General features: G+C 37.6%; 1 protein-coding gene and 1 long non-coding RNA gene across 4 annotated transcripts; one reads left to right on the top strand and one right to left on the bottom strand.

The window, feature by feature from the left end:
- Positions 1-6,642: 6,642 nt before the first annotated feature.
- On the top strand, positions 6,643-11,347 carry LOC136826192 (uncharacterized). The gene is made up of 3 exons (XR_010849536.1): positions 6,643-6,769; positions 8,787-8,920; positions 9,708-11,347. It is a non-coding gene; the product is annotated as an uncharacterized lncRNA (long non-coding RNA).
- Positions 11,348-42,723: 31,376 nt separating this feature from the next.
- LOC136826190 (uncharacterized) lies at positions 42,724-61,092 on the bottom strand. 3 transcript variants are annotated; one of them, XM_067083247.1, is made up of 5 exons: positions 60,074-61,092; positions 48,390-48,943; positions 47,076-47,952; positions 45,168-45,359; positions 42,724-44,251 (listed from the first exon to the last, which is right to left on the bottom strand). In XM_067083247.1, the coding sequence occupies exons 2-5, from the start codon at positions 48,884-48,886 to the stop codon at positions 43,661-43,663; spliced, it is 2,157 nt and encodes a 718-aa protein (XP_066939348.1). In that variant the 5' UTR covers positions 48,887-48,943; positions 60,074-61,092; the 3' UTR covers positions 42,724-43,660. The 3 variants fall into 3 exon arrangements, with proteins under 3 accessions (XP_066939348.1, XP_066939349.1, XP_066939351.1); XM_067083248.1 differs by having other exon boundaries at positions 59,627-60,506; XM_067083250.1 differs by lacking the exon at positions 48,390-48,943 and having other exon boundaries at positions 60,074-60,230.
- Between the last annotated feature and the right edge of the window lie 10,997 nt (positions 61,093-72,089).

Here is a 72,089-nt window from a genome sequence, read left to right as displayed (position 1 = left end):
CTTTGTTTTATTGCTTACGTAGGCTAACAGTTAAATTTTGTGACATTGTTGTGTTAAACATTTCAAAATGCGCCTTAATTTCTTTATCCGCAGTGCTTTCCCTATTTTTCTTAATATATTAGCTTAATATGAAAAATCATTTGTATGTATACACCCAAACATCGCAGAGATGCAGAGTCGCAACTTTCACACCTTCGTTATCGATGACAAAACCTTTTCCTCAGACGTTCTTCCTCTTCTCCCCCCCCCCTTCCCAAATCTTCCTTCCTACTCCCCCTCCCATCCACCCCACCTCCTCCCACTCCTCACCCTCTCTCTCTCTCCTCACTCCTCTCGCTCTCCCAATCTTAAGGAGGTTGAATAAGTAGGACTCAGGGTGGCGGAGGAAAAAGCCACGGCGAGCATTCATAACAATGAAAGTGCCAATGGGAACCATAATATCGACAGCCGGGAAAATAAACACACCGGGTTTCGGGCGGTTTGGCCCGGGCGCGGCGGTAAGTCATCCCAGCCCAGAGAGAGAGAGAGGAATCTCGCTGATATTGTTACGTGGAGGATATGAATCATCACACGAGCAGAGATTGGGGTTTAATGTGGTTAAGGTTTCGGTTTGAGGATGCGGTCGGTGGGTTGGATATCTGTTCTTCAATGGGACTTCTGTCTTTTTTTGTTTTTTATTTGCTCCGTTTTGTTTTTTGTTTTGTTTTGTATTTTATTTTGTCAGTTACGAGTGTATTTCGTATGCATGTACGTATTTTACAGAGCTTTTTATTCCGTTCAGTGAATGTTATACAGTTCTCCTTAAATCTTTTCTGTTTCAGAAATCCTGATTGAATCTTTTTTTATTGCTTTTTAGTTTTCTGTAAAAGAAAACTGTTGGGCCTGCTTTGTCTGTCCGTCCGCACTTTTTTCTGTCCGCCCTCAGATCTTAAAAACTACTGAGGCTAGAGGGCTACAAATTGGTATGTTGATCATCCACCCTCCAATCATCAAACATAATAAATTGTAGCCCTCTAGCCTCAGTATTTTATATAAGGTTAAATCTCTAGCCTCAGTATTTTATATAAGGCTAAATCTCTAGCCTCAGTATTTTATATAAGGTTAAAGTTAGCCATAATCGTACTTCTGACAACGATATAGGATAGGCCACCACGAGGCCGTGGTTAAAGTTTCATGGGCCGCAGCTCATACGGCATTATACCGAGACCACCGAAAAATAGATCTATTTTCGGTGGCCTTGATTATACGCTGTAGCAGCTATACAGAAAACTCGATTGCGCCGAAGAAACTTCGGCGTAATTTTTTGTTTGTTGTTTATTGTGGATAATTCGTATTTGCAGTTTTAATTTTTTCCTAAATATTAAATAATGTACAGTTGTCCTTAAACCTTTCCCATTTCCAAAATGCTTATTGAATCGTTAGTTATCTTGGTATTTTTTTAAAAATCATTTCGTATACATATATATATATATATATATATATATTATCTTTAAACCTTTTTATTCTGTTTAGTATATATTGTACAGTTGTCCTTAAACCTTTTCTGTTTCACAATTCCTAATTGAATTTTTTTTATGTTTTTTTCAAATATGTTGTTTCAAAAATCTTAATTGAATTTTTTTTTTTTTTTAAATCTCCCATTTCAAGAGTCCCCCCAGCCCACCCTCTCTCTCTCTCTCTCTCTCTCTCTCTCTCTCTCTCTCTCTCTCTCTCTCTCTCTCTCTCTCTCTCTCTCAAATTACAATTCAGACCTCCTGCATTTACAGACAGTGGAATAATAAGAACATACCTATCCATATATTTTGGTGTCCCAAGGTTCCACTTCCTCACTGGGACAGCTGATTTAGAAAGACAGACGAGGACAGGAATAACGGAAAACTTGATAACGATTCAATCGGCCTGGTTGCCTTGTATAGTGGAAATAAAGATGAAGGGGGTTTGAGATTCCAGCGCTTCGAAGCTGATAAAAAGATAACTATTTACCCAAAGTTTGGATATTAGACAGCACATTCTCCAGCAAAGAGAGTAAAAAAATTGGTTAAAAGTCTCACAAATTTATTCCCAGCAGCATTTGAAAGCTACAGAAGCGGTAACGTTATTGCCTGAGAATTACTGAAAATTCTAATGCTCCCCGGTGTTTATGCTACAAATATATTCCCGAATCCATCGCTAAAAATCTACCAGAATTCATCCCAAATCGTTAGATAAAGAAGAAGAGGCGAAATGAACAAAAGAATTGTTGGGAATATGAAAAATGCAAACCGGGGGAAACCAAGCGCTTCAGATAACGCCAGAACGAAACACCTTCATCAGCGATTCGGAGCCGAAAGGCGAAAGTAATACAAAAGTTCCGCGGCCCTGATTAGATTTCAAAATTTAAAGTCCAACTTCGAAAGATTCCCTCTACTAAACGACTTGTCCCCGTCTTCCCGCGAGTGAGGTTTCTCATGGAGGGCACGATTCATTTCTTCTTCTTCTCCAAAGTTTGCCGTCTCTTCTCTTCCGTCTTTTCGGCTTATCTTGTCTCGGGTCTCCTTTCTGCTCAGGTTGCTCGGCGGCTTGAGTTTGGGGGGTGGTGTAGATTTGGGAGGGGGGCGAGGTAGACGACTCTGAACAGCGTGTAAATTCGTGGGTTCTTTCGTTTGTTCTGTCCTAATAAGCTCAGTCTCTGGTAAATTGTGTGGTTCAAATTTCTGGTCCTATTTCACAACAAAAATCACCTGAATTCAAATTGTATAAGTAATTTTCTATCCTATTTCTTTGAATTTTTTTGTCGAAGACATTTTATATATTATTAAATAGATGACACTTGATTTCTACAACACACAAAAATACATCCATCTTAAGATTTATATTTCATTAATTTCTGGATATATTTCATTGGTCTTAAAGAATATTTATATCTAATTGATAACTGATTAAATTCCATTGGTCTTAGAGAACCTCAGACAACCCATCCATGAGTCTACCCAGCTGTGAATGCATACCAATAACAGCTGCGATTCAGGATAACGTCTTGGGGTCTGCAACCTCATCTCAAAAACACTTGCAGATATCCGGAAGGTGCTGCTCTCCTGGCATCACCATCTCCAAAGAGCAAAAGGGGTATAGTGATATATATATGTATGTTTTGCTCTCACAAAACTCTCACTATCACACTGTATTCCCTACCAAAGGTGTCCTTTCTCTCGAATGGGGATAGTGCCGTCAATGCACCTCACGTGGTGCACTGTGGGCATTACTAAAGAGTGTTTGTAGTATCCTTTCACCCCTTAGCTGCATCCATTTTTGAGCCTTGTACTTTACCACTGTTCCCGCATCGTGTCTTCAGTCTCGCTGTCCAACACCTCTAACTGTCCTTCAAGCAACTGTGGAGTTATCTCCCAGTTCCACCTTTAGAGCCTTGTACTTCATCTCCTTTATTGTCTGGATCTCTTCACCTAGCTGTCCAACAGCTCCAACTCCCTCTCTTCACTATCCCAGTGCTTGGCTTGACAGCTTGAATCTCATGAAATCAATCGGTGCAAACTGCCTTTAAAATATGAAAACTAATGTTAAAAATCGATGTAACTTTCTTCCAGTCCCACAATAAGCGGAAGGACTGAGGGAAAAGGGGGAAACCAGGCCCAGGTACTCGGCAGAAGACAAGGGAAGCTATATATACTGATAAGAGGATAAGACTGAAGGAAATTGGGCGGGATCGTAGTGCATAAATAGGATGGTGATAGGCGGTATCTAGAGTGGCTGACAACGGTAATTTGGTGAGCCCGGAATTCAGATAGTGGGGTAATGGAAGAAACAAAAAAGGGAAATGTTTATGATGAAAATATGTGGGTTACAGTTTACAATATGATTTTTGTTGAATTGAGAAATATGTGAAATGGTATAGGAATACAAAAGTTTAATTCAGAAGTATATGTGTGAAACGATTCAGAGGCATAGAAGTTTAATTGATGAGAAGTATTTATGTAACGATATAGAAATATGAAAGCTTAATTGAGAAATATGTATGGAACGATATAAAAATATACGAATTTATTTGAGAAAATTATGAAACAATATAATGTGCAGAAAAAAAGAATGCTTAGTGTGGTAAGTGCAAATGCAGAAGTTCTAAAATAAAAGTAATTACAGAATTTTTTTAAAAAGTTAAAAACTTATTAACGCAAAATTTGGGAATGTGAATAATGCAATTTTCTACGAATAAGAAAAAATCCAAGTATGTAAAACAGAGAAAACTTCTTGAAAATATGACAAGAAATCATTCAAAATATGGAATAAGCTGTTCTTCATAAACAGTAATATTAAAAAGGAAATCTTTCACTATTTTAGGAAATCGGCCTCATTTCATGAATGGATAATCCGAAGGAAGGTGAACAAAATTAACAAAATGAAGAACAGGATTGACGGTTCGATTGAATCATGAAAATTGGGCCATAAAGCCCAGCATTGTTGCAATTTCATCCATTCGTCGCTTCCTGAGACAGTGAAAACATGGAGTTGGAGTGGCTGAACAACAAGATAAAGAGATTCAGAAAATAAAGGAGATGAAGTACAAGAATATCAAGAGGTTTAGTTAGAGAGGCTGGACAGCAAGAAGGAAGAAATGAAGTGGTTAAGTAAAAGGCTAAAAAGTGGGTGCAGCTTGGGGCCGAAGGCACGCTGCAAAAACCTTTCAGTAATGCCTACAGTGCACCAACCACATGTACAGGAGTGATGATATAAATATAGAGTAGTAGTACGGGACTAATTAGTTATGTCTGGTTCCAGATGCTTTTAAAAGAAGAGAATATCAAAGAATCTTCACTGCATACAATGTAACAAACTATTTACCAGACTAAGTATTTCTTGACCAGAAAAAAAAAATTAGGTTCATTTCAAAAATCCCCTTTCAATAGAAGAGCTGAAATGAAAACAAGAAACCCCAATTAAACATGAACAGAACAGAAATCCCTTTGGGCTGTTCATTAGCGTACAATAAGCAGAAACAGAACAAAGCATACCTGGCATATATCTCTTGAAAACGACAACCAAACTTATAATTAAGAATACGAATGAGACACAGAGAGAGATATTTTGCGGCTTCTGGAAACCAAGTATTCGAAATTGAAAGAATTCTTGTGTTCAGCCTAAAAAATAATAATGATAACCATTGTTTTGATGTTTTTAACGGAAATACTAAAGTCAAAGGAATGTCTAATTGATCGCAAGAAAAAAGAGCGCAGGCTTCTTGGCGAACATTTTATTTTAGTCACCATTTAGATACAGTTTTCTTTTAAGCAATTTATATCCTGTTTTCTTTATATATTGGAGCAGTAACCGATGTAAAGTTAACATGTGGAGCTTTGATGTTATTTTCATTGCTCTGAATATTGCGAAGGAACAAGTAATAGCGTGAGCGGTATAATGAACAAAAACATATAAGAAAAGAAAAATATATATATACTAAAATAAGCAGTAGATGAGAAAGTATCCACCAGTTAAAAATCGTGGTGAAAAAAGAGAGTTTTGGTGTGAAATCTGGTGAGTCTCTTGTGACCTACAGGTGTGTCACGTAGATATCGTATCATTATGAATGAAAATTTTGTCATAATGAAGGTTTTTGGTGTAAAATCTGGTGAGTCTCGTGTTCCCTACAGGTGTGTCACGTAAATATCGTATCACTATGAATGAAAAATTTGGCATAATGAAGGTTTGTTAAGATCAGAGATTCACCGTTTTACGTGCACTGTTAAATTTATCATTCATTCTAGTCATGCATTCCAACCTTCGCTTGCTCATGCACTCTATGCACTCTAAAGTTTCATCGTAATCTTATGCACATATCCTACTACCTCTTTACGTCACATTTTCTAAGACTCGCTTCCTCTCTCATCATACAGTTCTCCGAGATATTTACTCCCCAAAACTTAAGAGAATATACTGCTTCCATTTTTTCACTGTCCACGACAACATTCATTTTTCCATCTTCTAGAATATATGTGTGTATGTATGTATGTATGTATGTATGTATGTATGTATGTATGTATGTATATATGCAGGGACATTTGTAAGCAAGTACAAGCGACGTCTTCATCCTGCCATTGTTTTAAGGACAAATAGAGTGAAAGTATACTTTCCTATAATTGTATACTTTATAGTGTCTGTCAAATCAGGTTAAATCGTCGCCTAGAACAGCGTAGTTAAAGTATTGTTAACTTTAAGTAGTTTCAGAGGGCTTTTTGATAAGGTATTAAATGTCATATAAATCTGTTACTACTGTGTGCAATTCCAGTGAAGCAATACCAACCAATTAATCCTTTGTCTAAGGAAAATGCTGATTTTAAATAAATATGATTGACACGAAAACACACTATTTATCTTTATATATAAATTCCTATATGGACTCCTGGCCCATGTGTATTGGTCAAAACACAGTTATAAGTATCGGGAACTCACAGGCGAAGAAGAATATCAGGAAACTAGTCCCTTGGAATCTTGAAATTTTCCATCGTCGTTTCCCTGTTTTCATAATTTAGCGAAAATACTTGCGATATTACTCTTTACTGTATGCTGTATTTGAATGGATATATTCACGACAATGATTATTCATGATGAATTTGATTAAAACAGCGAGCTATTTCCATTCCCCCCGTCACTTGTCATTTGTATTCCTACGCTTTGGTGCCTGGAGTTTTGTTGTTCTTCCGGTCAAGGTGTCTCAAAAGGCAAGAGTACCTATCGTCTTTTCTCATTTTCTTGGTTTTGGGAGGTTTCACAGTCGTCCAAGGTTGGTGATTTTGATTTTGCTAGTGTTGGTCATGAATTATGAGTTATTTTTTGTTGAAAAAAATAGTTTGTGTCATTACTTCGAACTCGGGCATAGCCTATTGCCCACAGGCGAAGGAATGCCATCAGGATGTTTGTTTATTAGACAAAAAAGCCTAATAAGGTACCGAGGACTAAAGTTACGGTATTTATAATTATCTAATTTCAAGTTAAGTTAACTGTTCAGGCTCCATAACTGAGATCTTGCATAAATATTTACTTTATGAGACCAGTAAATAGAGTTGTTTTAAAGTCTCTCTTAAGTAATTACATTGATACCTCCTAACTATGGATCCTACACTATGTTTATCTTGGTGCAATTCCCTACTGGCCCCTGGGTAGGGGTTGGGGTGGGGGCTTGGCCCTTGTGGCAGGCGAACTCTGGACACTGGCCAGTCATCTGTCAGTAACCCGTCACTTGTTCCTTCAGCATGTGGGGAATATAATGGGTACGTGAAGGTTTATGGTTTGTATGTTTAAGAAAAATGTAAATTATCTTTAACATTTGGTAAGTGTTGCTGTGATAAATACGTATCATCATCTCTTACAAAGGAGATTTAGGCTACTGGATGTCTGTAGTCTTCAAGATTTGCTCCCCAGAAAACAGCAGCATCCTACGTTAGGTTAAGTATAATATGGTAGCACCCGTATTATCTATTTTAATTTACAGTGCCCTAGGTTAGGATAAGTTGGGGAGGTCCAAAGGGGCAAAGCCCCCAAGCCAGGGAAGGACCTGGCACCCCTAGTAGGTCAGGTTAGCTTAAAACTATATAATTTTTAATTTGTAGTGCCCACAGTTCCCAGTACTCTAGTTTGGTTAGGTTTGTGTGCACTTCTGTACTTCACTTGTATTATGCTTTACCCCACACAAAACCACAGTTTCCCATTGTGGTACCCCAAAATTGTGGGATATATCCCATTGGGGGTATAGTGTCTTTAAAACTTGTAGCTTATAAAAGTCATGAATGTCAGGAACATTTGAAACACTTAACAGGAAAACCACTAGATATATTCAACTTTGGAATATAATATAATTACAGTTTAAAGTAAAAATTTAACACCTACTGTAAGTAGCCTATGTCAACTTGAACATATAGGCTATGTCCCTATCCTAGAGTCAAGGATTTTACCTTACCATCGCCATTGTTGGTGAAAAATTAACACCATACCCTAACCTATTATTATTAATGGCTGCCTTCCATAACTTATAGAGAAAATTACTCGGTTTGCTATAGTTTAAGGCACCTTATGGTATTTCTAAGTAATAGCTCCGCACTGTCTGTATGGAACGGTTCCAAGAACATGAATGTCATTAGGGAGCCATATGTTCAAGAAGGGATTGGCTAGGGAAATCAATTATAAAAGGAACGACACTAACCTAATGTACCCTAACCCAACCTGACCTAGGCCTAGTAGGCCGTGTTACTTAGCAGGGGGGGGGGGCCGTCCCCCCTGGTAAAGGAAACTACATTTTACCAAAAGTTCCCCTATAACACTGCACATGCACAATGGCATTCCAGGATGCCTAGCATACAAAAACATAATCAGTTCTGATGTTAATTACAGTCAGCCGATAAAAAATAACGGTAAATTCTTGAAAAGCAACCAAAACACCAGATAAAAAGTCAATTTTATAGGAAATACCCGGCGTGGAGCTAATGCTTGGTTCTACCGATAATTATTGACTTAGTGGGAATACTTGGCTCATGAATCAAACTCCTGTAGATACTGCAGGTTGGTGTTGTTTATAAGTTAGTAAGTTTTAGTTAAATTTGGTATTTAGGGAACTAGACTTTCAATAGTCTATCCATTATGACAAATGAACGGAACCAATGTTTTTGTAGAGTCCATACTAGATGTTAAAGCAAGTGGTCATGTCTAATTTTTTCTTCCTGGAACAATGTTTAAAATTGTTCTAGTATATTCAGTAACACAGCTGTTTTTAAATCTTTAAACTGGATTGTGATAATCTCTTTCAGGAGCTGCTTGATCATGAATCTATGGTGAATGTTGATCTTGGAGCTTTTGCAGAATTTCAAAGTCTGCTACCATTATTGAGAACAAGAAGTATCTCACTAATCCAGCTTGATGCAGTAACTGGAATATTTTAAAGGTAAGAATAAGAGTATGGTCACTTTGAAAGTTTTATGGCCTTCTGAAAAATAATTTCCTTATTTCAAGAATGAAAATGCTTTTTTTCATTCAGTTTTTCTTCCAAGATTAAACATTCTAAGTTAGTGTGCTTGAGTGAAAGGTTAGGCATTTATTAAACAGGAATAATTAGGTCAGTTAGTAGGTTCAGATGAGTTAGGAAACAAGTTAAGACAGTATATAAAAGCTGGTGGATTATGATAGGTTAATAGATTAGTGTTGCATTAATTGCGTAGTAGTTTAGTCAGTGGATTAAAGTGCCAGAAAATGTTACAAGGTAGGATGCAGTTCTTTAGTCATAAGTTACTGGAGTGGGATGGACAGATATTAGTGGTAAAAAATAACTGGTTATTTAGTGAATTAAGGTAGTAAATTAGACCTTTAAGAATGGACAGATAGTTAAATCAAAGGATTAAAGGTGGTCATGTTAGCCAGAGAATTATCAGAAATAGTTTAGTAACAGGATCCATGTAGGGTTGGTTAGGTGATTAATAACATATGGGCAACACACAAGGGTACAATAAACATGTAAGTTTAGTTGAAGATGTTCAGTGAATGTCAAAGTTGCTCTGAAATGCAAGAAAAGGACTAGTTTGTAATTTATTTGAGCACTTGTCATATCACGTAGGCTGTATGCTAATCTTGTCTAATTTAGAATGTAAGAAAATTTCATTAGTATAACAGTTCATGTAAAATGTACGGATGAGGATATAATGTGACTGTTGACTTAATGACTTTCTTTTTTGCAGGGTTGGAAAGAGGCATAGCTTCAAAGAAAATTATAGTCTTTTGCTCTGATCGTGAAGATATATGGCAAATATTCGCCATAGCATGCTGACTTCAGTGCCATGGAGAGGTCCTAATGAGGTCTAATTGAATTTCTTGAAAATATCCTATATTCTAGAAAACTGGAAAAAATTACATTTTAAATTGTATTGCTGAAATAGCTCCCAATCTGTTATTAGACTTCACATGAGTATTATTCATTGAGAATTATTTGTACTTGATTGGAACAGTTATATTTTCATTCAAGGAATATTTTATTTTCATTTAAGGAATATTACTAGTTTGATGTGGTTGTTTTGAACATTGTTATTATGCAGTAGTTCAGTAAAAGACATTTTACATAAATTTTGCAATATTTTACATAGTCTTTTGATATAATGTAAAGAATGAAGTTCATTCTCGGAATATATATTGTTAAACATAACACAACATATCCAAAACAGTAAAACTAATCCTTTTAAGCATTACTGACATGTCTATTTAGTGCTTCATTGTGGTATAAACAGTCAAGCCTTAATGCCAATGCACTCTTAACCCAAATTATTTTTTTTTTTTTTTTTTTACTTAACTATTGTCCCATTCTACTCTTCATATCTGCTTGGTATTATGATGCTAAATGAAGATGAAAAAGCACTGACTAAATTTACAGTAAATAACCGTAGTTAGAAGTACATTTAAGGTGTGATATTTAGTCTTGAAGTGATGGCAAGTTGTTAAGGTTTACTTTGAAACTTCAAGCATTTTAGTTTGCGTAGAATCAGTAGACAGATTATACTAAATTGTTAGAAGCTAAGTCAGTTTAGTGTATTTTCTAGTCCCTAAAATGTCTTGTAAACAACATATAACAAACAGGGAGGAAATTGAATGGTAAGGAACAGTCACACCTCACAAATGCAGAAGTAGGCAAATATTTTACTTGGATCTTTAAGAGTCAAATTTGTATAACTTTTGTTTTCATCAGTTGAGCCAAATTTCAGTTTCCTCAAGAACTCTGTTAATATATTTCCAAGTGGCTTTTTTTTTTTTTTTTGTCAGATGTATTAAACTCTACTTTAAACAAGTTATAAAAGCATGTGACTGGCTGTGGAGTGATTCATTTAATCCAGTTTACAGTGTCTGTTACTTAATTGTAAAACTTGTGTATTGCAACTTCTCCATTACCTTTGAACCTTTATTCCACTAAAATCTGTCATCGGAATCTTAGCATCTGTTCATAAGTTTCCTACAGTATAGGTGTAGCTTGAAATTGTTCATTAATTTTCAGTAGATTTTTGCACAATTTCTTTCAAGTTAGAAAAGTTCTCTTACTTGAATTGCCATTGACTCTGTGTATGCTATTTCATTTATCTTGGTAAATCTTTGTTAAATTGCTTTTAGCAAATTTTTATCATAGTACCAGTTAAGACTGAGAAATGTTTGCTGTCCCTTCTCTCAGCTACCACTTTTCTATCCTGTTCAGTCATACTTTGGGGAAATACATTATCGATTCATTGAACAGAAAAATTGATCAAATACAAGAACAGTGGTTATAACAAATTTAGTAAGAGAATCCCCGTAAATAGTGAAGTCGGTTAATCTTGCCCATGTGTTTACAAAAGAAAAATTCAGATAATTCCATGCACATCTGCTGTAACTATTAAAGAATATGACAGAAGAACATGACCAAGTAGTTTAGATTTTTTTGTAGTAGAAGGATTCTGATGAGAGAGGGGTAAAGTACAAAGAAATTTTTAAAACTATAATTATTGCTGCCATTAAATGAAATGCTCGGATATAGTTTGTAAATTGTTCGTGTTACAGGATTTTCAAGTAAATTGTTCTTGTTACAGGATTTTCAAGGGTCTCTCTCTCTCTCTCTCTCTCTCTCTCTCTCTCTCTCTCTCTCTCTCTCTCTCTCTCTCTCTCTCTCTCTCTCTCTCTCTGACCAAGGTAGTCCCCTATAATAAATGTTAATCATTCCAAAGGTCTTCACTGGATATTAAATGTGTAATAATTCACTGTAAGTTTCTTGAAATGGGATTTCAGGTCTTGAGTTGCTTAGTATTCCAGTCCCACGAACATGCCAAAGACTTTTTTAAAGTAACTAATTTTTCTCATTGACTCCCTTGAAAGTCACTTGCAATGATGAGTCTTAGCCACAGAATGACAAAACTGCTTAAAACACGGTACATATTTTTTATGCTAATTGTCTGCTGGTTTTAAATGTTGTACAGTATAATATAATATATATATATATATATATATATATATATATATATATATATATATATATATATATATATATATATATATATATATAATGACTGTGCTACATAAACAAATTAGTTTTATCTGTAAGGTTTTCAAATTATAACCCATACAGTTTAAAATAGTTTGCAAATGAAGGCAGGGGTGGTTAAAGAAAAAATAGTTCTTGAATGAGAGACAGAAAGAAAAATTATTAAGTGATAGTCCTAAAGAGGTTTAGTTTTTAAAGGGAATGCCAAAGGAATGAGTCGTCTTGGTTAAAGAAATAAAGTAAAGGAAGGAGTAATCCTTAGAGAAAGGCTTGGTGGACGACTTGATGAAAGGCTTAAAGATATTTTGTAAAGGACAGACTAATGAAAGGAGGAATTTAAGGAGTCTCGAGGAAAGGTTAATTCTAGTGAAGGAGGAATTGTTTGTAAAAGGTAAAATATTGATAGGGGATTCATTTCAGACAGATTCCAGCAGGAGGTATAATTTTTCAAGACAAAAGAAGGCATATTAGTTAAATGAAAAAATTAGGATACATTGTAGCAATAATTATGGAATACAGTAACACCTGGGGTACCTTTCTAGGTAGGAAATGTTAGACTAGATTTCTGTATACTGTACTGTCAGTCCATGAGTAATAACTTTTCAAAGAAATTTTAAAGTAATTCTTAAAGAATAGTACCAGTTTTCAAGAAGGGGAGGTTTTAATGGCGTTACTGAGGGGAGGAGTGTTAGGAAAGTTTTGTCACCGGTGAGCCATTCATGTAATTTTGGTCACAATAGAGATCAGGTGACTTTGACTTGTAAATTTGATGCGAGGTTTTTCATTTGGCAAAATGTAAATATTTCGAGGCTACAAAAGTCAAAATCGGGTTACTTACAGTAGGTTTACAGTGTTTAAAACCAGCAGCAGAATGATTAATATTTCAATGCCTAAGTTTTTTGCTTTAATTTTATTTTTGTACAGACACAAATACATCAAAATGCCTTAAAATAACCAAAATTATGTATGAATGCTGTGACGTTAATAGGGATCTGTACAACTTAATTATATTGGTTTGGTGATTACAGATAGAACAAGAAGCTTTTAGACAACCATTAGGAAACGTACAGAACGTTAGATTTGTCACCAAAAATTGACCTATACATTTTTTATTTTTTATGTATTATTTTTTTGTGTATTGTAACCAGTATATCTAATTTATAAGGATTTTTTTCTTATGGCAATTTGGTAAAGGAAGTTTAAGCTGGTAATGAGCTAATTACACCCTTACCATAGAAAATATTTGAAGCATCTTGTTGTTTGTGGTATATAAATACACAGCGCTTACCAAGAATGATGAAAGTTTGTAATAAATAAGGGTCTTATTGGAAATGGCCTAAGTACATGCAAGAAACAAAGACATTGAAATGTAACTGGTATAGCATTTGACATTGGTAGGTTGATCTCAACATTTCTGATAGCAGGAGTGTCATATGCTGGACCTATTATCATATCTTGTTCACTGCAAGCATTTGGGCCATTTTATAAGATACTTCACTTAGTAATGACTCTTGACTTATGTTAGTAGACTTTGTAGTATTTGTATCCATACAGAAAGTGGGGGCAAGGATCATGCAATGTTTCTTTGTAGAGGGTGCATTTAGCTCTTCAAATATGAAAAGTCACAAACTCAAGGAAGATTATATATTTATGCACAGTTTCGAGACATCATGTCTCTTCAGTGTGGGAGGGGAAATGTGGTCTCAAAACTGTACGTGAAAATGTACTTCCTCGAATTTGTAGTTTTTCATACTCATTTCAGTTTGATATTGAGCTTCTAATATCATAGCTCTAAACTGCTGAGTTTTCTTGACCAATTTGCCTCAAGCAATAAACGTAAGTAAATTAAACATAGATTGCAACAGAAAATGCAAAATATATTTTACTCTTTATTCATGATGTAAAAGTTTTTGCTGCATGTCTCATTAAACAAGATTGTATACAATATTATGGAGATGAGAAATAAAATGCAAATAAAGGTAATGCAATCTTTTATTTATCATACAACTTTTGGTATACAAATTAATCTGAAACAAGAACAAAAATAATCACTTAACATCAATGAGTATTCTCCTCACAGAAACGTTCATATGACAAGAGTGTTCTTTCTAACCGCCCCCCCTCCCTAACCCTTCATCCACCCCCTCCCCTACTAGCACAGCAAATACCGTCGTCCTCAACACAAAAAAAGGGCCAAAGAGCTCACGAAATAGACGGCTTTTAACTAGCCACAAATCCATTTAGACTTGTCATTCATTTCCCTCATACAAGAGCTCGTTCACTCTTACCCCTGATGGAATGAGAGCAGTACTAGTGGTCTTGAATGCATAAACAGTCAAATGGCTGAACTGCATCCCGGTAATTCATTTGAGACCTTTGTCCACTTATCAAAGCCATCTATCGGTCTGCCAGGCAGGTTTTTATTTTCTGAATACTTAAGCCATATCGGTAATCTTTGATACACTTAAAAGCCTCGCATTCAAATAAAGACAAACTCAATTTCAAGTATAAGATTTACGCTTAGTTTGGACGTGATCAAGTATACTTATACTCTTAATCCTGGTATTATGCAGGTACTTGTGACTTTAGATCAATAAAACAGGTTTTAGAAAAACTAGGCAAATTTATCACAACCTTTTATTGTAGGAGGTTGAATGTCATACCTGACAGGTTTCAGTACCAACAGATTTGTTAAACAGTTGAAATATGAAGATAGCATAGTCAGTGACAATCAAGTGATACAAGTTATTAAAACATTTTCTGAAGGCTCCAAGCGCCAGTGAGTCATAGAAAACGTGGCTTTTCACCCTCGGACCTCCGAGAAGCACAAGATTTGAGCCAGGAGGAGATCTCGAAAGACAAAATGCCACTTTTCTCTGTTTTTCTCGACATCTTGAAGCTCAGCATGAGGTCACATACGTCACGAATGTGTGAGTAAGTAGTGTTTTCACCAAAATAAAATGAAAAAGGAGGAAAAGGAAAGCCCACCAAGGCCCTCCCCGGTCCCACCTAGTAACGGAAGACTAACGGAATTTTTGCTTTACTGATAAGGCAAAGTTACTAGGCCCTTGAATGCTTTCCTTTTCCTTCTTTTTATGATGTTTTATTATTATTTTTTTTACAATGTATTGCAAAGATTGTGAATTGAAGACGCCGAGAACAGTACGAAGATTTTTGAAGCTAAATGATAGAGCGGTCGATTTATGCTATTGACAGGACTAAGAAAAACGGGTTAAACATTTTGGTGGGATGAAATGATTCATTTTCGACTTGTTTAACTGGTAAAGTTCAAAAGGGGGAAGGTCACCATCAGCCCCGAGAGCAATTTAAGCACGATCTATTACTCTCAACACCTGAAGCCCTCTCAAAAGCAGACAAGATTCACAACTGGCCAAGGGGTCTCTCGACTTCGTACCATATTCTGTGCATGATTGAGTCGGGTAAAAGAGAAGAGACGCGCAAGGCTACTGCCCTGACCACCCGATTCTTCTTCTCCCAGCAGATAGCCAGATTGGACCGAAGTACGCATTCACATTACGCGTGGACCACCAAATCACTTTAGCTTCATCTGTGCAATAAGTTCTCGAATAATAACCCATTCAACGTGGCGAGGTGAACTGAATATAAAGGCATACGAAAACAAGTTTAAACCTCAAGGAAATGGCTCCCTTACTACGTGCACATCAACTGAACTTAGAAAACGCACGGCACTTGTAAACCAACAAATAGTAATCTACATTTTGGAGAAAACCTACGCAAAATTAGTCTTGTAATTTCTAACAATATGCACACAAGCACACCAGAGTAACACAACACTCTACGAAAAGAAATATTTTCTTCGAAAGTACTATGCTAATCGCTGTTTGTCACCTTTCGAGATCATCGAGATGTTTCATTGTATACCACTGTATCGATTAAAAAAAAACAAATAATTAAACATTTTATATAGTTTCTTTAATCATTATACTCGGAATTATCTGTAACAAAGAATGTTTCAAAAATTATCAATTAATTTCTCGAAAGTTCAGGTAAAAAGCAATCAAAAATTTTGGTAAAATAAAATGCGATTTGCAACAGAACATTCATTTACGTCTACAGTCTCAATCCAATTAATATTCGATTATCTTATATTCTTTGTGGTTTGCAAGGACGGCTATATTCAGTACAAAGCAATTAATTAGAACGTAGAACTTCAGTTCAGTAGTAAAAAAAATCCGAGATAACTCCGTAGAAAAATATAGGAACATAATTCCAGCAGTTATCACTTCTCTCAGCAAGTTTAATCCGTCTTCGTTAACTGTATTTTAGGCTTAGGAATGGGAAGATATATTTCACAGATGTAAAAATTCAACCCTTTACCATTAATTTCTCCTTGATTTTAAAACTAGTGGACGGTTCTCAGAAACGTTGTTAAGCAATCCACAGAATTTTTAAACCCGACGCTTTCACATGAAAGGACCAAGGAATTTATGCTTTGATGACAATACAAGGAACGTTTAAATTGCATTTTCAGAACTGAAACCCCCTTGTGGATATTTAGATGCTTCTGAAAAAAAATTTTCATCGAAGTTCCTATACCTGTCGATCACAGAACTTTAATTTTTCAGTTTTGAAATAACTTCATCATAATGCATTTAAATATTGTTAATCACTGGATAGTTCTGAAACTGCGCATGTGTTTGAAGAATGTAATAGGAATTTAACCACTCGTTAAAATTTTTTGCTTGCGGAAAAACTATTATGGATACGTTAATTCTGAGGCTTGCAAGGAGGTTACCTACTCAGTATATGTAAATTATTTTTCTCAGTTTCTTAACTCATGAAAAATTACTTTCAGAATTACGCAATTTATCAAAACCTTATTAATGCGCATCTACTCACACAAGAAAAATACCTCGACTAAATTCAATTAATTCCGAGAAAAAAAATTTAATGAATTTTAATTTATTGGGGTTTATAACTTACTGGCCAAGAATGTCCAACTCAAAAGGGCACAGGAAAAGAACAAAACTCCATATGAAGCCAAAGAACAACTTTCAACGAAGCAATACACCATCATCAAAATCTATCGCACAATTCACCAGCGTCTTTTGGTGGAATTCACAACTCCGTTAGACTACAAAATCCACACATTCCACACGATTAACCTGCAAAATCTCAAAACTTCACAAGTACGTGGCCTTTAGGAACACACAATACTGATGTGCAAGAAATAACCATTTGAAGCAAATAATCAAATAGCACTAATAATATCAGGAAACCATTCACTGCAAGGAATTTCGCCTACTATAGTTACTGAATTCTGCTACGACTTCCTACCCGTGGAATTTTGATAACAGTCCTAACATTTTGACGTGGGAGAGAGAGTAAGATTTGTTACCCGATGAATTCTGATAATAGTCGCAGCACTAACATGGTTATTAAAAAGATAGAGAGAGTGAGTTAAGATTTACCTGTGGAATTCTGATAATAGTAGCAGCACTGACATAGTTATTAAAGAGAGAGAGAGAAATTTGTTACCTGTGGAATTCTGACAGTAGTCGCAGCACTGACATGGTTATTAAAGAGAGCGAGAGAGAGAATGTTACCTGTGGAATTCTGATAATAGTCGCAGCACTGACATGGTTATTAGAGAGAGAGAGAATTTGCTACCTGTGGAATTCTGATATTAGTCACAGCACTGACATGGTTATTAGAGCGAGAGAGAGAGAGTTAAGAATTGTTACCTGAGGAATTATAATAGTTGCAGCACTGACATGGTTATTAAAATGAGAGAGAGAGAGAGAGAGAGAGAGAGAGAGAGAGAGAGAGAGAGAGAGAGAGAGAGAGAGAGAGAGAGAGAGAGAGAGAGAGACCTTGCTCAGGGGGAATTCGCCTCAAGAGATGTTGCCCTGGTTCACAAAGTTATAAAACAGAAACCCCATATTCAGAGTATAGTAAAAAAAATGCTAAATTAACTACTTTTTAACCTTTGTTCGTAAGCAACTATGTCAACTCTTTTACAGTTCGTTCACTTCCTCCATCTAATAGTCAAACCACTAAGAAAACCGTAGTTTAGCTCCTGGAACCTGCTTGTCTCGTGTTCTTAAACGCTACATCAACTCCCAAGTTCTTAAGCAGATGAGAAATATGTCTGAAATGATTGCTATGTGGTAACACATGCAGGTTTTTATGGTGCAAGTTTCTTTGGTATCATAAAAGGTCTTTTTTTGCCGCTCTTAATGCACTGCATAACACAAAATAGATAACTAAGTCAACGGAACTGAGAAATGAATCAAGATTTGGTTTTAGTAAGTTGTGCTTTAATTTGCAAAATCAAACTTCCAAAGTAAAACTCGAGCCAAAACATTTAATAACTAATTATTTTCACTGTTACCCTTACCTTGCAATTTTCATTCAGTTTTAATCCAAAAACTGTCTATTTCACATGGCTGCCATATTTCCTTGGTTGCATTCCAGTCAACCACAAAAATTTCCATAGTTTTCATGACAATATTCATCACAAAGTAATATTGAGGTTTATCAACAATCGTATCTATAAATTATCCGGTAATTGCTGCTTTTCAAGAAAGACCAAGTTATACTGGCCACGCTAGATGTAAATGTAGTAAATTATCACTACTCAAGTCAATTACTTTCATGATTTAATCGAAGTTTCATACAAAGGACTATAAAAATGTATAACAGTGCGTAGAGTGTTCAGGAATACAGTCTTAATTATCACAGTGCTCAAAGTTTGTTATACGACTTTTCTTGAAGCAAACCGGTTGTAGAATTTTTACATGTAACTTTTTAAGGAATTCTCGTCATACTTTATCCAAAATACAAGTGAATGTATTACGTACGCACTTGAAGAAATTGATGAGCAATGTATAATACATTTCTGAGTCCAGTCCCGTGTCAGCCGGTGAAATTCCATTACAGCACGAATTTCTAGGTATAACCTTGCTAGATATACCAGAGAAAAAGAGCTTTCAGGAAAGCTGGGGTTACTACCCCAGTCGAGCGCCTTCTAGGAAGGCGTCGGTATAAGAAGGGGTGAGTGAATTACCACTACCACGGAAACCTACTCGAAAGATCTCTCCTATCAAAATCCCCGGAACAGAGCGGTGAGCCGTTACAGCCCCCACACCAAACACCCGCCAGGACGGCGACACCAGCGCCACCTACCTCATTCCATTTTCTAGCACGTGAATCTTCGATTTGTTTTGTGTGCTCTTCCATCATTTTGGATTTTTTCTGCTTTTTACGATGGCGTCCGAGCAGCTTTACCATTTCAAGTTAAGTACCATCTTCTTGTGGGGTTTTGTTCTATTTTTGGCTGTTATAGTCTCGTATTTTTTCATAAATATCGAGATCTTATTATGTCGCCACGGCGTCCCCAGCCAGCCATTTCGACCGCGAGGCGTCTCCTTCTGTTCTTTTCAGTTGGTGTCGTCTCCTCGTCGTTATAGATATTTTGCCCCCATTGGTTCCCTTCCTGGGGGTTCCTTGCGGTGGCTCCCCCCTCTTATCAATTACGATCCCTGGCCCACTGGCCTTTGGGGGAGTGATGCCCCGTCTAGGTCCCCCCCCCCAGTTGGGTTCCTATTGTTTTGGTCTTACTAGGCTAATTATTTTGATTGAAGATGGTGCTCTCTTGTAGTTTTATTTTTAATTTTATTGTTTTTATTATTTTATTGTGTGGTTTACCTCGGGTGCTGGCGGCAGCCTCAGATCTAACCGCCTCCCCGTGGTAGGCTACGCTCTCTGTTGAGCACATTTTAGTTTTTGTGAGTGTTGGTTATTTGGTAGAGTAGGCTTGTTAGCTTCCTTCCCTTTGCCCTGGGTGTGGAGCTCAGGTTGAGGGAGTTTTGTTGCTGTTTTCCTCCGGGATCGTTTTTCGGTGGGCAGAGTGAGCCCCTTGGTTCTCTTCCTCCAATTGGGGGGAATCGAGTTCTTAGGATGTGTTTCCTCTAGGCTAGCGCCCCTTGCCTGCCATTCTCGATCCCGGCTGGTTCTCGGCTCAAAGTTTCTCTCCCAGTTGCTTCCCCCTTCCCTTTACACTCCTCGTCCTAGCCTATACCAAGGTTAGGTCTATATTAGGCTTCGCCTAGGTAGGAGTCGGGCTTCTCGGGTTGGTTGCTTCCAGTCATATTGCCCTCTCAAGATTCATGGTCTGGGAGGTACGGTGCAGTTGAGCGGGTGAGCTTCTCCCCGTCTCCTGTTCCTTCCTGGTAGCCTACTCCTCCTACCTACCCCTCCCTCCTCTCCAGCCTTGCTCTACTCGTGCGGGTGACGCTAGATGGCGTTTTCTCCGAGTTCAGGGACCTCTCTTGTTGGTTGAGGGATTCGCTCCTCCCAGATTGTTCCCAGCATCGCTGTATTGGGGTTGGTGGTTTGTTTACTCAACGTGTTCGAGTCACTGTTCGCCTCCTCGTCGGGTTACGTTGGCGCGTATATTTTGCTTCACCCTATGTTATTATCATATAAGCATTTTACCCGTCTCTTCTCCGGCGGGAAGTAAGGGCGGAAGGTTTTTTCATATAGGGAACGGATCCTCCGTCCTCTTCAGTTCTTACCATCACTCGTTATTGTTTTTATTTTTAGATAAGTCTGTTATCTACAGGAGTACTCTCCTTTATTTATTATATATATAAATTCGTGAGTCCGGTCCTATACCAGGGTCTTCGCCGTTATTTTACTGGCAGCCCTTATGGTTAGTTCCTGGTCTCTCCTTCATTCCCGGAGTACTCCGGGTCTGGAATCCTACCTTCCACTCTGTGTAATTTAGAGCTTTTTGGCCCAGTTTATGATAGGGAGTTCTTCTCCGCCGGAGTATTCGGTTGTGGTTGAATTTCCGGCCTCGCCAGCTTTAGTTTGCTTAGGTGGGAGGTTCATGTACGTTTCTTCTTACAGACTGTTCGCTGTGAGGAGCCGGGTGCACCGCCTCCTCCAACAACCGTCACGGTCACGTAGTTTGTCGGACCCACGCTGGTTGTGCGGTCCGCCTGGATGACCTGATTGTTTGGCACCCTGATGGTTGTGAGGTTTGCTTTGCTCTCTGCACAACTGTCCAGGATGAGTTGGTAAGTGACAGTCTTTACATTACTCTTGCTTTTGCTCCTCATATTGTATATTATACATTGTCTATGAGGTTCCCGGAATGGTTTTCGTCCTTAGCTAATTGTTGGTTTTCTTACAGGCGGACGAAAACTTCCAAGAAGTCTGCCTTGGAATCCCTCCGGCCTGGGTGGCTGGGTTTGGAAGAACGTTCCGTCGGGAAGCCCTACGTCCTCGACGCTAGGTTGAGGGACTTACTCTACCCGGCGCACGGGTGGCGGCAGCAGTGCCTGAAGATGTGGCCACCCTATCATCCAGCAGATCCGGGATGAGACCCAGCCACCCCCAAGCGGATATCCTCTCTACGCCGAGGTCTCGGAGGATGTTGCCGCCATTAATCTGGACCTAGAACCAATGGCTGTAGAGCAGGACCAGGTGGTAAGTGGTGAGGTAGGTGAGGTTGTTGGGGCGGGCCCCCTTTATTTGACTCCCTGCTTCATCTGTTTCTTCCTTTGCAGGCTTTGTGAAGTCTTCCTCCTTGGGTGATAGAGCTCCATCTGCTATCCCCAAGTTGAAGTTGAAGACTTCATGGAAGGCGAAGGGCTTCAAGTCCTCGTCTTCCAAGAAGGCATTGCCCTTCCCCGTCGAAGGCTAAGGTCTCAGGACCTGTAGCCTCCGGGAGCAAGTCTGGTTCCTCCAGCAAAGGCGCGAGTAAGAGGGCTGCAAAACCAAGCCCTCCTCGCCAACCTGCTGATGCAGAGGCCTTTGCTAACCAGCTTTATAAACGGTTTACGGAGGACCTGGATTCAAGATTTAGTGAGATTTCGGAGAAGCTGGCCAGTCATGATAACATACTGGCGGGAATGGCTCATCCACCCCCAGCCGAACCACAGTATGTTATCCCCGACACTGCGGACCTCCCGCCGTTCGATGTCGGAAACCCTTGGCGGTTCGCTCTCCGGGCCATCCAGCATGATGGCAAGCTGACTCTTGATGGTCTTGGCACGAGACGGTTGGAGGAATTGGAGTTCTTCCCCCCCGATCTCCTGCCCCCTTACCCAGGCTTCGTGAGACTCACGGAGGAAGCCTGGATTAGGTCAGACAAGGTTCCTAGGGAGACTGTCATCGTCCCTAGGGACCAAGCTCAGTCGGCTCTCCTGCGCACTCTGACGGAGTGGCAGGCAGATAACACGAAGTTGACTCCTTTCAAGGGGAACTTCACCATGTTCACCCTGGGAGTCGACCTTCCCACTCCTTGTTTGGACAAAGTCGCTCTGGCTACGGCCCGAGCGTGCTTTGACGGCATTCCGGTTCCTCAGCTAAGGGAGACAGACCCTACTTCCCTGGTATTCCCAGGAAGTAACGAGTTCTGGACAGACGCCCCGGCCACTTTCACGGTCGGGAAGCTGGACCCTCTCTGCGCCTCCACGCAATTTAGCGAGCAGCTCCCCAAGCTGCCGGAAGCTCTTTTGAAAGCGGAGTTTGATGCTCGGGTTAAGTTAGCCCGGTCGTTGAACTCCGTATGCCTTACTGAAGCTACGGCCGTCTCCTGCTCGGACGAGCCCTTCTTTCAGGTTTTGGCAAAGTCCTTGCTGGCAGGTTTCCAGTCTGACTTATCTGAATTCATCATGGCCAGACTGGAATGTAGGAAGTTCATCTTCGCCGATGCAACTATCCGTCACGAGCCCAACAAGCTCGTGAAAAGCTCGATCTGGGGACCTAACCTCTTCCCGGAAGAGGAGGTCACAAGTGTTATGGCCGAGGCTACACGGGCCAACCAAAGTCTTCGTTCTCGCTGGGGCATTTCAGCCTACAAGCGTAAGACCCCAGAATCGGCCGGCCCCCAATCGAGAGGAGGCAAACGCTTCAGGAGGCATAAGAGGCCTCACCACCAGGCGGTAGTCCAAGCCGTCCCGGTTTCGGCAGTGGCACAGCCTTCCACTTCAAAGGCTCACCCCCAACAATACGTGCTGGTCCAACCAGCTGCACCTCATATGTGGCTCACACGGCATACAACCCCACATATGAAGGCCGTGGTTACTTTCACGGCCTTAACAGGGTTGCAAGGGGAGGAAGGGGCAAAGCCCCTCATAGAGGAAAGCCCAATACCACCCCAAGGGGAAGACCTGGACGTGGTAGAGGGAATAAACCCGCTCCCTCCCACTGAGAGAACACAGGTAGGCGGTCGCCTGTTTTGGTTCAGGGACCAATGGACCTTCAGCCCTTGGGCACACAGCATTGTGTCCAAAGGCCTGGGATGGAGCTGGATCAAAACCTCCTCCTCTAACCAGGTTTTACCAGCCACCGACACCAATCCTAAAGGATTATGTGACAGAATTGCTCAACAAACGAGCAATAAAGAAAGTAAGGCACCTAAAGTTTCAAGGCAGGTTATTCACTGTTCCCAAAAAAGACTCCGATCAGCAAAGAGTGATCCTGGATCTGTCGCGTCTAAATCTCTACATAAAATGCGACAAGTTTCGCATGCTTACGGTAGCTCAGGTACGGACTCTACTTCCGCGTGGAGCCGTCACCACCTCTATCGATCTTTCAGACGCTTATTATCACGTCCCAGTTGCGCGGAACTTCTCTCAGTTCCTCGGTTTCAGACTCGGGAATCAAGCCTACTCCTTCAGGGTCATGCCATTCGGTCTGAACATTGCGCCCAGGATATTCACAAAGCTGGCGGACACGGTAATACAGCAACTCCGGTCTCAAGGGATATCCCTAGCAGCATATTTGGACGATTGGATAATTTGGGCACCAACAGTTCCGGAGTGTCAGAAAGCCACGTCCATAGTCATCAGTTTCCTGGAGTCGCTAGGTTTCCAACTGAACAGAGAGAAGTCCCGCCTGACTCCGGAGTCCCGGTTTCAGTGGTTGGGTCTCCAATGGGATCTGTCATCTCACACGCTGTCCCTTCCGCCTCCCAAGAGGAAAGAGATAGCATCTCTCACCAGGAGATTCCTCAAAATCCATCAGCATCCCGCCGGTCCCAAGAAAGGGTCCTGGGTCTCTTCAGTTTGCCTCAGTGACAAACCTGCTATTAAAAGCGAAGTTAAAAGACATAAACAGAGTGTGGCGGAGTCGAGCCAATGTCAAGCTCAGAGACAAGGTCTCCTCTATCCCTCAAATCTTAAAGACAAGGTTGCGACCGTGGGCCTCGGTCAAAGGCTTGTCCAATACAGTTCCGCTTCAATTTCCCCCTCCGCACTAGTAGTTCACACAGACGCTTCCTTAAGCGGCTGGGGGATATTCACCAAAACAAAAGTACAAGGAACGTGGTCCACAATGTTTCAGCAGTTCCATATAAACACCCTGGAAGCTATGGCGGTATTTCTAACTCTGAAGAAAATCCGCCCCCAACCGGATTCATATCAGGTTGGTATTGACAGCGAGTGGTAGTTCATTGCATCAACAGGGGCGGCTCCAAATCAGGCCGAGTAAACCAAGTAATGGTTGCTATCTTCTCCCTGGCGAACAAGCACGGCTGGCACCTGTCAGCCACCCACCTAGCGGGGGTACGGAACGTGGTGGCGGATTCCCTGTCCAGGAACGCTCCGTTGGAGACGGAGTGGTCCCTGGACGTGGAATCTTTCAAGTGGATTTGCCGCCGGGTTCCGGGCCTCCAAGTGGATCTGTTCGCAACGGAGAGCAACTTCAAACTCCCCTGTTATGTGGCTCCCAACCTGGACCCTCAGGCGTTCGCTATAGACGCAATGACAGTAGATTGGAACAATTGGGAGAAGATTTATCTTTTCCCCCCAATAAACTTACTGCTGAAAGTTTTACACAAACTCAGGACATTCAAAGGTCAATTAGCCCTAGTAGCTCCCTATTGGCCGAAGAGCAATTGGTTCCTCTTCTTCAGGAACTGGGATTACGGAGTCTGCGGATCCCCAAGCCCATTCTGACTCAGACAGTACAAACCAAGACTGTGTCAGCTTCCTCAAGAATTCAGAATGCCCTAGTTTTATGGACTTTATAAAATTCGCAGCTCAAAAAGGAGCGAACATTGACCCTGTCAACACTCTGTTTTTAGAATCAGATAAGAGAGATTCTACTATTAGACAATATGATTCAGCAGTCAAAAAATTAGCCTCCTTCCTAAAAGCATCTGAAGCCAAAATCATGACAGCTAATTTAGGAGTTTCCTTCTTTAGATCATTGTTTGAGAAAGGCCTAGCTCCGGCCACTATTACCACAATCAAGTCAGCATTAAAGAAAGTTTTTCTTTACGGCTTTAAAATCGACCTCACAGATTCCTACTTTTCATCTATCCCCAGAGCATGCGCTCGTCTGAGACCAGTATCACGCCCACAGTCTGTTACGTGGTTTCTCAATGACGTCCTTAAGTTAGCATCAGAGATGGATAACTTTCATTGCTCTTATCAGGATCTGTTAAGGAAGACTTTGTTCTTGATTAGCTTGGCTTCAGGTGCTAGAATCTCAGAGCTATCGGCTCTCACTAGAGGTGATAATTATGTGAACTTCCTCCCATCTGGAGAGGTCCTCCTTTCCCCTGACCCTAGATTTTTAGCTAAGAACGAAGACCCACAGGACAGGTGGTCTCCTTGGAAGGTGGTGCCCTTCCTCAAGACCAGTCTTTATGTCCAGTTTATACACTTAAATCTTACCTTTCAAGAACTCCACAGAGTAAGTCGGGTCCTCTTTTTTATCAGGGAGAAAGGTGGTACTCTTTCACTAAATGCTATAAGACAACAAATTTTATATTTCATTAAACAGGCCAACCCAGATTCAATCCCAAGGTTCATGATATTCGAGCAGTTGCCACTTCTATTAATTACTTTCATAATATGGACTTTTCGGAGTTATCTAAATTTACGGGTTGGAAATCACCTCTAGTGTTTAAACGCCACTATTTAAAAAAACGCTCAAGCCCTGAAATTTTCTACCATAGCTGTGGGAAGTGTCATCTCCCCACCTTAGTTAATCATATCCTTGTCCTTTCCTTTCCCCCGCCCGCCTGCCTCATTTACTTTTCTGCTTATTCTCCTGGTTGATTATACCTCACTGCCTGGCTCTCATATTGTTGTTTCTTGTACCTGTTGATGGAAAAAGCGTAATCTGAAATGCCATGATTGTTTCTCTTGTGGGGTACTGGACAGTTTTTATTTGGTTCCATGTACCCCAGATGAATGTATATATTAATATTGATTGATTTGTCTCTTACGTGTTTAGCCTAAGTTTACGTGTATAGTATTAAGGTTATATTTGCAGTTATTTTGTGCGCTTTTCATGTTTCATTTGCTTTAAGTAATTTTAAGGTTTTTTGGGGCTTTTTCTCCGTCGTGCCGGGAACCTGCCCATGTTTCATAGTATTAAGTTCTTTAATGTGCCTTAGATTTAATATGCCTTAGTCTTAGTGTTCTTGCTACACGGAAGAGATTGCTTAATTAAAATTATTCTGGTAAAACTTTTGCCTTTTCTTCAGATTATCCCTCAATTTCTTTCTCCTAGTAGTTGCAGCCTTGGCATGATTCTCTATCACGATTTCACCGGCTGACACGGGACTGGACTCAGAAAAGGGATTTTGACAGAGGAAAAATCTATTTCTGAGGAAGGTCCCGTGTCACCCGGTGACCCTCCCTGAATTAACTAGTATTTTCCCCTCCCTCTGGCACATGCCAAGTCTGGGGTTAGTGCTAGCATGGAATGAGGTAGGTGGCGCTGGTGTCGCCGTCCTGGCGGGTGTTTGGTGTGGGGGCTGTAACGGCTCACCGCTCTGTTCCGGGGATTTTGATAGGGAGAGATCTTTCGAGTAGGTTTCCGTGGTAGTGGTAATTCACTCACCCCTTCTTATACCGACGCCTTCCTAGAAGGCGCTCGACTGGGGGTAGTAACCCCAGCTTTCCTGAAAGCTCTTTTTCTCTGGTATATCTAGCAAGGTTATACCTAGAAATTCGTGCTGTAATGGAATTTCACCGGGTGACACGGGACCTTCCTCAGAAATAGATTTTTCCTCTGTCAAAATCCCTTTTTTCCATTATTTAACCCATCATACTATTCCTGGTTATGAATGAAAGTGAGCAGTGGAAAGTATGATTTATCACTGAAGAACGTCAGTGAATTCCAAAACAGCTGTTCTCCATTCAGTGAGAACTTTTCTGTGTCATCGGATGCTGTTAAAATAGGAGCGTACTAAAAATAGGTATATTCCTGCACATCAGTATCCAATGCCTATACATTTGATAAGTTAAATACACCTAGAAGAAGTTTACCAAAACCAATACATCTTCCACAAGGGCAAGATGTACAGAACAGTAAACTAAAACCAAAGCAACTTCTCATATGCCAATAAAGGACAGGAAACGATGAAAAATTAAACCACAAACCAAGCCAACTTGACCCTTAAAACACAAACACACACACATACATATACACCTTGACAGCTTGCATACAAACACAGCACAACACAAACACCCATACACACACACACACACAACTGGACAACTTCCATACCAACGAGATATTCGAAAACTTATTACACAGGTCGTCTAAAGATGACTACGGCAGTTCTTTATCCCTTCTTTATGTCAAGGACATAAATGGTAGAAATCTGAGACAAATTGGGCATTTATGAACCCAGCTGGACCCCCTTTCAGAGAGCCCAGGTATCTCAGGGTAACAGAAAGTACTCAAATGCAAGACTTCAGAAAGACCCTGTTATCAAATTTCTTTATACATTTACGTTAGGAACAATTTTCATCAATATTTATCATTAACTACCCTTAATATTTAACATTACTCTCAATTAAACATAAACTTTACATTTTCACTGACTTGAACCATAGCAGTTTTCACATCAACTTCAAAAATATTCATACATGATCTCGAGAGTATTTTAAATCACAATCTTCTTACATTTGGTAAAATATCCACTACTTACATACTCTGTTCATGACATATTTGATAACAATTGGTTGTCATTGAAAACTGTAGTGCATAGATATATTCTCTAAATACAAAATTACCAAACCAAAACCTGTGCAGTGGACATTACAGACTCCTACAATGCAAGATTTCTAGATGTTGAAATATACTTTAACAAGACTTAATCACTGATACTAAATCTTAAGTTGCTTTAGCAACTTAAACAAGGCAATTACTGTCTATAACTTAGACTGACAAGATAAAAACCTTCCTTGACCAGATAGCTGGAAAATTAAGTGGACCAAACTCCAAAATGTTTACCAGGAGAGTATAACATTTGACAAGTACAATACATCAAATTTCACACATTTTAGTAGGCCTACACTGCTCTCATTACACCAGATAAAAGAATGAAAAAGTTCGGTACGAGGGAAATTCATGAACAGCCTAAAAGAACGAGTGGTTCCTCTAGTTACAAGCAAGATCTAGCTCGTGGACTCTTTGGCCCTTTTGTGGTGAGGTACAAAATGGCAAATGCTGATGCTAGAGAGGAGGGAGAGGTATGAGGAGAGGGGGGAGGGGGCCAGAGAGAGACTCCTCAGTCATATGAACGTTAACTGGTATAGTTTTTTTTAAGTCTTTTTTAACATCTTGAGTTTGGGAGAGGGCAGGATCAAGGAGGGGGAATGGGAGATCTGAAATTGAAGGTAAGCATCAGAGGGGAGATAAAAAAGGGAAGTTCTGCAGGATTTAATCTAAATGTGAACTTAGGAAAAATCTTTAATTTATTCCTTTAGTATTCTCATGTAGCCCTAGAGAGAGAGAGAGAGAGAGAGAGAGAGAGAGAGAGAGAGAGAGAGAGAGATTTTGAAGGATTGGAAATATATTAAATGTAAAGGAACTTTCCATAAAAATTCATTCAATCGCTAACCTATAAACTGAACATTTTCCCAGTACACCATTAACCCAATCTGCTTTCACATCCGTATTCTAACATACATGTCTCCTCCTATTCTTAAAACGGTATACAGTATACACTTTTCATTATCTTACTCGGTCATCAGATATTTTAATTTTAACCTAACTATACCCTCTATGGTATAAATTTTGCAACCACAACCTACTTGCATTGCAGTCTACAAAAGTTCCTTATTGTCATTCAAAAAATTCTGTACATGAACCTTCAGTTGCTGCTTTGCAACAAAAGTTCTTCAGACTGTCAAAAACTTTCTCTAATACTATGCCAGATATCTCGGACATATGATCAGTAATATAATCTAATTCTTGTTTTCAACTAAATTATATAACTTTTAATTTCAGTCACTTATGTTGTATTCACCTACACTTAGAAATTTACTTTAGCTCACCAAGACTTCATGTACTTTCATGACACACACTTTCAACATTTGGTCCATGACCTACACACACTTTTTCTCATCTATTTTCCTTATCCTATCCTTCATTAACCTAACTTTCATAACCTTTATTTTCAGCAACCTATATACAGTACCTTTATTTTTACTTTATCCAATATTCCACACTATCGAACTCACATGCTATTCACAACTTCTTTCGTCAGTCCATTTACTTTACTAAAAATCTTAAAAATTCCGAGAGAGAGAGAGAGAGAGAGAGAGAGAGAGAGAGAGAGAGAGAGAGAGAGAGAGAGAGAGAGAGAGAGAGAGAGAGAGAGAGAGTTTAAAAGTGTTTTGTCAAAGCAATAAAAAAACCTATGAGGATTGGAATTAAGGTGAAATTTGACCATTATATGAAAGAGCTACACACTTCACAGTACAGTATGCTGTGGTCCTTTAGAGAATGTAAGATCAAAAGAGTATTGTAGCACACTATTATACCCCCCATAGACTCCGAAATAGACGAGGAGATCATATACAATGCTTTTATCATTAGAATGGGCTTTGAAGCATTAATATCAATGGGGAATGCACTGTTCAATTATCCTTTAAAAATCAGAAACAAAAAGGGGATTATATTATGCTATTACCTCTAACTGAAAATGGAAAAGGTGATTACATGAAGTTATTATTCTTTATAAAAACTTAAAATGCAAAAGGGGAGGCAGCATTCCAAAATCATTCAAAGCGTATTACTGCAAGATTTTCATAATTTTCTGAGAGAAACTATGAAAGAAAAAGGATGAGAGGCTACATGAGAACTACAGACCTCGAATTCCATAATTACAGAACTTCTCTTCTAAATGCCACAAAAACTTAATTATAAATATACCTAAACAAATATGAATCTCACTCTCATCAGTTACAAAGCTTATGGCAAAGAAGTTTCGACTAACAGACTAATCATTTCCCTGATCATTCGTTTAGAAGAATTTAGAATCACTCTAACACTGACATGTAGGGGAGCAATACACAGACTTAAGTTACCAACAGTTGCGGAAGGCATACACGAAGTCCCAAATCAAGACTGGAAATCTGTATACGTAAACGTCATAAAACATTTAATTTCCTTTGAGAAGCAAATATTTTCAGGGTCCTTTTTCAAGGACAGAAAAACTCCATTAACCAAGATGTGCTCTGAAAACCACCATAAACCAAGGAGCTCCCTAAAATAACTCGTAAACAGTGGAATTCCAAAAAAAACTCTCCAGACAAAGGGGTACCCTGGCAAATTCTGAAAACCAAGGAGTACCACTGACAAATTCTGAGAAAAAAGGAGTATCTTGAAAATTGCTACAGACCTAGGAGTGCAATCAAGTCTATAAACAAAATTCATTATCTGTAAGAACATTTTGCATATACAACCATCCAATAAACCCAGGTATCGACAATACAAATGAAAAATAAATTAACCATTGCTAGTGGTCTTCACACACTAGGCAAAGTACTGCCTTAGACCACCTTAAAAGGCAAATATTCAAACCAAGAATACAGTTTCAGCCAAAACAATGAAAATCCAAAGAAAACGTCATAATTCTTCAACGTCATCAATTGCCTTGACAGTAAACACAGCAAGAAAAGTGGAACTAAGCTGCCTGGTTTGCTGCCGAACTTGGTAATTTCGCTAAATATAACTACTAAGCAAGAAACTCATGACAAAGCAATGTATTCGCCTGAAGTCTAAAGTTCATAATGTGTATATAGTACTCTTACTGAAGGCTAAGGCTTTTGGCCAACAAGTACCTACAAAGTAGAAATCCTCAAAAGGAAAGCACCACAAAATCCTATAAAAAAGCAAAAATTCTGACCAGAGAACCTGACACTAACAAGCAGCTTTAAAGCCTGTCAGGCCTGAACCGCTATCCGTGAATAGTACCAAAAAGACTCTTTCGCAGAATTACAAGGAAAAGAAGAGATGGTACACAAGTGTAGGATGTTATTATGATTATCACTACGAGCCACAATGCAATCCTGTTTGAAAAAGAAGAGTGCTATAAGCCCCAGGGTCCAAGTAAGATAAGCAGTCCAGTACAGAGAAAGAATGACAAAAAGGAAAAAATAAATCGTATATAAGAAAAATTTAAAAATAACGAATAGAAAAAGACATACTGTGGAATAAAAGACTAATGTGAGGCTGTTCAACTAACAAGTCTTTGCACTCAATTTGAACTTCTGAAACTCCACCTATTTAAGTACATGGCTGAAACGAAATAGTACCCAGAAACCTGTGTGGTATGAAACCTCACAAAAAATAAAAAATCTAAGTACCTCAACTGGTTAATAATCTGACTCTCAGACTAGAGGCAATACCTAGTTAAAATACTATGTCACTGAGTACGAAAATTTTCATTTCGAAGTACTGAAAAGCAAAATTAAAATAAAGTATCGTGACATCAGGCAATTTTATGGGCCCGATCAGCTTTATGTTGGCTTGTAATTAAACAAAGAATGACTTTCTAAACCTGGCATCCAAAATTTTACATATTTGTTTTTTTTAGATTTGTAATATATCATTATCGTCATGTGCACAATTGTTACTTCATAATTAAGATGATGTATATAAATCCATTTAACTGAAACAATATCATTACGTAGACTGTCAAGGAATCGGCAGAATTACAAGCAAGAGTGATCATAAATAATTAGGACTAACCGGCCTGTGTCTTTAAATTATATAACCTTTTTCTATATTCTCAATACAATAAGATAAGTCCAGTAAGAATTTCTGAGCAAACAAGTTTCCATAGACATCAACACACTGATGAGAGTGAGATTTAAATACGAGGCTCTAAATAAACATTAAATGCCCCAAGATTTAAAAAGACATAATGGTGAACAAGTTGTTTAAGTTATGACTTAAAAGTTAAATCAAATTATGAATTATAAAGACCTAGTGAATTTAGATTGACTCTTTCTTGAGAATTTCAAATTAAAGACTGATGGATATGTTTAAGAGTGATTCAAAAGTATCTTACAAGAAGACTCTTATGGGTATCATACTACTAAAAAAATTTTTGAATTTGAGCAAAATTAATAAAATTACAGAGCAAATTCGACTATTTTACTTGGAGGATTAACTTTAACTGATTAATTTCTGAGTATTAGAGCCAATTTCTGAGTATTTAGAGCCAACTTCAGAGTATTTAGAGACAATTTCAGAGTATTTAGAGCCGATTTCAGAGTATTTAGAGCCAATTTCAGAGTATTTAGAGCCAATTTCTGAGTATTTAGAGCCTCACTGTTAACATGTCTACACAAAAACTTTCAAAACTGGTAACCACCTCTACACACGAATTTCTGATGCCATGTTCTTGAAGTCACAGAAGCCATGTTTTGCTTGCAACGCAGGACAAAGCTTTTCTTGAATTTAGATGGACTTGATGTCTACCACAAGGGACCAATCTTAACCTGAAAGATGATTTCAATGTTAATTACACTTAATTCATGGGAGATTAGTATTTTCAGTGTACAGTACTGTATATTGAACTCAAATAAGCACCCAATCGAAATATCAATTTAAAGATTCCACAAACTTCAAATGTCACTAAGAAATTTCTTTGCTAGAATGTCACACTCATGAAAAACCAACAAGCAGACTTAGCTTTAAATTAAAAAAGAACAAAGTACCCAACAGCTATTCTTCTACAAAATCCAATAAACTGCCATGCTTCCTAACGTTTGAAAAATCTTGGATATTATTTCAAGACCACTGCTTTAATGATATAAAAAAAAAAATCCTTCTGTCAATGTGTGACCGAACAAGAACGTCCTTTAAAATGCTTACTTGGCTTTACAGTAATGAATAATCTATATTTGCAATATTTTGCGTAAGGGACAACTAGATGCTCAAACCTGAATACCATAAACCTTTTAACTGAATATGACTTGATCAACGTATCTAGACCAGGCCTGTGAAGAGTTTCCTCCTGAACACTTGTTATCAAGGTCACCTGCAAAAAAATAAACAAAACTTAATTTTTTGTTTCATGGCTTAACGTCACTTATTTCTGTTGGAAAAGTCTTGACTGATATCAAACAATGACTTTTACTAATATCAAACAATTCAACATGTTAACAATTAGTCAGTGCATCTATCCAAAGAAAAACCCCAGTAAAAATTTAGCCTTCTGTGACGAGTGTGAGTCATTAAGTCTAAACACTTATCGATTCTCTTAGATTATTTTTCAGGGACCTGAGCAGAACGTTACTTTTGAGAGGATTTCTGAATTATTAATAACGAATTTCAACCAAAAACTCAAAAGACTATGTAAGACTGTTTCAGTTAGGTTACATTCCATATTAAATTTGAATGAAAATGTATCTACCTTGCACCCTAACTGGCACTGACATTTCCAAAGGAACTTGGAGCATAAAAATATAAACTTAACTTTAAAATGATGACCGTTTAGTCCTTGAGCCTTCATCCTGATCGTTATGTTTGAAGTAAGTTTGCTTCGGTCCAACCCTTAACACCCAGGTTCCTTTATATTCCATTTCTTCCCATCAGCCAAAAACAAATTTGGTCTTCCAAGGAGATTTTCTGCTGCTACCTTTGGCTATTAGATTTTGTGTGTGATGGGAGTTATACACCCCTGGATGGAAAAATTGGACCGTCTTTAATTAGAAAGTTTCAAAAACCTCTAAGCCACAAATCCCCAACCTTATATATATCATGAGGTATAGTAGTGTACTTTCTTCTAAACTATGTGGAGCACTATACTGACTTCTAAACATTTTATTTCATCATGGGGGCCCTGTCCTTCAGAGTTATCTGCACACAAAAGAGCGTTAATGGTAATGAGTTCAAGTGGAAACCAAGATCAAGATATAATGATAACTCTAGAGGGCATATGTTGAGAAAAAAACTAAGGTCCAAAAAAAAACTGTCAAGAAAATTGATTTCTGGGGAAACTACACTCTAACAAGGCCCTAAAATTGTTTGTCCCAAAGGTTCTTATGAAAAAACCAAGTACTTTACTGATGCATTTAACATTAATAATATTTTTACAGTGTTCAAAACAACATTTATTTATAACAGGATGATTGGATGTAGCTTATGTTAAACCATAATAAGCATTCAGGACTATGGCAAAAATGCAATAGCCTTTGCACACTTTAACTACCTTGGGTGTCATGATATAGCATCATTAATTCCAGAATGTGTCGAATGGTATATTTTAAAACAGACGACTCTTTCAGTCTACATATCAAGTTAAATTCCGGTCAAAAGTAGTGAGAATGATGATGGTACCTAATTGGTTGTTGCCTTATGTCTGTGAAAAGATAGTCAGATCATGTTGATTGTGCAAAGCCATTTGCACTCTCATCCTTAGAGATTATATTAGTTAAAGACCTCATGAAATAAAGTTACTGGCCTAAAGATGAAATGAAGTATGAATATGTTAGGATTATGTAACATTTTTGCATCTGTCATTGTTTGCTGTTATCTAAATATCAACTGGCAGAGATTGGTTACAATAAGGTCACCCAAGCTATTGATGCAACACTTTAAACTATTGGAAATCCATGTGGAATGAAGCCATACTGTCTATGTTAAAAGTATGATATAACTGAAACACTCTTATATATGTCATAAAGTTAAACACTACAGCAAGGTTGCATGATGATACTACACATGATGCCATCTTCAAAGATACACAAGACAGATGATGCCTCAGAAGAAGGCTACGTCATAAAGTATGTTGTGTTACTATTTAGCAGAAAAAGCTATAGGAGGGCTAACAGTCCACTGCAATGCTGTTAAGATTGTAAATTTTTTTTTTCTGGAAATATTTTGCAGCATCTTGAAAAATACATGTAGACAACAGCTTGTTCTTCTTTAGTAAAAAATCCTGCTGACCATTCCCCATAGCCCACAACCTAACCTAATCTACAGTACCATAAGTTGAGTAAAATATAGTGACGTATCCTGACCTAACCTTCTGTGGCCTAACTTATCCTAGTCCTACCTAACTGGTCCCTGCTTACACCCAACCCCTAATCCTGACCTGAAATTAGGGTCTAAGTCTCTAAGACATTGGTACACTTGGCTTCCCATTGTAGTCCCCTCTTTTTGTTAAGACATAAAAGGTAAAATGAATTAACTAAATTTTTCTGACGAAAATAAACAAAATTCTACAAAATGACAAAAACTTTTAACAAAACTGATATCACAGTTTTAAAGCTGCTCACTTACCAATACAGAGTTTTCTCGATTCTCATCTGAATACACAATCTTTCCGAGATTTTGGACACATTACCAAGTCCATTGGTACAAAGTAACCCCAGAATTTTTAATATATTATTTTTAATATATTCTTATATAAATTCTTATAGTATCAACCAGCGATGCACATTTATGAGACCTTGATAATATATGGCATTCTCTTGTACGTGAATGCCAAAAATCTACAAACCACCTGGCTGGGTTGGGAAAACGGATAGGGAAAATACAAACCTGAGTAGTTGACATCACAATTAAGGATAAAAAAGTACAAAAAAATTAACAGCGGGGAAATAATTGGTTCATGTGTTTCATAAGAAATTAATATAAATACCCATTTTTTTTTTTTTTTTTACAGAACCTGCCAATGTACTTTATCTTGATTTGGTTTGACTTTTTCCCTAAAAACTTCTTAACTTCATTTAAAATTTTTTTAAAAGTACATACACTATATGGATTTGCTGTTGAACCTATTTCATTTTTGGTAACCTAGCTCTGTACCCACTAAATTTTTTTGTATACCGCATATAATAAAATTATTGAAGGTTAAAGTTTACATACATGTAGATATCACTTCAGCCATTATGTAACTGTAGTATCATACTTATCAGACATCACGAAAAGCCAGGCCAGGTTACAGAATGCTCCTCATATTGTCCTACACCGTCCAAGATACCCCTACAAGACCCACAAATCCTAGGCCTATGCAGAGATATTTCAAGTATGTCACATCACACTACACATGAATTCTCATATCCACATCATCATATCACTCAGGGAAGGGAGGTCTTTAAAAACTTTCTGTAAAATGTCTAACATCAATGCCACAAGGAGGAAAATTCGTTGCCTGTTTTGAGAGATGACGTCGGTGTTAGACAGTAACTCAGTGGCGCTCGGCTTTGACCTTCAACAAGGTTCCAGTAATATTCTTTCCGTTTCGAGACTGTCTTAGCTAATTGGTCAGTGTTTTAAACGAATTAATATTAAACCTTCCTCCGTAGGTATAGCCATAACATTATGAACCGTGCTAAAGGGCGAATCTTTCAAGTGAATAGTCATAAACTCTGCGCTCGAGTTCAACAGGATAAATTTTGTGCCCAAAGGAAAAAGGTTTTACCTGCTAACCTCTTTACTGTAAATTCAGTAGGATATAACATGAACGAGGTGAAATTTGAAATAATATGGTTTATTCAAGAACTTGGTTTGAAAACCTATGTTTGAGCGAAAACCTAGCTTTTTTTAGTACATGAAAATTCTTCAGAAAAAAAGAACGCCGAGACACCTGCTGGCAGATATGAGAACTAAAAGTTATAAGAAAACGATGGTCTCGAAATAATAGTGAATTACCGGATGGTTTACCTCTGTAATGCACAAGAGAACTTATCTATGCAGAGACTTATCAAATGAATGGTTTTAAAATAGAAACAAGTAACCTGCATCAAACAGTAACCTCTGCGAAAATAATTACTGTTATTATTTCTTGTTATATTCATATATTATTAATCAATATTGTGGGAAATTATACGTCAGTTTGACAAGGAAACGTACATCACGTTGAATAGGATTTTTCCTAAGGGTGATTTGGAAAACAACAGGGAAACGTGACTGGACGAAATAACGAAATATATATTTGTGAACAGATCTTTTGAAGTAATTAATTACTCATAAAGTGCAAATATTTTACTTCGTTACTGTTGCTTACCCCAAAAATTTCGAGATTTCGAGCTATACTGCTAAAAAAAAAAGTAATAGTTACAAACTAAAGCTTTATAATAAGCCTCTCTCTCTCTCTCTCTCTCTCTCTCTCTCTCTCTCTCTCTCTCTCTCTCTCTCTCTCTCTCTCTCTCTCTCTCTCTCTCTCAGATGTTCAGGGAAAAAGCAGTAAGAGGTAAACGAAATAAAGGTAAACAATATTTATTGACTTTAGTCAAGGGTAATTTGTTTTACCTCCTTGAGTGCCAAACGCTTACTCTCTTTGACAGCTTGTTCCTCCGTTTTCAATTTTGTTTCCTGTACTTAGCTACTTACCCTATTGGGGTCGTTTGGCCTGTAGCATTCTGACTTTCCTATTACGGTTGTATAATAATAATAATATTGTAACTCGTACTTTAACCTTCATACCTTTGGCGATGTGGTACTAGGTTACAATGCTGTAAAAAAGTGTCTTAGTATAGCCTACACATCCCGTTCCGAAACCCTCAAAAGTAGCAATACCCATTATGAGAGCATTTTTCATTTGCAATAAAAGCGAATCCTTTGATAGCTGCAAACTAATTTCACAGGGAATGTGATTACGTTTCAGTCGCGTAGTAGTAGGCTAATAGTAGTCAACTTGGTTTAATAGTAATGACGGAAGAAGCAGCAATTCTGTTGGTAGTTATAGCAATGGAATAGATTAAAAATAGCAATAGCATTAGTCGTAGGCACAAGTATAATAGTGGAAATAGTAGTGGTACTATTACTGGAAGTATTAGTACCAGTAGTGATAATGGTCACGCAGTAGTAACAGCAGTCACAAAAGCACAATAGTAGTACCAGTGACAAAAGCATCAAAATGTTAGCGGCGGTTGTAGATGGTGCAGCAAAATTACAAACAGTATTAGCAATTAGGACAGATATAATCAAAACTGAGAGAGAGAGAGAGAGAGAGAGAGAGAGAGAGAGAGAGAGAGAGAGAGAGAGAGAGAGAGAGAGTTTTAAAAAGCAAAATAAAAACAATTATACCTATTTCCTCAATGTGCACGCATGTACAGTTATAATGATTTTGTGAACAATTTTAAAAGGCAACCTGAAAATGGGGCTTTTGAGTATTGATACTGAGAAAGTCGAAAGTCGACATCAAAATAATCACCTATTTTCACGTCGGTCTAGGAGTCACACATTGTAGTCCTTATGAAGCAAGTTGAATTCACGAGCATTTAGATCACTCCATTTTATCACTGTGCAACAGCTACACCTAAAAAAAAAAATGACACTGAAATACCTACTTATCCACAGCACAGTGACAATACTGTAATTTCCCTCGGCAAAATTCAACTGGTGACAACTGTAACTGACGCCAGTGACTTCACTAATTAAATTAATGCTCGTCTTTCGCAAAAGAAGTTAACATGCCAAGTGTTTGACGAGTTCAAGGTTCTCTCTCTCTCTCTTTAAGAATACTTTCAGTCTGCCTGAAATGATATTATCAGTAGCATGACACTTATCACGGAAACACAAATAACACAGGCTTTCGAACGAAAACGTTTTCTTTGATTTGGCAGGTGTATTGGAGAGAAAAATTAGAGTACATCCTTTCAATTTGGTAAATACAGCCATAATTAATAGAGGCAATACATAAGCAGTCACTAAGGGCATCTAGTAACAGTTAGAACAACTACAAATTGTAAACAAACAATAAATAGTAATCGGAAACTCCTGAAATGGAGAAAATATTGTTCTCGTTCTTTATCAAAGAGTTAAGGTTAATTCACGGTTGTAAGGATAATACTTATAGAAAAATAAATTAGAATAGTATTACCTAGCGTAAACATAATTTTTTTAATGAATAACTAATGTCCATATTTCCAAAACGACCTTACAGAAAATTATTACATAGCCATTAAATGCAAATTATGCAGTTTATTTATTTCAATTAGCAATAAAAAACTTATATTTATATGTAAAAATAAAAGCACTTTTATGGTAAACCAAAAGATATATTGACAGAGCGATAGATTTTAAACTTATAATTCTTAGTAATCGAAATTTATTACTACAGAATATTGCATAATATCAATAATAGGTATCAGGCTCAAATTCCTCACGAACACTTCTTAGTTATAATAAATGGGAAGATAGCTGTACCTGTCTCTCTCTCTCTCTCTCTCTCTCTCTCTCTCTCTCTCTCTCTCTCTCTCTCTCTCTCTCTCTCTCTCTCTCACTATCAGTCTGGATGCAGCCTGCCGCAACTGATATCAACGATGTGATATTTGTGAAGGAAATAGGAATAGCAATAGCTTTATATAGACTTTTTCTTACCTGGTTGGTTCTTAGAAGACCAATGAGGGACGTATAATTTGAAACGGACTTTACCTGAAAAAATACAAGCACACAACACACTTTCAGGGGTATAACAATCACGAACAACAGCCAATAGGTCTAGCCAAGGTCTGGACCGTGGCGTGGGTCTATTAAACTGAGCCACTCGCTTCTGCTTATGAAGAAGGAGAAATGGAAGTTTCCTTTGCCGCATAAAGGCGTCACGCAATCTACCTTTCGGATAAATTCGAGGTGTTCATTCATGCCCTCATTTTGGCTTCTGGGAAATTCGTATCGTGACAGGTTTATATTTTCTTTGAGTCTATAGTGTTATCGGAGAGCAAAATTAGAGTATACATTCTACTAAGTAGATGCGCCATCATTAAAAGAGGCGTTACACATCTCGTCAGTAACGCCATCTAGCGACAGAGTAACAACAGAACAAATTATAAATAGTAACTGACATCGTTTCCGATACACGAAAATATTGCCTTAGATTTTATGTAAGCTACAAAGAATTTTATTTATATGTAAATATATATCATGATTTATCAAGTAAAAAGTGCTTCGTCAGCAGTCAAAGACTGATTCATGATCAGTACCGAAATACTAAATAAATACAAATTAACGCCATTGCTAGCAACTGTCCTGCAGCAAACTTTTAACAAAAAAACCTATTGTGCTATTATTCAAATACTGCCTATAAAATCCTGTTCTCTACAAATGCGATACAAATGATACATTATAGTTAGTACGTTAGTGATCAGTAAAAATCAAACTGCATTTTGCTGACTAATTGGAGCACTGCAAAGATTTTTGCAAAGAATGTCTGGTAAGCTGGGTTGCAGACGATTCTTGAAGGCAAGAAACTAAAACGAATATTAATCATTAAAAAATATCGCCAAGTTAAATCATTCATTGACCTCAGATAACGTAGGAAACTGTTCGTCCATATACGGCTTATGAGTCTAATAAATTAAAGGTAATATTTAGTCTTGAGCTCCAGAAGGATTTAAATCCTAACGCCTTCGTCATAAAAGGCGCCATATTTAATTACCAGCTATTTTCTAATAACATTCTCGAATATAATAGACATTGAAGACCAAGGAGAGAGAGAGAGAGAGAGAGAGAGAGAGAGAGAGAGAGAGAGAGAGAGAGAGAGAAAGAGAGAGAGAGAGAGAGAGAGAGAGAGAGATTCTCCCATGTATTCTAATCTTTTATAAAGTTCATTCACGCATCAGTTGTTTCAGACAGCAATTTCCCTTATTTTTTCTACTGCCTCTTTCTCGTTATGAGCTAGGTTTCTCTACATCCTTTGTTGATTAGTTCACCTTTAGTACCTTATTTGATCTTCCTTTTTCACTTTTTGATTTTCTTCTCTGTTTACTATTACACGAAAATTGAAATTTCTTGCTGAAAAGATGTTTTAAGTTTTTCACATTTAACTCTCCATATTCGGCAGGTGTGCCTACCTTGCTTTATTTGCCCTCTGGCACAGGGGAAACCCACTGCTATTTCCCTTTCCTGTTTCTTAATCAATACATATATGCCTTGTCTCCCACAGGGTATGTCTAATCCAAAGAGGTGTTGTCGTTTCCAAAATCTGGGGAATCATTCACTAGCGAATCCAGAACAATTTCATGGGGGCCACTAATTTTTATTTTATACATATAAATACATTTATATATATATGGATATTAAACGACATTTGTAGCTTCATGTTTATATATATATATATATATATATATATATATATATATATATATATATATATATATATATATAATTATATTCTCTCCTTCAACTTTATTATTATTTCTATAATAGATTTTTTTATTCTTTTCCCATTTTTATATTCATTTATGTTATTATCTAAATCTTCATTATTATTATTTTGTTATTTTTCTTCATTGGGGGGGGGGGGGGACGTGTCCAAGTGGACCCACCGACCGCCTGGATCCGTTATTGGAATCATTAAATTCTTTATTGCTTTTCCCGACATCGGTATCAACTGTGAAACCACTTTCAGGAAAAACTATTCTTTACAGAGTTGTTCATATCATCGATTAGTCTCCTCAGTATATTTTATTGTTTTCCTACGTATTCTTAGATTTCATAAATCATGTTATTAAAACTTTTGTATTGAATATCAACTGTCTTCTTTGTCCTGTTAACTCAGTTTTTTTCTTAAATAATATAATTTGCTTGTGCTTGCATGCTGTTCTTTGGTTTATTGGTACACTTTTTACCTTCCATTTTGTAAGCCTTTTTTTTTTTTAACTCGTCAAGTTTCCTTATAACTTTCATGTCCTTTTTCTCAACATATTTACACCTTTCTACGTTCACTGGGGAAATGGTTTAGTTCAAAACACCATCTTGTGTTTTTAATTTTTGTCGTTACTCTTGTTTATGTACAAGACGGTTCTTTTATCCTGTACCAGTTTTAAATCTACGTTAATGCACATTTTTTCGAGTTTATCCCATCAGGTGAGTAAGATTGAACTATTTCCCTCGAGGTTCTGTTCTCATTTTCGACAGAATAATTTATTTCCTTTCTTTCATTACATCCTCGTCGTCATGCCTTTGTATTTTCTGTCACGGTTTGATAGACAAAGATTGTTTTCCTTCGCGTTTAACCGTTATGAGGAAAGTTCACCTTCTTCGGACATTTATTCCTTAGTCGTTTACACTATACATCTAAACTTGCCTGTCTTACATAGACTTGCTTCATGATCATGATCATGATCATGATCCGTTATAGGGGTTTGTCCATGCAGCATATAACGTGGTAAGTTTAGACTCACTGTCAAACGAAAGACTCACTCCCAAACTAGACTACTTCCCGATCCATAGCCTCATTCCCGAACCACAGACTCAACGGCTCACGTTCACGTAGCGAGATCTAAGCTGCTTTCCACATTCACTTCCTGAAAGTGGAATTCCCCACCTCTTCCGGCATCTCCTGAAACCGAACGACCCTCTTTAGCACTCAAGACGCAAAGTTAGTTACGACTCTTCCTATGGGACTATGCTTCTTCAGTAGCCCCTCATCACAGTTTCCGTAACAAAATAAAAACGAGATGCGCTGGTTAAAAGAAACAAGTGTGTCCCAAAGAATGAGCATTTTATTTTATGCCTTTCCACAAAAAAAAAAAAACTTTCTCTATTAAGTATACAGACAAGTTGACATACGTCTCTATCAAGTATACATACAAGTTGATATACGCTTATGAAGAAATTTCGCCATTGTCAGACACAAAAATTAGCTCGCTCTCTCAAATATTTTATTAATGCCAAACAAAATCCTTTTTGGAAGGTTAATTAGAAGCATTTTTGTGACTTTTCATCAATAAATCAACTTGTCTCCCACGCACGTTGTACAAAGTCATTTACAAACACACAGACCAACGCCATTTTTTCAGAGAACTCCATATTTTTTTTTTTAAATCAGAAATATAAAATTAAATACTTTAATTCTTGTTGCAAACTCTAGATTATTTTAGCAGTCTTAAAGCAAGATTGATATTACTGAGCAATCTATGTAGGTCTTTTAGACCTGTGTGTGTGTGTGTGTGTGTGTGTGTGTGTGTGTGTGTGTGTGTGTGTGTGTGTGTGTGTGTGTGTGTGTGAGAGAGAGAGAGAGAGAGAGAGAGAGAGAGAGAGAGAGAGAGAGAGAGAGAGAGAGAGAGAGACTTTTCTTTATAAGTAAATAACCCAACCTTGTTATAAATTGAAGATTTAACCAATTTTATGTATCTAAAGTATCATGTCAAAACTGTTATAAACTGAAGATTTAACCAACTTTATGTAAGTAAAGTATCATGTCATTTTTATTTGTAAGAAAGCACTGGCAACCAACAAAACTTATGATTAAAACTAATCCTTAGGAGGAAATGGGTCAAGTCCAAAGATAATGTACAAAGATTTAAAACCCCTGGAATTACAAAAACCAGTAAATTTGTATATAAGGAATACTTCATAAACACTTCTACTTCAAAGTTTATAGATACCACGTTAAGGCTATTAGCCAATGAAATACTTCAGTTACTGGAGCATTCCAGTTTCAATGACAATTCCACAATCAAGAATTCTGACATCCTGAATGTTACCAAGTTCTACAACATCCTGAAGTACACTGAGGCCATGTTCCACTTGTCCAAAGGCGGCTTCGTCTTCTGGGGGCTCTTCAGGGACATCTGAGAATCCTCCGTAAGCACCACGTCTGTTTTCAATGCCATGGCCCTTGGTATAGATTCGAAACACAGAACTAACATGGCTCTGCTCATAGCGCCCTGCGACAAGTCCAGCCGTGATTGGCACCTTTCGACCGAGGGGTTTTCCTTTTATCTCCTCTTTCATATGCTCCAACAGGGAGGTTCCTCCACTCCCATTTCCCTGGTCATAATCCCCTGTCCACAAGTGCTCTCCAGGCCGTTTTTTCCACCAGATACGATGGAATGGCGTTTTGCGAAATGATGGGCCCAACAGCCCGGTACATAGAGCCAAGAACTGGCGTCCTCTCACCGTGTCACCGGTTAGTCTAATGAAAACTCGTTCCTTGCGCACTCCATTCCAGCCTATGTCCAAGAATGTTAGCGATGAGGCATTATCCAGACAGGCCAAGATGGAATTTAGCTGAAATGGTGAAAGCTGATTAAACCCAGTTACACTTTGCTGCACCACTGACATTTTCAACATATTCTTATATACTAGAGTACAGCTGTTCAAAAACTAAGCTTTACCTATTAGAAGAAAGCCAATATAAAAACTTGCATTTTGTAAACTTACAGCTCTTATTCAACTTGTAGGTTCTTGGTAAGGTTGGCATACGAGTACACAGCCACTACTATTGTGCAATTAGCATCAGAGTTTTCACCATGTATTTCTGAACTCAAGACAATTTTTACCTGGTATTTTTTAAGCTTAGACAACAACTTCTGATGTTCCTACAGTAAGTATATAGCCTTGCCTTATTAATCAACATCTGACCAAGTAAACAAGGAAGTTAAAAGTTTCCATATGTTAGACTTTAAAAAAATAAACACTTAAGTGCTGGGAGGTCTTTTTAGGTTCATAGACACCGTGCCAGAACTGATATGATCTTTGGCACTTTTTCAGTGTATGTACTGTATGTAAAAAAAGCTCAGTATTCTATTCCAACATCTATTAGGCTGCAGTACAGCAATGGTTTGAACTTTGTACTGGTATGGTTAAAATGTTAATAAATTACAGAACTTTTAGATACAAGCTATTGATTTGTTCTAAGGTCCTGTCTTCCTTCCTTCTCACTGGCAGAGTCCATCTACATTTTCCTTGTGGTAAATTTCTCAGTTCACTGTCCATTTGTAAAAATAAAATACTAGATTTCCAGCCAGTAAAGCACTAATTCCACACAGTAATGAAAACATTTTTTTACAATTTCATTATAATATGAATGTTAGTTGCACCATTTTTTCATGAGGATATAATAGACTAACCATTCCCTTGTTTACTGGCATAATGTTGACCCTTCATGTACACACTAAAAACATAAAAATTTACTTTTACTTACAGACATAGCTCGAGATCCTGCAGGAATTGTTTCGACTTCCTTGAGGGCATGAACTAAAACGCGACCTCCATTGGCTTCCAGCTTGGAGTACAAGCGCTCGCCATTAACATGGTGTTGAGCCAAGAGCTGTCCAGATGGTCTATCTTCTTTCTCTGCCATGAGTTTCATGAAGACAGTGCAGAGCAAAATCTCCTGAAAGAAAAGGAATTTTGGCTTACAGATAAATGAGTTGGAAGAGGGGAAGTACCATAATCAGCTTAGTTATCTAAACAATAAGTATTGCATACTCTCATTACCCAGAAGAAGGCAGCAATTCTGAACATCTAAATTGAATGCGCAGAATTCTGAAGCACTTTTAGGTAGCTCCTTTATATACACAGAAGCTAAAGCACCCTAACAAACAACCTTCACCCTCCTTAGGTAATTCCTTTAGGTAATTCCCCAAGACACTCCCAGAACACAGGCTATCTTCTCATGCTCTGAAAGTAGGCTACGACTGGAGAAGGACAGGAGACCACAAGGGACTAGTCAGTGATTGGGTCATTGGCCAAAAGTTAGAAGCAAGACAGAGATTTACAGCCCTTATCACAGAATGTCCTGGCCTTTATTATTATTACTACTATAATTATTAGGTACCTTAACACATGTGCCATCTCAGCTACACAATTAGTTCTGGCCAATATGTATTTATTTCACTGTCCAAAACCCTGAAGAGTACCGTTCCTTGGGGACGGAAGTCATCCACCCAACCCATTTTCGTAACTCAGCAATACGTCTCTCACATGGAGGTGGTTCTGACCCTCTCCCTACTCTTCTGCTCTCTGCCCTTCGCATCCAAAACAGCCAGGGAAACCTAATCTGCGTCTGCATTGACTATATGAATGTGATGTTTATGATTGTGGTCATTCAGCTGTAAGACTGAGAATAAATACAATCTGTGCCATTCACAGCTAAAAAGATGTCAGGCCAAAAAGGCTCACTACTCGTAACCCTATGTGAAGTCAAGACTCAAGGATTTTAGGCAAACCTTAATGCTTGGAGCCAAGTTCACAATGGTTCTTAATATTTCATGAGAGGGTAGGGGCAGATACAATGAGAGACAGAAGTGTAAGACAGAAGTGTTATCAGTTTGGGAGATGTACGAAAATATGCCATATTCCACAGTACATGTAGGCATATAAAACTGCCACCCCAACAAAAGGGCTCTCACATCTGTTCTTTTTTTTTGTGATCTATAACTCTCCCACATGGTTGTGTCACTACGGCCAATGTTGCCTTGGCCAACATACTAGAAATTTGGGATTCATTTCTTTAAACCGACACACAATTATTTTCTGTAAACTGATTTTAGCAGTTCTGGTCCTGTGACTAATGTGGCTAATTTATCTCTACCAAAAAACGAATCCCCGTAATTGCATAGATGACTCAAAGCTTAAAATTTGTACACTGACCTCTGTGAATGAATAACTTGGTTCAAAACACGAAACCAAGAAAATGAAAAAATTCACAGCCGTGATTTTACGAGACGTGAAAAAGTATGTTTTTAAGAGATAGTAAAAACAACACTCCTGAGATAATGGGTAACACTTATCTTAAGGCGCAAATCGAAGTCAAATTGGACATTATAGCCAAGGTCTAGACCTTGATTATAGCCTTTCCCATCAAAAAAAAAAAAAAAAAAAAAAATTGGACATTATAGCTTTCCCCTCCCCAAAAAAATATTCAATACAACAATATTCAATACAACACCACAGAAACATTAAATTACAAACAAAAATACTGAATACTAGTAATGAAGCAATGGCACTGAATAATAATACAAGTGGCAATGACTGTAACGACTATCTCCAAGTTCTTGATTATTACCAAAAATTCCACAGCACAAATCAACATAGGAACTACACTAACCTTGGTGATGTTTAACACTTTTCTTTGATCCAATGTTCGAATTAAATTTTCTTCTTGCCACACTTGAGTACCTCTACACTTGTCCTCAACAAGGCCTAAAGCTGCTAGGGCATCTGGTAAGTTTTTTGCATTTGGTAGGTCTTCCACTACTGCATTCAAGCCTTTTATCTTCTTTACTCCATCCTCTTTCATTGACTTGACACGTTCCTTTTCTGTTACTACAGCCTCAAAGGCTGCTTGCATCGCGAAGGAGAACGAATCCAAAGATTCTTCATACTTTACTAATTCAGTCAGTGTGCTTTCAAGTGCCTCCTTTGCAGTTTTTGCTCCATCTAGTTGAGCTTCCTTCATCTGATCAAGTGCTTCTGCTTTTGGAATTAGGTGACACTTACTCTGACGATGATCAATATTACCACATTTTTCACAAACCCATTTCAAACAGAGAGCACAGTGATACGATGGCTTTATCCCATAGTCAAGACACTTGCTGCCATGAGGTGACCTTTCATGAAAAATTGGCCTATCTCTTTTTCCTGTATCTCCAGGAGCAATTTTCCCTGGTTCCTCTGAACCTAATGTCACTACCGGTTTTGAATGTTCTAATGATGTTCTGCATAATCTCTTTTCCTCTCTCCTCTCACCTGCATTTTCTTTAGTGAACTCTGCCTCAATAATATCTAGTAGTTGAAAATTTGGTGGAAAACTTTCCAAGTCTTGCTTATCCCCCAGTGGTTTTCCACATTCTTGACAACGACGAGCATCTTTTAGAAGCATCGTCAGGCAGACAGAGCAAACAGAATGGCCACAGAGCAACGTCCTTGGGAGACAATCCTTTCGATGATAAAAGTTTTGGCAACTTCGACACTGTAGTATGTTCCTATATAAAAAAAAGAGAGAACAAAAAGGGGATCATTCAAATATGTATTCAGCAATAATTACATACTTCCAATTTTAATAAAAATCTCACCTTCCATTAGGCTACATAAGAGGACACTCGTGTAAAACATGCTCATGACCTATGAAGCAAAAGGAACTGATAGATGCAACATCACACTACAACTAAACTATTATCACAAACAGAAATAATAGGGAACCATAAAACTGACGGTATTTTATGTTAATTACAAGATCTTGGTTTCTACTACTTTACAGGTGTTGTTCTAGACTTCATATTTTGCACTGTATGAGGCCAATATTTAGTTTATCTCTGTAATCACGTTAACTAGCTGCCTGTGGCAATGTGCCTCATTTCAAATGACATGCAAAATCATACTGATAAACGATAACTACTTGCATCAACACCACAAAACTTACAATTTTCCTTCTTCGTCCTTGGCTTGTCCATTTATTTCTCTGTGATGATGACCCTGATATGTACCACCAGTTTCACCGATCGTACGTTCCCGGACACTTCTTTCACCGCTGCGCTGTGGGGCACCAGAGGCTCCATACTGATGATTACTGCCTTGTTGCTGCCTGTCCTTGACTTGTCCGTTTGTTTCTCTGTGATAATGACCCTGATATGTACCACCAGTTTCACCGGTCGTATGTTCCCTGACACTTCTTTCACCGTTGCGCTGTGGGGCACCAGAGGCTCCAAACTGATGATTACTGCCTTGTTGCCGAGCTCTGTCTGTATTTGACCTTTGTTGCCTGGCATTTCTCCTATCATTATTATTCCATGAGGCGTCTTCATGGTAATTACCATTTCCACTGCCTCTCTTATTATGTTGCTTGGCAGGTTTGCCCCCAATGGCTTCATCGTTCCATGAATAAGGTTTACCCTGAAATTTTTGTTTTTTCCCTCCCATGGTTTCAACAGGGGTTAAGTTCAACAGGGGTAAGTTCTACAAATCTGTTTTTTCAAACTGAAACGATAGAAAGAAAACCATTAACAGTATTGAAACTAGTATTTGTCAAAGAAAAATCATGGATGGTGCAGACACCCCTATAAGTTATAAATTTAAAAATAATTTTTTTATGAACATTACTATCACCTACTAGATAACCTAATGTAAGTTAGTGAAAACCTTGTAACACATCCCAAAGGTAGAGTTGGGTATGCATACAGGTCCCTGAGCACCTCTAGTGCACAAATCTGCGTAATCTGAACTTGCTGCAGCTTGGATGGGTTGGAAGGAGGGCCAAGTTTTTGTGAAAGTTAATTCCTTAAAAAAAGAAAAAAATATATATGCTTAAACACACACCCATTACTTTACATAGTCTGAGTTGTTACTTAAGTGGTTTGGACTAGCGGCCAGAAAATCATCAGAGACCTTTACACCAATGCAGATGCTGACCTAAGGAAATCTGTTGGCTAACCGTAGGTCTGTGCAACAGTAGTCTTTTAGCTAACAAGGAGTCCTAATGCAGACTGGGCCTTGTTAGTAAAGCCTTAGGTTGCACTCTATGAACACAAAGATGAAAATCCTAGCCACTGCTGTAAGGCATAATACCAGTTACCCCAGATATCTACACCTAGAGATAAGGGATGTTTTATGAGGATGAAGAGGAGGAAGAATCTGGGAGGAGAAAGGGGATGCACTCCTTTCCTCAGGATGAAATAAGACTTGTACCTGCTGACACCCGAGACGAATTAACATGTTTTAAGAGCTATGTCTATCAATCAAAGCCATAAAAAATGTAGGAGACTCCCATGTAGCCAAGGTCTATAGATTAAAGAGGTCTTCTCAACCCCGACCCAAAATATGACCGTTCTGCGCAGGTACAGATCGTGACGTAGGCCGGACCTATAGGTGCGGCCTTGACCATTTCCACCCAAAACTTACCAAAGTACAGTGCGCGATGATCAGAGGACTTACGACTTCCTGGAAACAAATTATTTATTATAATTTCGACACTAACATGAAAAAAGATCTCCTTTTAAATTGATTATTCAGGTTGAGAAAGCTGGGTTTCCTGTAGCAGCCATGGTTAGTGACTTAGGAACAACAAATGTTAGTTTATGGAATTCCTTAGGCATTGATATAGATAATTCTGCATTTGTTAACCCAGTAGATGATAACAGAGAAGTACATGTGTTTGCCGATGCACCGCATCTAATAAAACTCATAAGGAATAACTTCCTTGATCATGGATTTGTATTGTCGGGAGAAAGGTTTGCTCATTGTGGTTCAGTTAGGGCGTTAATTATCAAGAGCAAAAGTGATCTACGGACAGCACATAAGCTCTCTGAAAAGCACATCAATGTAATGGGCATGCAACGCATGAATGTTAAACTAGCAGTGCAATTACTGTCCGAAACAACATATAAATGTCTTCAGTACTTCGGTAACAAAGGTTTGCTTGAAGATAAGGACTGGGAAACCACAAGTCAGTTTATCTGCCTTGTAGATACCTGGTTCGATTTATTTAACTCTCGAGTGCCTCGTGATAGGAAACCATCAAGAAATGCCTATGGGATGAATCTGGACATACAAAATAAAACATTGCAAGATGTGATTCGGGTGTCTAAAGAAATGAAAGTGATGAAAAGCAATAGGCTCTACCCTTTCCAAAAAGGCTTAATCTAATCATGCAATTCATTAATGAAGCTGCTGAGAATGGTCAAAGATATATTTCAAACATCATATATTCTGACTCAGGCTAAATCAAGATGGTCTTGAACACTTTTTTGGCTGCATAAGGCGGATGGGTTCATGTCATCAACATGCATCACCCGTTGCATTTAAGCACCGAATCAGAGCCCACATTCTAGGCAAAGAGAGCAAACTGTTAGGATCAAACTGCAACGTTGAAAGTTGCAATAGTGATATGATGACACCAACCTCATTTTCCAGCTTTCCTGTTGAACAAAGCGCATCCTATGTAGATGAAGAAACTTCTATCCAAAAAGAGCTAAGCCTGCCGGCTATGTCGTTTTGTTTGCCAGTGGAATTTGGTAATGATTTGCAAAATGATGACAATGTAGAATTGGAAATTGAAAAAGAAGAATTAGGAAATGCGATGGAAGATGGAGGCTTACAATACGTTGGTGGTTATATAGCTCGTAAGTTTCCTGAATATGAATTCCTTGGAAGTGCAGCGACGAAGGGAGATGGTTCGTGGATTGGTGCCATAAGTGCAAGAGATGGAACGCTGTTGCAACCAAGCGAGCAATTTTGGGTGCATTTAAAAACAATGGAAAAAATATTTCTCTGTTATCACGGGGAAAAATATTTAAAACTTGCAAAAGGCACCACAGATAAACTGACTGATTTAATTAGCGAGTGTTTTAAAAGCAATAACATCACATTACCAATCGAAGTTATTAAATTTTTTGTTAGATGCCGTACATTCTTTAGAATTCGTGTTTTGAACAGGAGTATTAGTTCATCAAGAAAAGCGCAAAATAAAATGCAAAAGCTCGCAACGTGATATAGAACATAATTGAAGCATATACTTTGTATATATCATTATTTATTTTGTAAATTTAAACTGTCTAATGCTCAACAAATTTCAGTTATTTACATCATCAAATATATGTTTGGTTGTTTTAATGTAATAAAGTTATGTATTTGTTATCTTACTTTTATTTTCCCTAAAGGAATAAAATATAAATCTCTAAAAAGATGAAAAAAAAACAAAGCAGGAAGAACAGTTCCTTTATTTTCTTATGGAAGTTCCACAGCTTACTCAGGCACGGCATGGCCCGAGTGACGTCACCGCTCTGACCCACCACAACTCCCACCATCCGGCTACCTGCGCACTACGGTGGCCTGAGAAGACCTCTTTAATCTATAGACCTTGCATGTAGCCATGCACAGAATTGGAGTCACGTCCACATAAACCTTAAAAGTAACCAAAGTTACTAATGTACAGTATTGCCTTACTGCATGACCCATAGCTTGGAGGTTTTAAATTCAGAAGATTACTTCCTCAGCCAAAAGAGGACTGTGGCCTTGCATAATTCAGAATTAGCTGCACTAAACGAAAACAACAGTGAACTCTATTCCTTAAAAAAAAAAAAAATAAAAAAATAAAAAAAATAATTAACAATATATGGCTCTGACTGGGCATATGGCAGATTTTCCTTGTTAATAGGCTGTACGGGCAGCACAGGTATTAAGTGGTACTCGCAGGAGTTAGAAAGTTGTTTGGGCCTTGGCAATGATACCTGGCATGAAACAGCCCAATATATAACCGATTTTTAGTGTGCCATAACGGGCTGAATATAGCATGCAATTCAATTACTCTCGGAGCAAAGGTCATGGTTAATAGGAGGGCTGTCTACAAGGTTTAGTTCTTGATAGAAGAAAGCTCTGCAGGTTCAAACATATTACTGTACCAGAAAGGTACTAATGATAAACTCAATGTTGGGAGCTTCACGGATCTCCATAGACCATTCTTCAGTGGCCGCACTACGTCATAACTCATTTGATAGCCAATACTAGTACATCTGCACTCAAAAAACTGAGAGGGCAGATCTCTAGCTTTTTTTTTTTTTTTTTTGCTGAAACTGACATCTTCATGAGCCTCCAAAGATAGAGAAAGAAACCTTCTACTGTGGGAATACAGACTGTGAACCAGGTTGGAACTCATCAGGGAAGGATCTTTCTTAGATAGTGACCCCCAAGGGTTTTAACCCGGTATATATCCACCTTTGCGGCATGTTTAGTAAAAGCCCTTGGGGATTACCGTAAAAACACATACAAAAGACTGTAAATATCCTAAAGATAATGACCCACAAGAGATATTAGTCCTAGATAAGACCCCCGAAAACCCTTGGGGGGTCACTATCTAGGAAAGATACTCAGGGAATTTTGCAAACAACTAACTTCCTTTCCTTTGACCTGAGTGGTAATAGAATGACGAGGGGGAAATTATAGCAACCAAAGCCAAAGAAAAATGCTCAGGTGCCTAGAGTCTGAAGAAAGGAGTACACAACAAACTTGAACGATTTCCTCAATTATTAACAAACAACAGATTTCCTGGCCATATCATCAAAACTACAGTCAAAGAGACAACTGATGAATTTTGCCAACCTATAACGATAATGCTTGCATTATGAGCCTGCCACACCCTACTGAGGATCGTTTGCATATAAGGAGGAATGCCACATTCTACTGAGGATCATTTGCATACCAGGAATGCCCCACCCTACTGAGGATCGTTTGCATACAAGGTGGAATGCCACACACTACTGTGGATCATTTGCATACAAGGAGGAATGATACACCCTACTCAGGACCGTTTGCATACAAAGAGGAATGCATAGCCCTCTCAGCACTAACACATGCATACTGATGTTTTTCCTTGATCGCTTAGTGTCAAGTTACCTTGCTCGTTATGACAACGGGTTAGGCGTCATTTTCAAACTGAATAATTGTATTATATCTTAGTAGTATGTTCAAATAAGCAGGAACACAAAAGCAAAACATCGACATCTAAGGTAGGTTAGGCGTAAGCAAAGTCTTCATGTTAATTTTAAAAGCAAATTCGTCAATTAGAGAAAAATAGATTTATATTATTTATACTTGGACAGTGACAATTACCTTTCCATTTACATATCTGACCCCTAAAAATTGCAATAAATGTCAAATACAAACAAAATCATCCATAGCGAAGTACAACTTTAAAATGCAGAAAGATGTCAAAGTTGTTTACACATAAAACTATTAAAACTATAAGGATCTTTCCTAGATAGTGTCCCCCGCCAACGTTCGGTGGGTCGTTATCTAGGACTAGTAATATCTTTGGGGTCATTATGTTTATGATATTTAGTCTTTTATGTTTTTACAGTCATCCCCAAAGGGGCTTGTACAAAACACGCCGCAAAGGTGGTTAAAACTCTGGGGGGTCACTATCTAGGAAAGATCCAATTATAATAATGATTACTTATATACCTATTCTTTTAACCACGTTACATAAATGTAAATTGCTTTCCCTTTGATTGAAAATTCATGGCTACATAAAAGTCAAAGTAGAAATGATTCCATAGCACGTGTTGACGTCCCATGTAATTAAACATTTTGTTAGGTTCCTTTTCGTTTTTCAGCCGTCTGTGAAAGAAAACGATTGAGATGGCTATTTGTCTGTCCGTCCTAACTTTTGCTATCCGCTCTATGATCTTAAAAACTATTGAGGCTAGAGGGCTGGAAATTGGTACCGTATGTTGATTATCCACGCTCCAATCATCAAACATACCAAATTGCAGACCTCTAGACTCGGTACGTCTCGGTGCCAACAACACAGGCCATCAGCGGGCCGTGGCTGATAGTTTCGTGGGCCGTGGCTGAGTGTCTCAGGCAGCATTACTGTATATGCTGTACAGAAAACTCGACTGCATCGACGACACTTCAGCGCATTTTTTACTAATTTAACAATTCACACAAAATTGCAAGTTCGAGATCAATTAATGTTTGCATGGTACTGAGGACAAATTGTTTTTCCACTTGTATAGTCTTCAAAAACACTTGTGCAAGCTATTCCATGACAAACCGCAGCCAGAGAATTGTCAAATTACATTCTACTTCCCACTGCAAAGCTTGGCATTTCTGAAAAAGAGTGTAAGGCAACTTCACGTATACAGACAAAAATTGTTAATATGTATTTATAAAATAATTTATGATAAACATAAAAGTTCAAAACAAAAGGTAAACCTAAAATAAAATTGTTAAAAAAGAGAAAGAATATTGCAACCAGGACCCACTAAGACTAATAACAGACCTTATTCCTGGAAGTTCAGTTGTTGTATGACAGAAGGTAAACATAAGTTAGGGAGTGGTTTAGGCTAGATACAGGGCCGTGGACGAGGAATTACTGTCCAGTGAGGGAACAAGCTCCTTGATCGCTAAGGATTCAGGAATATGGAGGTGGTAGGTAAAATCAATGGAAGGAGGCCGAGAGGAAGACCTAGACAAAAATATATGGATGGATTGGTGAAAATGACTGGAGGAAGAATGTCTGCAGCTCAGTTGCTGCAGAGAGCCGGAAATAGAGAGGAGTGGAGAGCCATGATTGCCGACGTCCTTGGGGATATGGCGCTTGGATGATGATCATGATGTTCGTGTTGGCTGGTAAGTATAATCCAGAAATCATTAGTTTACTTTACTTTTGCAAAGTTTTGCATGATTTCTAATATTTGATGTTTCAGGATTGGGCAATTTGCACCCAGTACAAAAGTAATGCCAATATGTGCGTCACATCTGACTCTAAGCAGTCGGCGTGTGTTTCCCACGTATGTCTGACAATGGCTTTGACAGCAAGTAAATAAATAAACAACACCGGACTGTATTAAAGGGGCCAGTTTTTCTTCGTGCCGAAACATACCACCACTAGTTCTTAGGTTCTTAAACGTGAGCTCCACGTCAACTGCGGGAAAATAATGCGTTGAAATCCTTTTTAGACCGAGATGGAAAAAGGTGTCATGTGTGAATGGAAAACTTATATAGTATGTTAGTTTACGTGCCAAGTGTGTGGTAGCAGGAGGATGAAAGGACTTATCCAATGTTCTCTTGAAATGTTTTAAAAATAAATTGGATGGATAGCAGTTGGATTTAAAGTAATCATAGAGAAAACTTATTTCCTTATGAAAAATTTTCCAGTTAGATGTAAGTGTGATGACCCTGCGAAGGAGAGTAGACAGGAATTCATTTTGAAAATATATAAACATGAGCTGTAAAAATTCTGACTAAGACCTGTAAAGGTTTTCTTGCGGAACACCAGTATGACGTTGGTGTCTAAAAAGGATAACTGGTCATTATTTTCTAACTCATAAGTGAATATAATGTTATGTAATGCGTTAGCATATTGTAAAAACAGGCCACGGTCTTTGAAAAGGACAAAAGTGTCGTCCACATAACGACGATAAATAAAGGCTTAAACACAGAGGGACAGCTGTCCAGCTGCTCTCTCTCTCTCTCTCTCTCTCGAATTTGTGCATAAAAAAATCAGCAAAAATGTAGTTTAATGGATTACCCATTCCTACACGTTCCACCTGCACGTAAACTTAAATAAACACAGGCCGTGTCCAGCACCGCCAACTCCAAATAGCTCTTTAAAATCCAAGCGCTGTAAACCGGGACACACAATGTCCTGATCACTAAAAATAGTACCCAAAATATAATCGTTTCCTCCGCTGGTATATTATAGAGACCAATCCTTTCTTCACATACCACAAAATTGCAAAATACAAAGTCCCTCCCTTGGAAAATTCTTTCAAAAATGAATTTACTATAAACAGTTCCTCAGGTTTTTAAAAAAATGTCAAGTTTTGATCTAGAATCACTTTTCACTAACATAACAATGGAAGAAACGATGATATTTTGGATATTATTTTTCATGATCAGGACATTGTGTATCCCTGTTTTCAGCGCTTAGATTTTAGAGGCCTTTATTGTACCGCCGTTATGTGGATGACACTTTTGTCCTTATCAAAGACCACTCTGACCCGTTTCTGCAAAATGCTAACTCGCTACATAATAGCATTAAGTTTACTTATTTGAAAATAATAACCAATTATCCTTTTTAGTCACCAACGTCATCCGTGATAATAGATTTCATACTGGTGTGTTTCTCAAGGAAACCTTTGACAGATTTTTTACAGCTCATGTTTTTGTATTTTCAAAATGAATTACCTGTCCAGTCTCCTCGGCAGGGTCATCACACTTACATCTGATTGGAATCTTTTTCATAAGGATGATGATCATGATGTTCGTGTTGGCTGGTAAGTATAATCCAGAAATCATTAGTTTACTTTACTTTTGCAAAGTTTTGCATGATTTCTAATATTTGATGTTTCAGGATTGGGCAATTTGCACCCAGTACAAAAGTAATGCCAATATGTGCGTCACATCTGACTCTAAGCAGTCGGCGTGTGTTTCCCACGTATGTCTGACAATGGCTTTGACAGCAAGTAAATAAATAAACAACACCGGACTGTATTAAAGGGGCCAGTTTTTTCTTCGTGCCGAAACATACCACCACTAGTTCTTGGGTTCTTAAACGTGAGCTCCACGTCAACTGCGGGAAAATAATGCGTTGAAATCCTTTTTAGACCGAGATGGAAAAAGGTGTCATGTGTGAATGGAAAACTTATATAGTATGTTAGTTTACGTGCCAAGTGTGTGGTAGCAGGAGGATGAAAGGACTTATCCAATGTTCTCTTGAAATGTTTTAAAAATAAATTGGATGGATAGCAGTTGGATTTAAAGTAATCATAGAGAAAACTTATTTCCTTATGAAAAATTTTCCAGTTAGATGTAAGTGTGATGACCCTGCGAAGGAGAGTAGACAGGGAATTCATTTTGAAAATATATAAACATGAGCTGTAAAAATTCTGACTAAGACCTGTAAAGGTTTTCTTGCGGAACACCAGTATGACGTTGGTGTCTAAAAAGGATAACTGGTCATTATTTTCTAACTCATAAGTGAATATAATGTTATGTAATGCGTTAGCATATTGTAAAAACAGGCCACAGTGGTGACGGTCTTTGAAAAGGACAAAAGTGTCGTCCACATAACGACGATAAATAAAGGCTTAAACACAGAGGGACAGCTGTCCAGCTGCTCTCTCTCTCTCTCTCTCTCGAATTTGTGCATAAAAAAATCAGCAAAAATGTAGTTTAATGGATTACCCATTCCTACACGTTCCACCTGCACGTAAACTTAAATAAACACAGGCCGTGTCCAGCACCGCCAACTCCAAATAGCTCTTTAAAATCCAAGCGCTGTAAACCGGGACACACAATGTCCTGATCACTAAAAATAGTACCCAAAATATAATCGTTTCCTCCGCTGGTATATTATAGAGACCAATCCTTTCTTCACATACCACAAAATTGCAAAATACAAAGTCCCTCCCTTGGAAAATTCTTTCAAAAATGAATTTACTATAAACAGTTCCTCAGGTTTTTAAAAAAAATGTCAAGTTTTGATCTAGAATCACTTTTCACTAACATAACAATGGAAGAAACGATGATATTTTGGATATTATTTTTCATGATCAGGACATTGTGTATCCCTGTTTTCAGCGCTTAGATTTTAGAGGCCTTTATTGTACCGCCGTTATGTGGATGACACTTTTGTCCTTATCAAAGACCACTCTGACCCGTTTCTGCAAAATGCTAACTCGCTACATAATAGCATTAAGTTTACTTATTTGAAAATAATAACCAATTATCCTTTTTAGTCACCAACGTCATCCGTGATAATAGATTTCATACTGGTGTGTTTCTCAAGAAAACCTTTGACAGATTTTTTACAGCTCATGTTTTTGTATTTTCAAAATGAATTACCTGTCCAGTCTCCTCGGCAGGGTCATCACACTTACATCTGATTGGAATCTTTTTCATAAGGAAATAGGGTTTCTCTATGATTACTTTTATCACACTTTATCCATCCTATTTATTTTTAAAATGTCAAGAAAACATGAGGCAAGTCCTTTCACTCCGCTGCTACCGCACACTTGGAGCATGCTGTAAACTAACCTACTACATAAGTTTTCCATTCACACACGACACCTCTTTCTCGCCAATCTAAAAAGGATTTTATCGATTTATTTTCCCGCAGTTGACGTGGAGCTCATATTTAAGAACCCAAGAACTATTGGTGGTGTTTCGGCGCGAAGATAAACGGCCCCCTTGAATGCAATTCGGTGGTTTATTGAACTTGCTAAAGTTGTTGTCAATGCCATCGTCAGACGTACGTGGGTAACGCGCCGACTGCTCAAGTCTTAGAAAGCTTATAAAACTACGCAAAAGTAAAATAATCTATAACGATTTTAGGATTATACTAACCAGCCAACAACCGCTATATCTAGCCTCAACCACTCTCTACCTTCTGTTTACTTTTTGTTTTCATAGAAACTGAACTTTCCGGTTCTTTCTATTTTTTAACAATTTTATTTTAGGTTTACCTTTTGTTTTTGAAGTTTGACTATATCATAATTTATTTGTTATGCGCACTAACATTTTTTGGCTATTTGTATATTTTGTACTTTTAGCCTACACGATGAGACAATGCTCTCGAAACGCAGGCCGTGATGAATACAAGAAAACCCATGTAGTACTAAACTGATACAGGAAAACCTATGTATACTAAACTGATATATAATATAGGCTATATATATACATATACTGTATATAATGTACAAGAGTATAAAACATCTCGTACGTGCGTGTGCTTTGTACTCTTATTCAATTTGTGTGTGTGTGTGTGTGTGTAAAGAAATGTTACTTGGGCTTCGCCATGAGCTCCAATGTCCCTTGAGGTCCGCAGTTTAAGTGTGTGTGGCATGTATACATAAATACGTGTGTGTGTGTGTGTGTGTGTGTGTGTGTGTGTGTGTGTGTGTGTGTGTGTGTGTGTGTGTGTGTGTGTGTGTGTGTGTGTGTGTGTGGCATAAACTGCGGACGTCATGGGACATTAGGGGGCCACATACTTGCATTCAGGAAACCTCCTATCGCGAAACGTCCCAACTGAGCTAATATAACGGATGTATTTTCAGGCGACCACGGGCTAGGCTCAGTAAGCATTCATGCTCTTACACTTAGCCTTAGCCCTTCCCTTATCAAAAGACTGGACTTGCATGAAACGTATATGCTACGTACCCGAGCGTGACACGATCCGTACATAGTTTGCCAAGGCCAACAGCAGTAAACGATGTTGTCTTCGATAAATTCCTATAGAGCGGATATGACACAGAGGCAGTTTTATCAGTTAAAACTTCACATCAATGATAAAGTTATCACTGCTTTAATCTTCACGGTATTTGTTTTAGTTCGCCACAGTTGCCATTGGCTTTACTACTTCTAGCAATAACCTTCACAATGCGATGAATGTTACAGTTACGGTAAAACATTTTACCAAAACATTTCGCTTCAAACGGGGTTGAGATGCATTCTTATATTAAAATGATGCACCATAGTCTAGCCTACATACTGAACACTTCAGGGTCTAGTCAGTCTACGTCAATGAGATAGCCACAAGAACGTCCCACGAGAATGACAAGCATTAAATATGTAAGAATATGATACAACACACACCAAAGTACTCACACCATTAATGGAGGAAAATATAAGTTTCACAGCTGTACTTGGATCAATGGCAAGGAATTCCTGTTTACTTGAGCACCAAACAAAAGATGATTACGATGAGTATCGTACACTACGACTGGGAAAGCACTGAGCAGTGTATGACTGACTGTTGACAAGTGCGATTTGCGGCGTTGCCACTGTTGTCATGCCACCAACTACTAGTCTCGTCCGCTTTGAGAACAAGCGTATTTAATGGCGAGGACGGAACGTGTTGCTTACGTGTATGTTACCGAGGTTTCGCGATCACGACAACACGCCCTCTTTAAGGTTATTCATAAAACCCTTTGGTCAACATACAAAACGTAGAAATTTCAATCGTGTAAACTTAAGACCCTTATCAGCATGAATAGCCCTTGGCCTGTTATATTCAGTCTTAATCGGTGCTGGATTAACTAAAGTGGTGTAACAGTACTACGCAGGCGCAGGAGACCCCAGAGGAGTTGTTTGCCTACTGACGAGTTTTCTATTGTCTGCCATAACGGAAAAGTAACATTGATGGTTTTGTTTATCAGTTAACTGTATTAACTTATAACCGTCTACTGCATTTCCTTAGAGCGCACAACGTGCGATGACGTCACAAAGATCCGCCCATTTCTTTGACGTCACTGTGATGTCCCTGAAGACGTGTGTGAACCAGTATTGGCGCCCGTTTGAAATCAATGCAAGATCGCCCTCTACGGTATGTAATAGGGAATGTATGCGTTTAATTCCCAGGCGATCCCAGCATAAGATTTTTTTTTTTATTTCAATCATATCTAACACCTTCACTTTTTCTGCAAAACTTGGCACATCACAAGCCCTCTTGGGGTCACCCTCACTACTACTGGAAATACTTTTTGCATGCTTTGGGCCACTGCAATGGTTTGTTCAGGCTTCTTTGCAACATCTGTACTCTAGAACCTTTGTTTCTTTGTAAAGAAGAAACAGTCGAGTGCACAGACTGTGAAGGAGATGCGCTCTTGCGACAGGCTACGGTCAAACTGTGTGAGAAGCAATGTTGTGTGCTTAGAAACCCACATGGCTCTGCACTTCTATGCTAGGCAGTAAAAAGTGTAATGGTAGGGCACTGGGCATTAGCATTGCCTGACCCTCTGTTGAACGTCACTTGCTGGTATGGAGCGCGCAATTTAATTTTTTTTTTTTTCTTTCGCAGCTAACCACAGGTTGGTGGATCAGCAAAGTGTGGTTCAAGGAATACTGGGGTCAGACTAAAAAAAAAATCTAAAATTGGAAAATGAAACACTGCATGATTTTATATTTTAATATAATTTAAATTAAAATTGTGACAATAATGGTCTCTTTCTGTGTAATAGACATGGAAGTATGATTTACATTATAAGAAAATAATGATGATCTAAGGCAGAATTTATAGAATGGACAAGATCTGACAACAGCTTGATAATGTAGAGGCTGCGCTGGATAGTGAACCAACGTGGAACAATTCACAGAACGGCTAAAAAAAAAATTATATCATAAATCCTTCTAAAAGATGGCAGATACAAAAATAAACACAAGTTAATATTACTACAGCTGCAGCTATCTAAATTGACAGGGAGAATTCCTTTCTACTCTTTGACGTTTTATGAGCAAGAAAGAAACGACAGATGAACAAAGCTCTGATAGACCACATCAAGCCAGACAGAAGTGTTCCCTTTACTGTTTATTCTTGTGGTGTCAGTAATGCCAAGAGATTTGTGAGGCCACCTAGAAACAGCAAAAACTGGGGCACTCCATGACTAAGCTGCTGTGTCTCTCAGCTGCCAAATCAGTTTCAGATCTCTGTGCCAATGGCCTACTCTTGAACAAGACAACAATGACAAGTTTTCAAATAAGGCCTAACAAAGAGTGACTGAATATACTAACACATATGCAGTGTAGTCTAAGAACATGAAATTAACAGGGGAAAAAATAAGACCAAAAGAACATGAAATTAACAGGGGAAAAAATAAGCCCAAAAGTTGAGGCTCTTGAAGAACTCAAGCAAAAGGATAATGACAAATACCTTCAAAAATTTTGTGACTTCTTAGGGATTTTTGGTTCCTAGTGGTGCTACGAGTTGCTTTGCTTCCTAAAGACTTTACAAGAAAGCTTTGTTCACTACTTTTGCTGAAACTAAAAGTTAGCAAACACTGCATAGAGTACAGATCTCACAGCAATATCATAATTTTTGGGGAGAGGGTGTGGAGGAGTCACCATACCTTTGATGTTTGATTAACGTTGTTCTGATACTAGTGAAAATGAGCCAAGAGAACATTTTCATTTTATCTTCTTCATAGCCAGTACTGCTGTTTTAACCATACTTTTCTTCACGTTTAGATTACTCTACCGCGACTGGTAAAAGAAATCCCTCCACTTTTCAGAGTATAAAAGTAAGCTTTCAGTTCTAAATGTCATCATCTGAACAGCATCTCGGATCAGTTTGTCCGCATCCTTTATTTACCACAGCTTTTGGCCTTTCTCTTCTCTTCAAGTATAAGCTTCATTTCATTTAATCTTTCCCCATAGCTGGCAAAACTGTGATAAGTTAAAAGTGATAAGGTCTGGTTAAAGAAAATGCTTTTGACTTATACTTCAGGCTGAATGAAGAAATTAACTCTTCCTGTGTGCCCTTGTACAAACTGACACAAATCTTGCACAGTTTTAACTGGTGTTCTCTATTCTCAGCTGAAAACAAAACTTAACATGGGTTTGCCAGCAATTGGGAAATATTTATGTAGTTTCATATTCTGAACAAACTTGTAGAGTACATGCAACAATCTCTTTAGTTATGAAGTATTGTACTAACTATATGCACTCAAAAAACATGTACTGGTAAAAAGCATTTTTATTGTTGCTGTAATTGCGGTAATGAAAACTGGATCACCTTCACTTAGAAAACAGACTTAATGCTTTGCAATTCTTTGTTTCTACACAAAATTTACTTTAAGATTTTTCTTGCAACCCTGGCATGGATGCAATTTACAGCACTGAATTTCACAACCTAGAAAATGGTACCTCCTGAAAAACTCCTCATATCAAGAGTCTAAACTATGCAGTATTTTGTTTAATCATTAATTAATTGTTAGGTGAAGACTGGAAATAATAAACCATGAAGTTCTACATTGGCAGTTTGTTCATCATGCAGAGATCTGAAAGCAACAGGCTTTTGGTACAAAAGAAGAGAATGACTTCAGCTGAAAAATTTTTCCTTCAAATAATCCCTGTCCTTAACTAATCTAAAACTATTGAAAACTGACATACTAATTTTTAAAAATCTTAGGGAGATACCAGCTCACCATTTCTGTGTATAGCACGGAAGTTCTATAGCTGAGAATGTTTAAAAGGTGTTAAAAGAGACCTATGCTACATCTGAAGACGCTCCGAAACAACTGGTCATGAGCCACCAAGTCGATTTTGGCTTGTTTCCGAGTGTCCTTTCTTTGAACTCTTGCCCATGACCAAGAAGAGACTTTGAAACACTTGAAACAAAACGCAGGAACATTCTACTTCCTTGGGCTCAGGACACAGCTGCTGCCGAGCTTCCCGTAATGCAACTCGTGTTCACTAAACCTCCCCTGCAGTTTCTCGGCTGACATTTTAATTATGGACAGAGCAGTTCTTAAAACCACATCAGGTAGTCCTATATTGTATATTTATATAAAAAAAATATAAATTAAAATGCTGTTATAAGAAGAATACAAGCCTAGTCACAGCGCTCTCTACTTGCCACAACAATGAGCTCAACAAATTGAGCGAAGTGAATACGCTTTCCATTGAAATTTGTATCATTATTACAACCCGTTAAATGTGGTTATGAACAACCCACTGTGTTCATCAAGCCTAAGTCTTGGGCAAGTTTAATAACTTTCCTCAATATCTAGTGCTCTTCTCCCACCCCGACCTTCAACTAAATGTTCAAAAGTAGTCGTAACTGCTGTTAGAGCTGATAGTATATGATATCATTTTAAAGCCATTATTACCACCATGATTATATCAGTGCCAAGCAAATGTCCTGTGGATGCAAAACCTCTGAGAGTTATATGAATGACTGTGATGAAGTAATGTAAATTAAAATCCAGTGATGACAGTAGTCCAAATCACAACCTGCAAAATTGCAATATACATGTAGGTTTTGCATGTTCACTGCAAATGACCCTAAATCATTCAATAACATTATGAATAATGTTCTACGTAGATCAGTCCTGTTCTGAAAAATGCATGAAACCAAATGACCCTTCTTGTGTACATGTCTTATGTTATTATAAAATTCAGAATTCTCAAGCTTTTGAGGGCTATTTCCCACATCCTCAGGAATGTTGGTCTTGCCTCAAAAGCTAAACAACACTTTTTTCATAATAAATATATTTCACAAATATTTATAAAAAGGGGTCTTTTGTGCATTCTGCAATAATAATAATAATAATAATAATAATAATAATAATAATAATAATAATAATAATAATAATCATAATAATAATAATAATAATTTTTCAAATCATATTGGGATCAAACTTAGGACTCTCAAATGAAAGGCAAGGGCACTACCAACTGAGCCACACAGGTTGTGATTATGGGTCAGTTAGCAGTGACCTGCCAATCATTTGAGGTCTTGATTCAATCTCAATGCGAGTTAGAAATTTACTTCTACAGAACACGTGATCATGTTTTGATAACGTCTATTATAATAATAATAATAAATAATAATAATAATATTGCAGCCGTAAATCACCTACAATGAGATAGAAGTGGTTTCCAAATAACCATTACCTATCAGTACATCTTTAGTGAGCAAAACTGAAGCCAATATTGAAATACTACAGTTACAAAATAAGCTATTGCTTTACTGTTCAAATGGTTTTAATACAGTGTTTTAAACACTGTACTTTAATGATCAAAATGTCCTTGTTCTTACAAATTTCACTTGCAATGAATAAATACTCTGCTGCTGACTATATTTATATGCTTAACTGTAATATGAGTAATTGAAACTCAAGGTCTTTCACTTTTCAAGGACTTGGACCTTTGGAAATAAATAATCTAACATGAACTTAAAATGTCAGTAAACTGATCGTGAAACATCATGCACGGTCATAAAAGTATGTCAAGAGGATGTTGGTAATTATATAAAGACAAATGAAATATGAGAGATCAGTACAGAACCTGTAATGTACCCCAATACAAACTAGATATAAAGACCACTACTGGAAACATGTATTAGCCGAGTGTGTAGTTTTAGCAAGGGTGACAAGATGCATTAGACACCAATGTTATTAAACTTTCCCCCGAGGCTAACCTTGCCCACCAGAGATTCTTAAGAGTATTTCATCTCTTTTTCTACAAGCTGCTGAAACACACTAGATTTTAGCCACTGTGTATCCCATATCATTTCATGGATAAAGCATCTTGAAAAACACGTTCACTAGTACTTCTATTCCCCAGCTTGCTGTAAACCAAAGTTACTTATTGATGACTGTAATTGGCAAAAGTATTGCTGTATACTCGAGTGATTTCTGTGCGGGTAATGTGAACACAAAGTCTTTAAAAAATAGAACTGTCATCCCTAAAAGGAACTATGATACATTTTCTCCTAAATAATTGTTTTGATTTACCAGCATACTGGGAAGTAAATGCAATAGTTCATGTCTAATTACCAACATATAAAATCAACAGCACTAGTCTTTGATATTGTACAATAAATAAGTGTATTAAGTGGTACAAAAAATAGAGAATACAATATATTGGGATCTTGTAACATGACAAACAGGAAGTATGTGATGGGGGGAGAGGTGTGGCTGAGACGATGAAACAACAAGTCCATATGTCATGGCAATAATAGCAAAACTAACAACATCATGGCACACTCTAAACACAAGGAAAAGAAACACCAAACCTGGCTCAAAAATAGTGATGAAATCCTTACACAACTTGTGTGGCATGCAGAAACAAAGACATCCCAACATATAGTGAAAATAAAGTCATAAATGAAAACAAATATACTGTAGAATAAAAAAAAAGCCATAGATTTCACTATCAGACTGCCGATTAAGTTTATTTTATGACATGCCTAAACAGTAATGGACAACCCAAAATGGTTACACTATCAAACATGATGAAAAATAAAATTTAAAATGAACAAGGTCCATCAGCTAAAATGTCGCACAAATAACTGCTTAGAAAATAATCAGTAACTGAATTGGAATGCTTTAAGTCTTCCACAAATGTTCAACAACAAACCATAAAACAAATTAACATCTTTACTCCCTACTCTAGGCCCTGTTTTGCATTTGCAAAAAATAAGTAACTAATAATTACAAACATTGTCAAAAACAAATTAAACTTATTTCATAAGTTGCCAAACCTTGTCTATACAGTATACAGCAGCACTCAACACTAAATATCTCATATACATATCTGATGTCTCAACTTCCCAATGAGGTAACATCTCAAAACTTTTTATCGTGGAACCAAAAACCTGTAAGAAACCATTCACAACTCATTAAATACTTTTGCCAAACTGAAATTCTAAAGTCGCCCAGGCTAAGGTTTCTTAGTATCTTCCAGAGTGCTAAATATTAGGCTGCTCAGCTAAATCTCTGAAGCTCTACAAATACAGCACCATGTAAAAATTTACATAACCTATCATTAAATGTTCAAGAAGAAAGCCCTAAAGTAAATCACTATCCAATCATTAAATGTGTATGCTGCAGAGAGAGAGAGAGAGAGAGAGAGAGAGAGAGAGAGAGAGAGAGAGAGAGAGAGAGAGAGAATCAACCAAGAAATGTAGAAACATTGTTTGATTTCTCAAATTAAATAGCCAACAAATATATGACAGAGAGAGAGAGAGGGTGAGAGAATCAAGATGTGTAAATACAATGTTTAATTTCTCCAATGAAATAGTCAGCAAATGGTTACATTTCCACAACTCAACACAAAATATCTGCTGTCCATTTTCAAACTCATGAAAAATAAAGAACGCTGTTGTAAATTAATTAGTTAAATATTCTGGATATATTCCTTCCTTGGACATGCTTTAAAACTTGATAAAAGTCTAATGCAAAGAAAATTGTTTGGTCCTCAAAATGATTTTGCTTTTTTTACCAGTAACTATCAAAAAAATAAAAATCACCTTTCCTGAAAGGTATACTAATTTAAATCACAGAAAGCTAGCAGTCAACTATTAAGTGTAGGATTTGTTCTTTTAAAGTGTACAGTATAATTTTACCATCTTTCAGGAATGAAGGATTTCAAAATTCAAGTAATTTCCTAAGAATTTAATTAACTTTCTTAAACTTTCAACATCACCATTTCAATACAAAAAAATACAGTAAAATCAACCAATATATTTTAAAAGTAAAGGAAAGATTACATCAACTTCAGTGTCCCCATAAAAAAAAAAAAACCATTCCTAACAAGATCAAAAGTCGAGACAAAAAATAAAACGTAGCTACAAACTGTAAGTAATAACATGCATCTTGATAGTTAAAAAAAATATTTCCTTACAACATAATAATAATAATAATAATAATAACAAAAGAAAATCATAACATTCAACAGGGATGTACTTGTTTACGCATACTCCACAGAGTATGAATATATAAATATAATGTGATAAAAGACTGGGAAAACAACACTTTCAACCTACACCTACGAACAAAGAATGACTTTCATCACCTTCAGTCTCTACAATGAATAACTGACCATGACAATGACAATAGGAAAAAGTAACTGAGGCATCTCAAGGTTTCCTGTATAGTTTACACTATTCACATTGCTTGCATTAGCAAACTATTTACAGAACAATAGTGTACAATGATTTAAGTACCTTTGGTAATCTTTGTGGGCAGGGCCACATATATTCTATATATATATGGTTCAAGTGTCGACACAGGCAGCAAAAGAGGGGTCTAAAGAATGGGTGAACCAATGTAGTAAAAATGTCTAACAAAAGAGAAAGCGAGCAAAAATAAAAATACACACAGTAAGGAAAAGTCAAAAGGTCATAAGTGGCCTCCACTCTTCATCCCCCTAAAGAAAAAGAGAAACGATACAGAGGTCAGGAGGCACTAAAAGTCTGTAACATATGATCAAGGTTATGGGCCAAGGACCTTCGTGCTCTCGACAAAGTTTACCCGTCGACAAGATCCTCCTCAAAATTCACGACAAGCGATTCTAAATGACTGAATTTTTAACTATTCAGATTCTTGCTTGGCTTTTAATATCAATATCCATTATGGAAAATTCCCACTAGCTTTGCTTTCACTAATGTCAACTTGCCTTAGCACAAACGTTAATATGATTAATTAAACTTTAAGCCTATGGTATTCATATATAAACTGTGTAAATCTCTGAAGTACAGTATATAACAAATGAAGTTTAGTTATGCAATTTCAAGTTGTGGTTCTTTTATTGAACATGACAAGATCTCTTCAGGAAGACTGCTCTCACCAACAAATCCACTTAAGCACTACCAAATGAACCACTCTGTCCTGGTCAAGCGCAGGGGTAATACAGCTGAGGAGGAGGAGGAGGAGGAGGAGGAGGAAAAAAGTTGATAACTACTAGGAAGAAAGAAAAATCTAAAGGATGCCAAGGAAGACACAGAGGGAAAAGTGACGCCGAGGTTAAAAGGAAGAAAGAGAATTCCATCACTGTCTATGGCCTTTTAGGAATTCTGTTTTTGAGACTTTAATCCTACTATACTCCAAAATTCTTCCCTAAAAGTTTCTTTTTATAAGAACAATCAAGTATGAAGCACTCCTTCAAATATATATATAATATATACATCAAAAGTGAAAACAAAGGAAAGAATAACGCAAACCAAAACATCTTTCCCGGCTGAAAAATATATTGAGCTGTATGTACGCCTGTCCCACTTCTTCATCCAAGCATGTACAACAGGCGGTGGCTGGAAGCAGTACAGACAATGGCACCATTATCATGGAGAGTACACAAGCGGGACTTTTAAAGGAAACAAGCCCCTTAATACACGTTCATGGGAAGCGACGACCCCAAAATCTTTTCGTTTCTGGAAGAGATTTTCTCTTGACTTCCTTAATCTTTTGGCAAATAAATATGGAAGCAATGACTAATATTTGGAAGAAGCTAATATTCACCATCAGCAATAAGTCTCAAATTTGATTATCTCTCTTGTGGTACATTCTGGGCCAAATTAAAAATTTACCTCCAACTCTCATTAATTTCGAATCACGTAATGAGTGACACTGCAAATGTTTACATATCAAGCTCAGGCAAGTATGTGGACAGTTTTCTTGACAGTGCATGCTTTAGACCTATCATAACAGCATGCTTGTATGAAAGTGTCTGAAAACATTTTTCCACATTACCACTTCTCTCGAAACACGAACACAAAAAAAAATTTAAAAAAAAATCCCGTATAGGTTTTGTAACATACTTTTGAAAACACCTTTGAGAAATAATGTTTCAATAAATGCACCAATATTATTGAATATGAATAAATCTCAATACAAATATACATACCTGACAGTATCATGGCTACTAGTAAATTGTATAACAACTCCAATATAAAATATATGTACTGTATATTGCACCTTTAACCCTTAGAGAACAATTCACGTACCTTACATCATGTGATTTCAATAACTGTACATATAATCAAATGCTGATGCATAGCATTTATCAAAAAGAAATGCAAGCCTTTTCTTTTTCATACTGGTATGCTAAAACAGCTTGACTTAATTTCAACAGACCTTTCTGGACTTGAACAGTTACAAGGCCATATGTATATTTTCCAGAGGACACAAAACAACAAAATTATTGCCCTTAGCTTCACTTCTGTCAACAGATGAATGCAAAAGAACTAGCTTAAATATGCCAAATTCTGCAGTTTTCTGGTACAAGGGGCACCTAAATATTCACTCAAGTGTGCATGTGGTGTAGTGCTCCAAAATGCATTTGGATAAGCATGTGTGTGTGTGTGTTTGTATGTGTGTTAGTATGTGTAAATAGAAGGAAGGTCTCACCTGATAACCAACTTACAAATACTAAAAGCTGCTGCTCAGCTTTCAGCCACCAATGCACCTGTGATGCTTTTTCTACGGTATTAAGAGTGCCAAAAACTAGCATAGAACATGAAAAAAAAGGTACTAATGGCCACAGCCATAATATAGGAGCATTACAGCCATGTAAATTATGGTCTGACCTGATAGCCATGGCCATGAACCTACCTCACACTCTTGAATTGCTCCCTTGGCTTACAGAAATTGAAAAACCACCATAGTATCTCCTAATACACTGTCAATGTAAAATGGATGCAGCCATAAATACCTGGGGTCATCAGCCTCTGGTTTAAACGCTGGTAGCTGTTCCAAAGATATTCAGAGTACTCCTTACTATCAACTTTTCCTTTGAAAATCAAGAAAAATGACAAGACATAATGTTCCTATTCAACCAAATCTTCACCTGAAGTTGAAGGAAGATAATATGGACAATCAAAACAATGAATCACTGATGTCAAAATGATTTAACAGAAAAATATCTGATTCCTACAATTATAGGGCACTCTTGACAATACAAACAATGAAAGAAAACATCTTTCTAGTCATGACCAGGCATAGTTAACTAATAAACATTAACTTCGTAACATGTTCGCCTTGCACATTTCTCAATTTACTTTAATCAGAGAAATATAAAAAGGAATTTCAATTCAAAAGATTTTAAATTTACACGACTTAAAAGAGTTTTTGATTAGTTATTTTTTATTACGTTTAACTTTCAAAAAAGTTAATGAAAAAAAATCTGAAGCCCCGAAATATCAAAATATGCATGAATCTTTTTCCTACTAAGAGCAGTTATGATGCTGTAAAAATTAGAAATTACTCCTAGCTATCTCTAAATTTCCAAACACTTAGAATACTGAAGCCATCTTCATCAAAGGGGACTCTTAATATCAGTCAGACCAGTTGACCACTGAGGCTGATGTTATCCATAGCATACTGATACCACAATGGCACAAGAGCTCAAAACACAACGAAATTAAGATGTCTAATCTTCATAATATTTCTTATTACACTGTGCTCAGAAAATAGATTTCTTACTGACCAATAGCCATAATGTTTACATCAGGAGAGTGTAGCCCAAGGTCCACAGAACAAAAGAAATATTGCGACAAGACTCAAGCGAGGCCTTTGCATTAACCACCAAGACTTAACTGAGCTCAAATTGCCATGTGACTTTAATTGCAGATAACATGTTACATGATGGGAGTCCACCAACTCTGATTTGCTCAACAATCCAGAATCTGCTTATCATCACATCCAAGTAACAACACCCTAAACAAACTGTGTATTAAAAATACATGAGCAAACTCAATAGCAATAAATTTAGTCACCGTATAGTACAGAATGCTGCTGAATTCCCAACACACAACATGACAAGTGCACTAAAGAATACAAACGGCACACTTTGAAAAATTTGACGAGTAGTACTGCTATGCTAATATGATAAAAGTTAACAGGTAGAGCCTTAAAATAGGTGTTACAATCATTCTTTTTAAATTGAAAACTGCATAAAAAAACTTTAGCCCTTAATACAAGCAGCAACAGAGATATGAGGTGTTTAGAAATTTGCTACCTTAAGAAGAACAAATGAAGGTGTTCACACAGAATGCACAACTGAAATTACACACAAGAAGTGCGGTAGGTTTGCACACACAGTAAAATCTGTTTCCATTTGGTGGTTAGTAATGCCAAAAAAAAAAAGATCATAAATTTGAATTGTTACAGATACAGAAAAAGGGCATGAGATCTGCATAATAAACATAAACACTAAATATGTAATAATTAAAAATGCACTGAAAAACAGTCACTGGAAAAAATGGTAACTCAATTTCTGGACTGTTGGGTTTGGGTTTATTTATAGGATCCAATATATAAACCTTAACCTATAAAACTCAAAATTTAGTTACCATTCTGTCCAGTGATTTTACCATAAAAATGAAAAACTTGAACCTGAAGAAAAC

Source organism: Macrobrachium rosenbergii, chromosome 40 (genome assembly GCF_040412425.1).
Source record: "Macrobrachium rosenbergii isolate ZJJX-2024 chromosome 40, ASM4041242v1, whole genome shotgun sequence".
In the NCBI taxonomy this organism is placed as follows: Eukaryota; Metazoa; Arthropoda; class Malacostraca; order Decapoda; family Palaemonidae; genus Macrobrachium; species Macrobrachium rosenbergii.
This window is presented reverse-complemented; position numbering and strand designations above follow the sequence as displayed.

Excerpts from the sequence above, each read along its gene's own strand:
- LOC136826190 (XM_067083247.1), bottom strand. The coding sequence starts at position 48,886 with ATGGGAGGGAAAAAACAAAAATTTCAGGGTAAACCTTATTCATGGAAC. Across the intron at positions 45,360-47,075 it reads AAGTGTTAAACATCACCAAG|GAGATTTTGCTCTGCACTGT; the intron begins GTTAGTGTAGTT and ends CTTTTCTTTCAG. Across the intron at positions 44,252-45,167 it reads CAGGATCTCGAGCTATGTCT|CTAAATTCCATCTTGGCCTG; the intron begins GTAAGTAAAAGT and ends TCACCATTTCAG.